This window comes from Dama dama, chromosome 18 (assembly GCF_033118175.1).
Source record: "Dama dama isolate Ldn47 chromosome 18, ASM3311817v1, whole genome shotgun sequence".
In the NCBI taxonomy this organism is placed as follows: Eukaryota; Metazoa; Chordata; class Mammalia; order Artiodactyla; family Cervidae; genus Dama; species Dama dama.
Genome location: NC_083698.1, coordinates 62,667,061 through 62,739,149, shown reverse-complemented (window position 1 = coordinate 62,739,149; position 72,089 = coordinate 62,667,061). Strand labels below are relative to the sequence as shown.

The window sequence follows — 72,089 nt, the reverse complement described above, 5'->3', positions numbered from 1 at the left end:
TGAGAGTCAGCTGTGTTAGTGAATGAAGAAGGAGTTTGTATTATTCACTGCTGCGTGGAATTTCATTTACAAATACATCACAATTTATCCATCCTACTCTTAATAGACATTTGGGGTGTTAACAGATTGGGAGCTATTATGTATAAAACTGTTATGAACACTTTCCAATGCAATTTTTGGTGAACATGACACTCATTTCTTTTAGGAAGATACACAGGAAAGGAACTGCTGGGTCATAGGGTAGATATAAAAGATGCTGCCAATTTTCAAAAGTGATTGTACCAACTTACACTCCCACCAGCAATATCTGCTTATTTTAGTTGCTCCACGCTCTCATTAATACTTTATATTATCAGCTCTCCTAATTTTAGCCATTCTGGGAAGTGTATAGTTATATATCACTGTGGTTTTAATTTGAGTATTTAGTATATTATTAAAGAAACCAACAAATTTATAAGGCAGAGAAATCAAGGAGTCCTTTGTGCTGTTGCCTTTGCCAGGGAAGAAACTGTCCTCTATTCTATTCTCTGGGTTTTTCTGGATGGTCTAAGAATTAAATTGACATGTGACAATAGCAGGAGAAAATCAAGCAAAAGCTTAGTAGCATCTGTATGTTGGGGCCCAGAGAAGGTTACCCCAACATATGCAGCAATAGCATACTGATTATTTTGAATTAACGTTTCTTAAGAAACAGCCATTGCAAGAGGGACACTCTGACCGTCTTTTCTGTCTCCCTGAAAGTAGGAAATCAATATTCCTGTGAGAGGTACCCTCCCTGCACCTGGAGGTAGTGTGTCCTCAGATGCTTGTCGTGTCCGACTTTTTGCGACCCCAGGGACTGTAGCCCACCAGGCTCCTCTGTCCATGGGATTCTCCAGGCAAGAATACTGGAGTGGGTTTCCATTTCCTCCTCCAGGGGATCTTCCTGACCCAGGATTAAACCCGCGTCTCCTGCACTGGCAGGTAGGTTCTTAACCACTGCGCCACCAGGGAAGCCTCTGTAGGTAGAAGGATGCCCTTATTCCCAGAGATGGGGAATTCAGAGCCAAGAAGCCTCTGTAAACAAACCGTGTTCCTTCTTTCATTTACTCCCTCAAGCCCACCTTCTGTTTCAATTCTTCACTAATTTGGCACCTAAAACTGGTTTCTTTTCCTGCCATTTCCTCATAAGCTTATGGTTCCTTTGTCTAAGAAGTATAAAAGCTGCCTGCTTTGGTTACTTCTTAGGTCCCATTTCCATAAACCTCTGTGTGAATGAATTTAAGTTTGTTTCTCCTATTAATCTGTCTTGGATCAATTTATTATCATTCCAGCCACAAGAACTCAACAGGGGTAAGTAGGAAATTTCCTCCTCCCCAACTTACACATGGGAGAGACTCAGGAAAACTAACTCTCCAAAATGGCTAAAATCTTCACCTTAAATACCACCTTTGGTTAAAGACAAAGGAAGACGTTGGGGAGTGGTTCAGCACTTCAGAAAGAAGGAAGGAACGTCATATGAAAATGCAAAAGAAAATGTTTGGTAAATAAATGTTTGTTGGGCCATGCAGGGACAATGGGACACAGAGTGGACTCTCGTCTTTAGGCTTTTCCAATTCTAGTTTAAAAAAAAAAAAAAAGAGGGTCAGGGGAATTAAGCACTTAAAGACACCAAGCTTTTCTGAGCAGAGTCAGGCTCAGAATGTGGGGACTCCTTAGTGATGCCCTGGGCCCTCTCACACAGCCTCAGATGACCTTCAGTTCTGCCTGCGGGTCTCAAGGTGGAGAAGACTTAAAAGTCTGTCTGATCCGTGTCTGGGCTGACCCTTCATCACTAGTGGGATTCCTCGGGCAAAGTCGTGTAAATCAAAACCTTTATGTAAAAGGACTTCTCTGGCGATTCAGTGGTTAAGACCCCGAGCTTCCACTGCAGGGGGCATGGGTTCCTGCAGTCCCTGGCTGTGGAACTAAGATCCTGCTTGCCACAGCTAAGGGTTCACATGCTGCAAGGAAGATCGAAGCTCCTGAGTGCTGCAACACTCCTGGCACAGCCAAATAAATAAATAAAAATAAATATTTAAAAAACTTCCCACTTCTTGCAAATTTGTCTCTAAATATTAAATATCTCTTCCCCATCCCAGGAAGAGTCTGTCTCAGGGCTGGTTTTGTTGAACGCAGTGTCCTACACCATCTTCTCCACCAGGTGGCAGCGCTAGAGCCCCAGGCACAGCCGTCAATCCCCAGAGCCTTCCTCTCAGATTACCACGAATTCTTTTCTCCCCTTTGTATCACTTTTAAAGAACTCCCCCAAAGAACAAGCTTTTTGTTTTGTTTTTGTTTTTAGAGGATATAAGTTTCTCAGCCCCTGTCTTTCCATAGGAATCAGACCTTTAGTCCCCCAAAGCCTAATCTGAGCCACAGCCACAGGGCTTGACCCTCTCATGATGAAGTCTTTGCTGCCGGGTCTTTCCAGTCCCTGGCCTGGCTGAGAGTTTTGGGAGTAAGACAGATCTCGAATGACTTCTACCTCTTCCCATCCCTAAGTATGAGATTTTGAGCAGATTGATCTCGAAACCTCCATTCCCTCATCTGTAAGATGGGCACGATGATGATACTCACTTCATCAGGGTGATGTGCAGATTAAATGAGGGTCTAGCATAGCCCCTGGTACATGGAATGGACTGATCAATGTCAGTGCTTATAACCATAGTGAAAGAAAGTGAAACTGTTAGTCACTCAGTCGTGTCCGACTCTTGCGACCCCTGCCTGGCTTCTCTGCCCATGGAAGTCTCCCAGCAACAATACTGGGTTGCCATTCCCTTCTCCAGGGGATCTTCCCGACCCAGGGATCAAACCCAGGTCTCTTGCATTGCAGGCAGATTATTCACTGTGTGAGCTACCAGGGAAGCCCTGTTATAACCATATATACCTACAAAAAAAGATACAAATTGTTAACAAGGATTATTTCTAGTGGCAAGATCAGAGCAATTTTTATCTGTTTTTTGAATACTTTTCACTAGGCATGCATTGCTTTTATGATCAGGAAAAAGACAATTAGCATATAACAGACTGTTGATACAAGTTGCTGGTGATTCCACTGAAATATTGAAGTGTTTTCTCTACTGCTCAATCAGCTCTAGGGGGCTAGGCCTATGTCTTATCTATTTTGATATCTTTAATATTAAATGTATCATTTGAAACCCAGTAGGTAGTCAATATGGAGTTCCCAGGTGGCTCAGTGGTAAAGAACCAGCCTGCCAATGCAGGAGACAAGGGTCAGGAAGATCTTCTGGAGAATGAAACGGCAACCCACTCCAGTATCCTTGCCTGGAGAAACCCTTGGACAGAGGAGCCCGGTGGGCTACAGACCGTGGGGTCGCACAAGAGTTGGACACGACTTAGCGACTAAACAAGAACAACAGCAGGTAGTCAGCATTCATTTCTTGAACAAACTCTCAGTGATAGCTGTTTCTGATTTTAGTTTCTCAGTGTGACTGAACATCTTTTCTTTATCTATGATTTTTTTCCCTTGCTTGGGTCCAATTTAGAATCTTTTTACTAATTGAATCGTCTTCAAATCCTTCCCATGAGAATTCCTCTTAGACTGTTGAGCTGGTTTCAGGTGAGTTTTCAGAAAGCCTTTCATCTGAGCTCCGCACAACTCCTACCAGGAGGAGATATGAATGGGTTTTGAGTTAAGATCAATCTTTTTGGTAGCTAAACAAAGACACAAGTACCAGGGTAACCTAGATTTCACAAAAAGATTTTAAAAGGAAATAAACTTCTTGAGAAATGTACCCTATTTTTAACTTGGAACCCATGGTGAAGAAGTGGTTTGCTTTTATCTGGAGTAGAGGGTGTAGGGCTATGGAGGATAAAGCTTGGCGGTTGCTGTCCTTTGCTTCCTTTGATCTTCACTTTTCAGGAGTGGAACTGTGGGGCTCTCTCTAGAAAGGACAGGCTTGGGCACAATGCTGCTCTGGCATTTCTTTTAAAGAAGCAAAAGCAAAATAGATGACATCAGCCCTTGGCAGCTGATACATTTTAGTTCTTTCCTCACATTATCGATAAACCTTGGATTCTCTCTTTCCAGGGAATTTGAATCTGATGAGAAGCCCAAAAATAATTACTGCTAAGCCACCTGAGGCAGGGACCTTGCGAGACATGGAAACTCTACAGCAGCCCCATTTCTGCAGAGTCTCAATATTCAAACCCTCCTTTGACCCCTCTATCTACATTAGATGCTCCTTTGATTACAATGTCCAAACACTGAGACTCCTAACTGGGTCTTAAAATATTCTAAGTCAGACTTGGGTCCAGGGCCCAGGTGGAGGTGGCGAGGGGTGGTGAGATGTGGCCAGATGTGGCAATGGTGGTCCTGTCATTGACGGCTGCATCAGGACCGCATGGAAGATGGAGGGAGAAAGAAAATCTGGGTGCTTGCACACATTGGTCAAGATGGTTACTGTCCCTTGCAACCTAAGATTTCAGTTGATGTGACACCAAAGCCTGGCTGTGTTCTCTTTGGCCCCCGTACCTGAGCTCCCGATCCTGGCAGGAGTGGGGAGAAGCTCTTGCACTCTCTGCCTTCGCACTTGGGCATCTGGCCCCTGAAGCAGAAGAGCCCTGTCTTCTGCCACCCGCAGCTCCTCTCGGCAGATGGCTCAGGCCTGGTCCTTGTGAGGCTGAGCTGCAGACATTGTCTTTCCACCCCTGTGTCTCTGTCCCCAGGCACTAGGACATGAACATCCTCTCTGGAAGAAAAGTTATGACCAACCTAGACAGCATATTAAAAAGCAGAGACATTACTTTGCAAACAAAAGTCCCTCTAGTCAAAGCTATGGTTTTTCCAGTAGTCATGTATGGATATGAGAGTTGGACTATAAAGAAAGCTGAGTGCCAAAGAATTGATGCTTTTGAACTGTGGTGTTAGAGAAGACTCTTGAGAGTCCCTTGGACTGCAAGGAGATCCAACCAGTCCATCCTAAATGAAATCAGTCCTGAATATTCATTAGAAGGACTGATGTTGAAGCTGAAAATCCAATCCTTTGGCCACCTGATGCGAAGAGCTGACTCATTTGAAAAGACCCTGATGCTGGGAAAGACTGAAAGCAGGAGGAGAAGGGGACGACAGAGAATGAGATGGTTGGATGGCATCACTGACTCACTGGGCATGAGTTTGAGTAAACTCCGGGAGTTGGTGATGGACAGAGAGGCCCGCATACTGCAGTCCATGGGGGTCGCAGAGTCGGACATGACTGAGCGACTGAACTAACTAACTAAATTGGCATGAGGACAACAAAAGAATAAATAAGTGAAAGAAAGGCAAATCACGCATGTCTCCTTGGCAGAGGCTAAGCATCTCTGGATTGTCAAACTTGCCCTGACATGTCTGAGCTGAGAAGTAAAGGCCGATCAAGCTCACATCTAAAACCCTGGGTCCTAAGGGTTTCCTGTTCTAGCTGACAGGAAACACTGCCCTGACCCTTCCCCTCCAATGATTTAGTAAAGAGCTTGGAAAAACTCCACTTGTTCAAAGATGAGTCATCAGAAAGGAAACTGCAAAGAGTCTCTTCGGGCAGAGGAAAGGGAGAGGAAAAGCAAGTAGCAAATGCAGACTCCTCAACAGAAACACTGCCTTAGAGCAGACAAGGGCAGCGAAGCAAACAACTGCCTGGCATTTTAAACAACGAGATGGTTGCCTCTAAGAAGACAGAGTACGGGGGAAGGATGGTGAAGCATCTGGAGGTGAAACATGAGCTCAGAAAAAAAGTGGAAAAAGAAAATAGAAATTAGCCCAAGGAAGAAAAAACACTGCTGAAAATATTGTTAAGGACACAGAGGGCAGGAATAACCAAAAGTCAGCAAAATGAAATGGAAATAAATGAGTTTAAGAGAAATAGATGGGCAAAGACACCTGATGTTTGTTAATTAATTTATTAAGCACCTATGATGTACTAGGCACTATTCTAGGCACCAGTGTAGGGCAGCAAACTTGCCTCCCCAAAATGTCTCTTGGGCACACGGATTATTTTGAGCTGAAAACAATCAAGGCCGAAAAGGCTCTGGAAGAGACTTTGCTCTTCTCCTTAACTGCCTGAAAGAATTTAGATAGAGGCTCTGTTCCTAGAATAGAGTCTTCACCAGCTACATGTGCAAAGAATGTGAGCCAGGTGTGCTGGGGGAACTCAGCAGAGAGCAGAGTCCACTCTGCGTCCCACTGTCTCTCTTTCAGCCCAGCAAACATTCCTTTCCCAAATAGTTGCTTTTTTATCCCCATGTGAATTGCCTTCCTCCCCTTTGAGGTCCCAAACCAATACCCCCAACGTTGTCTTTTGTCTTCAGCTAAAAACAGTATTTAAGGTGAAGGTTTTATTCACTTTGGACAGTTAGTTTTCTGGGGCCTCTTTCCATGTATGCGTGCATGCGTACTTAGTTGCTTCAGCTGTGTTCGATTCTTTGAGACCCTATGAACCATAGCCTGCCAGGCTCCTCTGTCCATGGGGATTCTCCAGGCAAGAATACTGAAGTGGGTTCCCATGGCCTCCTCCAGGGGATCTTCCCAACCCAGGGATTGAACCCTCGTCTCTTATGTCTCCTGCATTGGCAGGTGGGTTCTTTACCACTAGGGCCACCTGGGAAGCCCTCTCACATGTATACATGTTATTAAAATTTTGTTTGATTTTCTCCTGATGATCAGTCTCAGGTCAATTTAACTCCTACACCAGCCAGAAGAACCTAGGAAGGCAGAGGACCATTTCTTCCTCCCCAACTCTAGGAATACAGCAACTGCATAGCTGACACTGGTTGGGAACTTAACGGCCCCCAAAACAAAGTTGTGTCTCATATTCAGCTTTCCAGACCATCTAAAGTCGAAAATGCAAAGACCACTGTCGAAGGACCAAGGGAATGAAAAGTGCCCATTGAACTGAGAAGCATCTTGAGACAGAACAATGAGACGGGCAGCTCTATATGGTCAATTGATCAGTTTATTACAGGGTCACTTATTCACAGGGTGGGATCCAGGTCAGGTGGTCAGCAATCCAGAAGCATTTGCAGCTGCATTCCACACCACTGAGGGGCCACGGGGACAATTTTATAGCTAGCCTAAGATCTAGAGGTATGTGCCTGGAAACAGGACATGCATTCCTAAGTCAAGATTTCTGAACGTTAACTGGGCTCGTGGGTGATGGGAATACATCAGTGAAGTTTGCATCATTGTTTGGGGACTAACAGTTTAGAGGCCACCTGATCCCAATGATTATTAAATAATATCTATGAACTACAAAGCCCTTGATGACAGAGAAGTAATTTACTGCACAGCTCTGGGTAGGGTCAGCAGAAAGACAGGAGAAATGGTAAGGTCCCAAGATGTGGTCTGATATGCTAACAGCCATACAATCACCCAACGAAGGCGCAGAGTCAAGGTATTCCATGGACTGTTCCTGGTCCCTCCCATTGACAGGCATCTGGTAGTACCCAGCATTGGCAAAGCCTCCTCAAAATGAATTTTCCCAAAATTTCTAACTTTACCCGTGTCTTCTCCATGCCTTGGTCACTGTTATGGGCTGACCTAACCATAACCTCCCCAATGGGACTGTCTCTGGAAACATGGCCCGTAGGGAGGGAATTAAAGTTAAATAAAGTCATAGGGGTGGGCCCCTGATCCAACAGGATTGGTGACTTTATAAGCAGAGGGAGATGCAGGAGTGAGTACGCACACAGAGGATGCCAGATGAGGATGCAGTGAGGAGGAAGCTGGCTACAGGCCAGGAAGAGGACTCTCACATGAGACCAAATTTGTGTTACCTTGATCATGAATCTCCAGCCTGCAGAACTGTGAGAAAGTAAATGTTTGCAGTTTAAGTCATCCAGCCTGTATCAGAATTTCCTCCCTTTCTTTGGCAGAATCATATTCCATTGTATATATATATACCACATTGTGTTTATCCATTTATCTCCTTCTATATTCTTTAGAGTTCTTTACCCTTTAGTGGTTAACTCTCTGTTATTAGTTAATAATTATATTAAACTTTCCTTGTTCATATTATGTAGTTCCTACCTCCTGGCTGCAACCTTGACCAACACACCTGCATTTGGGAACTGCCTTTCTCTCAGTATGATTTTGATGGGGCCAATCATGGCCCCTCATTTCTCCCATCATAGATCATACTGTCTTCATTGCGCTAGTAACAGTGATGAGCTCCAGGGCAATAACACACCCCAACCACCACCAGTCAGACTCCTTCCGCAGGATGGACGGGTGAACGTGGGAATCCCCATGGATTGCTTCTCTGGAGTTCTTGCAGCCACATTTCCAGACACCACAGGAGGCTTATCTTGTGGCAGGAGGAACTGAGACCAATATGCAAAGAGAACTAGAGATGGAAATGAGAAAGGAGGAGGTTTCTGATTCACCTAGCGGTGGGACAGCTGGAAAAGGAAGTTAGAATTTAAGGAAATGAGGAAGTCAATAAGAATAGTGAGTTAGGGCAGCCAGACAGTGGAGGAAGCCTCAGGAGCTGGCGGCATCCTGCTGTTATGATCATCATGATATCAAGACAGGATCTTTTTTTCGGGGAGGGGGCAGGGGCAGGGGCAGGGTGGACTTCCTTGGCAGTCTAGCGGTTAGGACTCAGGGCTTTCACTGCAGTGGGCCCAGGTTCGGTCCTTGGTTGGGGAACTAAGATACTGCAAGCCAAGCAGCATAGCCAAAGAATAAGTAAGTGCATTTTTTAAAAGAGAGAGAAGGGAGGGGCCCAAAAATGGGCTGGAGAAAGGCCCCTGGATGGGGCACTGGTTGGTGGTGGACCCCGGTGAGAACAGTGTGGGTACGGAGCTCTGGACTGATACTGTGGGTCTCCCCCTGTCCACCTCCAAGACCCTCGAGGGCCCTGGGCTCAGGTCGCGCTTGTGTGCTTAGTCACTCAGTTATGTCCGACTCTTTGCGACCCCATAGACTGCAGCCCACCAGGCTCCTCTGTCCATGGGGATTCTCCAGGCAAGAATACTAGAGTGGGTTGCCATGCCCTCCTTCAGGGGATCTTCCCAACCCAGGGATTGAACCCAGGTCTCCCGCACTGCAGGTGGATTCTTTTTTGACTGAGCTACCAGGGAAGTCCTCGGGCCATGCTTGCTGTTCCTCAAGGGTGCTGTGGCTCTCAAGCTTCACCAGCTCATCCTTTTGACCAAGTCTGACTGATTCTCTTCAATTCAGCCCAAGCAAGGCTCTTCAGAGAAGCCCAGCAAGTCAGCTTCTTGATTCCAAAGAGGAGGTACTTGGTGTGTTCTTTCCTCAGTCAACCACTTATCGTCATTCTGTTGACTCCTCGTGTTTGTCTCTTTCTCCAGCCTGTGGTCTCCTTGAAAACGGGGACTTGGGTTTATCCATTTTTGTGTTCCAAGTCCAGGGTCTAGCCTTGAAAGGAGCTCAGGGCACACAAATGGATCAGTGTCTGCAGGGGTGCGCTCGTGATCCTCCTGTGAGAGGAGAATGTGATCTGGTTACCATGGAGCTGAGAGAGCCATTTGTCCACCTGCTGTTTTCAAAGGGAACAAATCACAGTGAGCTGACTGTATTTGGGCATCCGGCCAGCAGGGTCTGCAGACTCCAGGAGCATGGATGCCGCGCTAACCCTGAGATGGCTGAGATACACTTCCAGCTATGCAGACACCTTTCTGCCCTTTTCTCCCAGGCAGGTAAACTGTTTAGGAATATTGAAGAATTGCCTTCTTTCTGTCCTTGGCAGATTTAAAGGGTTCACCTTTTGCCAGTGTTCCCTTAGTTCCCATGCCAGTTTTTTCTCTCTCCCTTCAATGTCTTTTCTATCTCCTTGCCTGCTGCTACGCTAAGACAGGGGTTCCAGACTCTAGCCTGTGGGCTGGATCCTTGGAGGACCTCAGTCTTTTCCTAAGGGCCTTCCTCTGTTTGGATGAGGTCCACCCACATGATGGAGATTTACTTTACTCAAAGTCTACTGCTTTAAACATTAATCTCATCTAAAAATTCCTTCCAGGAACATTTGTGTTTGCCCAGATATCTGGATGCTGGCCTAGCCAAGGTGACACATAAAGTTAAACATCACACTGTAGGACCCAGTGCTGGTCAATGGGATGTTAGCTAAAGTGACTGAGTACCCAGGGCTTCCTGAAGAGAGAGACAGCTGTGCTGTCCTGTTACCTCTTCTTCATCCTTCCTGTCCAAGAGGTGAGCCTATTAACTGGCACTTCACTAGCCATCTTGAACCAGCCCTAGAAAAGCCAACAGAAATTTAAAGAACTCAGCCACAACATCCTTAAGCCTTGTACCTGCCCTGGACTTCTTATCTTTGGGCTTCTTTTCAGATGAGAGAAAAACAGAGCACTGTGTTGTTATGCCTGTTTTTCATGTCTTTGTTACTTGCAGCCAGAAGCAATTTCTAGCTAATATTCTCTGCTTCCTGGCCATTCTCTCAAGTCTGCACATTCTTGAACCTGGCTCCCAGGCTCCCACTGACTCCCTGTTGTACCTTGCCTGTATCCAGGAACCCTCCTGGTATAAGGCATAAGCCATGTGGGAAGGACTGAGGAGATGAGGGGCATGATGGGGGAGATGGAAGAATCTGAAAACAGAATATAACTGAATCACTTTGCTGTATGCCTGAAACTAACATATTAATAGTATTGTAAATCAACTATACTTCAATTGAAAAAAGAATTCTGTCTTGAGCATCCAGATGGATACCACCTTTTTCCCTTCAGCAGGCAGTTTATCATCTTCATACCAAACTCTTGTGCCTGTGGAAGTGTTCTCAGTGACCAAAGAACACACCATCTCTCATCTCTCCCCTGGAGTTGCCATGGTCACAGCCATTCAGGTGGTCTCAGGCTGCATCATCAAAGATATTGACTTCAGAACAAGGGAGGTGATGCTCCTGCCCTCTTGACTCTGTTGGAACATACACCAGGTATATCATGTCTAGTCTTGGCCCCTAACTACAAAGAGAACTGGAGCTAGTCCAGGTAAGGTGACTGTCAGGAAAACACACCAATGAGGACGTCCTGAGGGACTTGTGACCAGACAGCTCTTAAGGGGATAAGGCTCCTGTGCATAAATATTTGTCTAAGGGCAGAGGGTTCTTGGTGGCCCTGATACAGAGCAAGGACAGGTGGAAAGAAGCTGTAGGTAGGCAGACTTTTGAAATATAAAAACGTTATCTGGGTCAGAGTTGCCCGGTGTGGACAGGAAGCCTGAGGAGGGAAAGAACAGCCCCTGCTGAGAGGAGTTTGGGGGGCAGCTGAGGGGTTCCTCCTCCTAGGCACCAGGGATGTGTGGAACAGGGACCACAGCTCAAATGCCCACAGGTGCCAGGTGAGTCACCTGTAGGAGCAGTCCAGCCAATCACACACAAAATCTAAGTTAAAATCAATGGCAGTAACAACAAGCACTATGCATACAGTACAAAGTCTGCAGCAGAGGTGGGACCGAGTGGACGCAGAGCTTCTGCCCAGGAAGCTGGGGGTGGGGGGCTGGAGGAACAGTTAGGTATGCCCAAACTAATACCTTTTGCTGGGACTGCCATAATAAAATACCCCAAACTAGGTGACTTCACAGAAATTCATCATCTCACAGTTCTGGAGGTTGGAAGTCCAAGATCAGAGTACTGGCAGGGCCGTGCTCCCTCTGAAGCTTCCGAGAAAGGATCCTTCCAGCTTCTAGCAGCCTCAGGTGTTCCTCGGCTTCTGGCAGCACAACTCCAATCTCTGCCTCTGTCTCCCATGGCCATGTTTCCCCTGTATTACCCTCTTCTTACAAGGACACCAGTCACATTGGATTAAGGGCCGCCATACACCAGGACAAACTCAATTTATAAGTTATAATAATAACTTAGTTATAGCTTCACTGACCCTATTTCCAAATGAGGTCACAGTAGAAGGTGACCTTATCTTTTTTGAGAGACACAACTCAAACCGTAACTGGGAGTCTGAGGTCCCGTCCAGCTGGAGACATGTCAACCTAGGGGTACAGCTAGCTTGGGTGAGCCTTGTGCTTATCTGTCTGGTTTTGCTGTCCTGTTTTCCCAGCTTGCATAAGCTTCGTCCTCCCCACCTAACTGGCAGAGCCAGAGTTACACTGATGTGTGCTGACTGACGGACTCTCTACAGGACAGGTATGGAGTGTCAGACTGCCTTAGGGAAGAGCTGAGAAGGTGCTTGAGGGCTTCCCTATGGTCACGTTCTGGGGGCAGGGTCCCTGGTGCTCAGAACCCTGCTCAGAGGCTTCTTCCTGCACGAACACTCCAGAAGGCCCAGCCTCCATACGCTTGTCACAGCTGCGGAGCTATTGGTTTGTGGGGAGATGCTCCCCTCTGCTGGACAGAGGGAAGTCTGCTCTTCTTCCATTTCTTGGCATGTGTTTCCCTAAGTCGCAGGTTCACAAGCCCATAGTAAAAACAGTCAGGGGCCAGAGGGTAGCAGGGCCAGTTCCCCCGTTATTCAGTGGGGGAGACTGAGGCCAGAGAGGGGAAAGGCCTTGCCTCAGGTCACACAGAGACCAGACATGTGCAGCCTTACTCCTACACTAAGGTCTGGGAAGCATCTGTTAGGCTCCTGGGGGTGTGGGTGGGAAGAAAGCCAGGGTGGGGCTCCTGGGAATCTGCACATGGCTGAGCTTGGACGACAAATGGCCAGAGAAGGAGAAGGTAAAGAAGTAGAGGCATCAGAAAGCTAGACAGACCCTGACCCAGGGAAGACAGCCAGGACCACCAGTCAGCCCACTCACTCAGGATGATTCCCACCAGCCTGTGTGCAAGTCTAACTCCACACTCCTAAGAAGTCATGGACAGACAGAACTTTTGCAAATCAAATTGCTCTTCTTACCCTCCCTCTCCTGTGTCCCAGATAACCTGACCATCTTTCCCACTTGTGACCCAGTGGTAGTACAGTAGTTAGAGCAAGTTTGTTGTTGTTCAGTCATCCAGTCATGGCCGACTCTTTTTGACCCCATGGACTGCAGCATGCCAGGCCTCCCTGTCCCTCACCATCTCCTGAAGTTTGCCCAAGTCTACTCCTCTAGCAAATACCAGAACGTATCATAGTACAAATGCGATGGAAACTCACTTTTTGCTGGTGTCTACACATCATAGAGCTTATCAGAAAGGAGTCAGGGAGGGGCTCTGTTCCCCACAGTCACGAAGGGACCAGGCTCTGCCATCCTTAACATATGGACATTGAGACCCAACCAGCAGAAAAGAGAAAGGCATAGAGGATGGTACATAGGCTGGGAAGTGTTGTACAACAAATTTTAGTCATGTCCGATTAGCTAGAACTCAAAGGATCTGCAAAGGACGAGAAAAAACCAGTCCAGACCGGGATTAGACGGTGATCTGATGGGAGGCGTGGCGATACAATACACCTGGCAGACTTCCTACCACAGCGGCTGCGCTTTGAAATCCTTACGTCTGTGCCAAAGCACGCCCCCTACAGGCTGCTCGCTGCCACTGACTGAGCGCCGCTGATGCACTAAGGCAGCTGGTTCCGTAAGTACAGGGGACTTCTCTACTACCAACTTTGTTCCGGAACTCCTAGTGGCTTTGCTGAACCTTCCTTAGACTACAGGGCAGGCTAGGATGCTTCACTCGGCCGTCTCTCCGTCTCTCCTCCCCGTAGGGTCAGACTTCCCTGTGGTCAGGTGGTTCTCCCGGCTTCCCTCGCTTCCTCCTTCTTTCCTTTCACGTAGGTGCTCCCCCCAATAAAATCCTTGCGCGCTTCATCCTGTCTTGACGTCTGCATCCTGGAGGACGCAGTCTAGCACGGGGGACTACTCCCTCGTATTCTGACTCTAGCTCTCTTTGGGGTCATTTAACCCAGGTGGTGAACAAAAGATGCTCTGGGTAATCTCAGAACCTGCAGATTTCATATAGAGGTACCAGGGGTTAGGATTTCAACATATTTTAGTGGGGGGTGGTGTGTGCGTGCGTGCTAAGTCGCTTTAGTCAAGTCTGACTCTTTGCCACCCCATGGACTGTAGCCCGTCAGGCTTCTCTGTCCAAGGGATTTCCCAGGCAAGAATACTGGAGTGGGTTGCCATGCCCTCCTCCAGGAAATCTTCCTGACCCAGAGATCGAACCTGTGCTTTCTGCACCGGCTGCATTGCAGGCGGATTCTTTACCGCGGAGCCACTGGGGAAGTCCCTGCCCGCCCCAACAGGGTTCCTCTACTGTTCTTCACAAGGGCTTTTACAAACCTTCTCCACCCTCCTCGTTACAGCCCTGCAACCCTCCTCTTCACATTCAACAAACGACTTTACCTACTCCTTCACAGAAAAACCAACACAAGGGGAGTGCCTTACCCCTAAGCTTTGTCTGCCTCTCACTTTCTATACCTCCTTCTTCTGTCCTTAGTCACCATATTCATCTTTAGGTCTAATCTATGGCCTCTGTTTTGGATCCCTGTCCTTGGATGCAGGAACCCTGCACGTCTCCCATTTTTTTTTTCCACACCAAGAAATATACCCACTGGCTTACAAGTCCATCTTTATTATTTGCTTTTCCTGATTCTCCTTTGTCCTCCAACACAACTATCTATAGCATGTCTGATTTGCTCTACCTTTAGAATATTTCCTAAATCCAATCCCTTTTTCTAAAAAAGAGAGGATAAAAAAAAATAAATAAAAAAGAGAGGATATAGGTTTATATATAACTGATTCACTTTGCTATACACCTGAAACTAACACAATACTGTAAATCAATTATACTCCAATAGAAACTTAAAACGCCCCAAACTCTCTCAATATCACCACTATTACTATTCTGATCCAGGCAATCGAACAGGCAACTACCGGTAACTACCTCTAACTGGTCTCTCCACCTCCACTCTTGTCTCATTCTAGCTCGATCTCCACACACAGCCAGACATTAAAAGACACATCAGACCCTTTACTGCTTCAAATGTTTCAGTGACTTCCCATTGCACTGAAAATAAATGATTTATTTTTACATGGCCAACAAGATCTATATGATCTGGTCTCTGTTTACCTCTCTGATATTATTTCATACTTCTCTCTTCACTCCCAACATTCCAGACACATGGGTTTTCTTACTGTTCTTTACACAGGCCAAGTAGGTTCCTACCTCAGGGCCTTTGCACATGCTATTACCCCAGGTCTTCTCATGGCTAATTCCTTGTCATCTTAACATTCTTCAAATGTCACCCCTTCAGAGAGGCCCGATCACCTATCTAAACACCACCCTTACCCCATGTCATATTTCATATAATTTCTCCACTTTATTATTTTTAGAATCTTTATCACTGCCTGAAACTATTTACTAGTCAGCTCATTTTTATCTTGCCAGTCTGGTCCCAAAGAACATAAGCTCCTTGTAAACAGGAAGTCTGTCTGTTCACTGCTGTCCATCCAGTGTCTAGAACAATGTCTGGCACCTAGTAGGCACTTTGTAAATATCACTGACTATATGACAGGTGCCAGGGCTTTTAAGCAGCATGCAAGATTTGAGGGGGGGGGGGTTTACTTCTTTCTGCTGTGACATTCACCGAGCAAGTCTTCAGAAGTCCCTTGACAGCCAGCAGTTTGGTCACTTGTGTGCCAAGCTGGAACACAGGAATCGTTTCAAAGACTAGGAGTCTCAGGGCTTGCCTCCAGCCTCCCTAGGGGTGCTGCATAAGCCTGTCTCACCAAGACCCTGACACTGTGATCAGGACGGTGTTTGGGAACAGCTGCTGGTCTCCATTTCTTGAGAGTCACAGACCTTGGTTCCCTGTCTCAGAGAAAATTCTGCCACTGTAGCCACTTCTGCTCCTCATGTTCCAAGCCCCTGGGTAGGCATCTTTCCCCATCACCCCTAAGTTAACAGTGTCGGAAGATAAAATCTTCCCTTAACTATGCCAAGAACTCAAGGAGGGAAGGAAAGGGCAGCGGTTCTCTCTCCTCCTGATGCTTCCACACCAGTAAACTCAAAACAGACATTTATCTTGTGATAAATGACTCTGAAGCAGCCAAAGATATTATCACTCAGGACCTTGCCTCCTAGTTTTTGGAGGACAGAGGCTGAAACAAATCTCTGCTTGGGCAGGCTAGAGGTTGAGACAGAACTTTATTAATGACTCAGAAGCCAGAAAGGGCTTCCGAGGTGGTGGTGGTGGTGCTGCTGCTAAGTCGCGTCAGTCGTGTCCGACTCTGTGCAACCCCATAGACAGCAGCCCACCAGGCTGCTCCGTCCCTGGGATTCTCCAGGAAAGAACACTGGAGTGGGTTGCCATTTCCTTCTCTAATGCATGAAAGTGGGAAGTGAAAGTGAAGTCGCTCAGTCGCAGCCGACTCTTAGCAACTCCATGGACTGCAGCCTACCAGGATCCTCCGTCCATGGGATTTTCCAGGCAAGAGTGCTGGAGTGGGGTACCAGTGCCTTCTCCCAGGTGGTGCTAGTGGTAAAGAATTCACCTGTAATATAGGAGATGCAGGAGACGTGGGTGTGATCCCTGGGTTGGGAAGATCCTCTGGAGGAGGGCAAGGCAACCCAATCCACTCCAGGATTCTTGCCTGGAGAATCCCATGGACAGAGGAGCCTGGTGGGCTACAGTCCATGGGGTCACAAAGGGTCGGACACAACTGAAGAGACCTAGCACACACACGGGAGCCAGAAAAGAGCCAGTGAGAGAGAATTAAGGAAGCCAACCCAGCTGGATCATAGCCTGTGTTCACTCCTCCTACCTTTAGGATTTTTTCAGGGCACCTCCCTGCTTTAGCCCCCACTATTGCTGCTGGCACCTAAGTGCAGAAGACCCATAAAAATCAAGCCTTGGAGTCCTCTGCTTCTCAGGGGTTAAATGTTTACTGAATGACTATTTGATAAGTGCCTGGCTCTTCTATAGTAAGGAGATTCAGGGAGGACACTATAGTCACTGCTGTGACATTCTCACTGTCAAAGGTTCACAAGGTCCTTTAAAAGTCAACAGACTGGCCACTCACTTCTCAAGACAACAGGTTGTATGGTCGACCCAGGGAAGAACCCTGTATTAGTTATGTTTTTGTATAACAAATGACCCTAAAATCTATCACCTTAAAAAACAACATTTATTACCTCACAGTTTCTCTAGGTGAGAAATTTGAGAGGTATTTAGCTGGGAGGTTCTGGATTAGGGTCTTCCATTAGGTTGGAGTCAAGACATTGGTTGGGGCTGCAGTCAGCTGAAGGCTGGAGTGGGGCCGGAGGACTTGCTTCATAGGTGGCTCACTTACTCGGCTTATGGTAGGAGGACTCATCTCTTCATTGGCCGTTGGTACTAGTCATCAAAAAGCTGGAGAGGAGACTTCCCTGGTGGTCCAGTGGTTAAGATGCCTAAGGAAAACCACTTAGGAAATTCTGCTAAGGTCTTTGTGGACCTATTGAAGTATCCTGAGGAGAGGTGCATGAAGCACAGCTTTGCCTTTTAGAAATAATCACTGAGGCAGAAGTAGGGAGGATGAACTGTAGGGAGGAAAGGAGAGATTTGGAGAACAGTGATAAGACTATCCTCACATGAACATGGATGTGACATTATTGATCTAAAGAATTTAAAAAATGTATAACTGTATCCAAAGTGTACAGAGTTTAAACATGGTTTAATAAAAATCTAAATAAGAGTATATCTAAAATTTTTAATTGCTTTTCATATTTAAAATTTTTAAGATAAAGTCAAAATTACCTATTAAATAAAGCCAAAAACTATGCTTGTTGCTGCTGCTGCTGAGTCGCTTCAGTCGTGTCCGACTCTGTGCGACCCCACAGATGGCAGCCCACCAGGCTCCTCTGTCCCTGGGATTCACCAGGCAAGAATACTGGAGTGGGTTGCCAGTTCCTTCTCCAAAAATGATGCTTAATAAATATCATAATTTGAAATAAAAACTTTACAAATGCAAATAATTCTAAAATTTATATGGAAACACAAAAGACCCCAAATAACCAAAATGACTTTGAGAGAAATGAACAGCACTGGAGGAATCACCCTCCCTTACTCTAGACTCCACAATAAAGCTAATTAACACAGCCTGGTACTGGCACAAAAACAGACAGACAGCTCAATGCAATAGAATAGAGAGCACAGACATAAAGCCACATGCTGTGGTCAACTAATCCATGACAAGGGAGCAAGAACATCTATCAGAGAAAAGACAATCTCTTCAATAAGTGGTTTTGGGAAAAGTGGACAGATACATGTATTAATAAAAGAATGAAATCAGAGCATTCTCCCACACCCTATACAAAATTAAATTAAAATGTATTGAAGACCTAAATGTAAGACCAGAAACCACAGGACTCCTTGAGGGAAATATAGGCAGAACATCTGACATAATTCATAGCAATTTTTAAAAAATTTGTTTCCTAATAAAAGCAAAAATAAACAAATGGGACATAAGTAAACTTAAAAGCTTTTGCATAACAAATGAAACCACTGACCAAAAAATGGCAACCTACTGAATGGGAGAAAATATCTTCAAATGATACGACTGACAAAGGGTGCACATACAAAATAGATAAACAACTCATACAAGTCAACATCAAAAAAAAAAAAAAAACCTGATTAAAAAATGGGCAGAATAACTGAACAGAAATTTTTTCAAAGAGGAAATGCAGATGGTCAGCAGGCACATGAAAAGATGCTCAACACTGCTAATCATCAGAGAAATGCAAATCAAAACCTATCAACGAGGTATCACCTCACACCTGTCAAAACAGCTATCATCAAAAAGAATACAAATAGCAAATGTTGGCTAGGATGTGAAGAAAACAGAACCCTTGTACACTGTTGGTAGGAATGTAAATTGATGCAGCCACTGTGAAAAACAGTATGGAGTTTTCTCAAAAAAAATTAAGACTAGAACTACAATATGATTCCACTCCTGCATATATACCTGAAGAAAAACCAAAAAGATAAACTTGAGAAAAATACTTGTTCACAGACCCCAATGTTCACAGAAGCATTATCTACAATTGCCAAAATACTGAAGCAACCCAAGTGTTCACCAGCAGATGAACGGATAAAGAAGATGTGGTACACTGGAATACTACTCAGCCACAAACAGGAATGTAACTTTGCATTTACAGCAACATGGATGGACTTGGAGGATATTATGCTAAGTGAAATAAGTCAAAGAGAAATACTGTATGATACCATTTATATGTGGTATCTAAAAAATAAAACTAGTGACTATAACAAAAAAGAAACAGGCTCACGTACAGATGTGAGAGTTGGACCATAAAGAAAGCTGAGTGCCGAAGAATTGATGCTTTTGAATTGTAGTACTGGAGGACTCTTGAGAGTCCCTTGGGTTGCAAGGAGATCAAACCAGTCAATGCTAAAGGAAATCGACCCTGAATATTCATTGGAAGGGCTGATGGGCTAAAGCTGAAGCTCCCATACTTTGCCTACCTGATGCAAAAAGCTGACCCATTGGCAAAGACCCTGATGTTGGGAAAGATTGAAGGCAAAAGGAGAAGGGGACAGCAGAGGATGAGATGGTTAGATAGCATCACCAACTCAATGAACATGAATTTGAGCAAAGTCTGGGAGACAGTGAAGGACAGGGAAGCCACAATGAATTGGACAAGACTTAGTGAATGAATAACAACAAATAAAATACAAACTAGTGGTTACCTGTAGGGAGAGAGAAGGATAAAGAGGCAATATAAGGGCAAGGGATTAAGAGTATGAACTATTATGTATAAAATAAGCTACAAGGATATATTGTAGAACACAGAGAATACAACCAATATTTTATAAAAAGCTGTAAGTGGAGTGCTGTTGCTGTTGTTCAGTTGCTCAGTAGTCTCCGACTCTTTGCAACTCCATGGACTGCAGCATTCCAGGCTTCCTTGTCCTTCACTATTTCTTGGAGTTTGCTCAGACTCACGTCCATTGAGTCGATGATGCCATTCAACCAGCTCATCTTCTCTCACTCCCTTAAAAACTGTGAGTCACTATCTTGTACACCTGTAAATAATACACTATTGTACATCAACTATACTTCAATTAAAAATATAAAATTACCTGTTAAAATAAAGCCAAATAAAAATTATGATGAATAAATATCAAAACTTGTACTAAATGAAGTATCATCTAACAGGTGCCCAATATTTGAGTTTCATGTCAGGTTAACAAACTTAAATATATTCTCTGTGTATAAAACAGTTATACTACAAAGACCTACTGTATAGCCCAGGGAACTATATTCAGTATCTTGTAATAACCAGTAATAGAAAAGACTCTGAAAAAAAAATATATGTATAACTGAATCACTTTGCTATACACTTGAAACTAACACAACATTGTAAATTAATTATACTTCAATGAAAGTATATATTCTATCCAAAAAAATTAAATCTTGAAATACAATTTTAAGAATACAAATTGTTTAACATTCTGTACCTGTTCTGCTTATGCTAAGTTGTGTGTAGTTCTCTAGAAACACAAGCTCAAAGAGGAGAAGTAATATGAATTTTCACAGTTCTGGGAAAGGTGATTTCAGTCTGTTGAGCCTGTGTACTCTTGTACACTCCTGGGCACGGGTCCTCTTTGCCCATGATCCCTTTCATTCCCTGGAAGACTTGATTTCCAGGCATCTTCCTCGCCTCCTCCACTTTGGACTAAGGTGTGTACGGTTGGTTTCAGGAGATACCCTCAAAACCATCCTCCAAAGTCAGTACCAATCCACATTCCCCTCAGCTGTGTGGGAGTGTCCCTGAGCATCTCCTAGCATTTTCCATCATTTCCATTTTAGGCATTCTGGTGGGTGTGTGTAATGCTCTTTCTAAAATTAACACATTCCTTATTCTATTCTCTCTGCGGAAACAGAATCCAGCTTTTTCAGCCAACCTGCCCGAGGGAGAGAAGAAGCCACTTCCAGAGGGTCCATCATCTGGGGCCTAACCATGAGTCTGGTCAGCTGAGGCAGGGCCAAGCAGAGCGAAGCCGGGACACCTGGATGCTCCTCTCCACTCCCCGGCACAGTGTCGCTTTCCAGCCTTTCTCATGTCTTTGCCTCTTACCTTTCCTCATCTTTGCTGATTCAAATCTTGTTCGCCCAGCAAAGGATGGGCAGCACTGATCTTCTCCAAATAAGTCTATCATTCCTCTTCTCCCTTTCTTCAGCTTTTGTCTTGACATTGGGAAGGCATGGATGGGTGAAGATGAACAGATCATTCACTTCTCTCGACCTGTTTCCTTATCTGAGAATCATCTGAGCTTGGGCAACACTAAGTCTAAGTCTCTATCTGTTTTGACGTCTACCCAGGTAGCTCAGTGGTAAAGAATCCGCCTGCCAATGCAGGAGACTCGGATTCCATGCCTGGGTGGGGAAGATCTCCTGGAGGAGGAAAAGGCAACCCACTCAAGTATTCCTGCCTGAATAATCCCATGGGCCGAGGAGCCTGGCGGGCTAGAGTCCATGGGGTCGCAGAGTCGGACATGACCCTTTAAGAACCAGGGGGCGAAAGAACGGAAACAGAAGTGTGTACGCCCGTGGGTCGGCCAGAGCGTCAGTGCCCCTCTACAAGCCTGTGCTCTGAAGGTCCTCGTGAGTTTCAGTCCGCGTGTCTCGGACGGGGCTGAGTCCTTAAATGTCCACTAACGCATTGTGCAAGTCTGTTCACCGGGGGGTCTACCTGGGACCCCACAGCCCTCTTGGGCGCCCAAGGCGGCTCAAGCCCTTTCGGGGCTCTGAATGACTCCGGGTCCTTCCGGGGTTTTGTGTCGAATCGGCCGGTGGCGACCCGGCGCCGCGTCGCGGGGTGGGGAGTGTGCGGCTGCGCGCGCCGCGGCGTTTACGCGGCGATTTCATCATGCTCTCGGCCCGGCCGCGCGCGCCGCTTCCGCCGCCGCCCCCTCCCGACCTCCCAGCGCCGCCGGCTCATGCCCTCTCTGCGTCCGGCGCTGCTTAGAGCTGCCCGCGCCGCTCTGCTGCTGTCGCCGCCACCCGGTCCCCCGGCCCGGCCTCCGCTCCTGCCCTGCCGGCCCATCAGCAAGCCCGCCCGCGCCCCGACCTCGTTCCCCGCCGCCGCCTCCCGGAGCAGCATGGACGGCGCCGGGGCTGAGGAGGTGCTGGCCCCTCTCAGACTAGCCGTGCGCCAGCAGGTACCGGCATTCTGCGCTTTGCAGTCAGCCCCGGCTCTCCTCCCCCCTGGTCCCTCTTCTCATCTTCTCTCTCTCTTTTTCCCGGGCACCGGTCCACCTCATCGATTACCCGTCTCTTTCATTCTCTGGAAGCCCTTGGTTTCCAGGCATCTTCCTAGCCTCCTTCACTTTGGACTCAGGTCCCCGCGTGCGCCGGCCACCTTCCCTCCCGTGGGTCCCTCTCCTTGGGTGACTCCCGCGGATCCCTCGACATCCTGCGTCCCTTCTCTCGCGATCTGTTCTCCTTTCCCAGTCCTTGTTACTGCTGTGCCTCTTCCCTCTCCGATGACGCTGGGATCTGTAACCCTTAGCTTCTCCACCCTGTCCTAGCTCAATAACCTCAATTTTAGATTTCCTGTCCCTGCTATGTTCTTTGTGCTTCCTGGGTGGCGAGATTCCTAATTCCTCGCTGGTCAGTTACGAGCCGAAGAGGATGCGGGTTCTCTCTTCTTACCGCCTGACTCTCTTTTTTTAATCTTCAAGATGCTTTAAATATTGTCTCCTTGACATCTTCATTCGGTGCTTAGCCGGATGGTCCGCTGAAAAAGCAAAATAGTTGAAACCTGGATAAGGGGAGGTTTTGAACTTTCTCTCTTCTAATAATGTGAGTTCATCCTTCGCTCCTGTCATTTTCTGGGTTCCGAAAAGACCACTTGAAACGAGTGAGCTTTCAGATCGTAAACGTGGGAAGCTGTAAATGTTCCTGAGTTAATCGGTGAAGGCAGCCATCCTTCGTATGGAACATTTTGAAATTTGATTTTGCGGAAGGGAGGGAGGTTTCATGGGCTGGAGAGCTTGGTGGTTTAATCCAGGCCTCCTTTTCCTAGGGCACTGCATGGACATCAGAATTTAGAGAGGACAGGGTATTCTCACATCCAGTCAGGTAGAACCAGAAGCTCGGAATAGAACCCCAAGAGTAGATGACCTAGTAGGAAGCACCGAACGGGTTTCTCCAGCACCGGCGCCTGATGCAATAACTTGCCTTGGCTACGGAGGGTGGATCCTTCTCTCAGAAATAATTCATTGGGGCAGCGCTGCAGAAAATTAGGCAAATTCTGCCACTTTATCTACTTTTCTCTAGTTTAAGCCTGATTGATTCTATCCTGTTTAATTTTGAAGTTTTACTGTGGGCTTAATTTATTCTTTTTTCTTTATATCAGAGCTTTATGAATGCTTATTCTCCATCTTCCTCCACACACCCTCCTTAAATAAAATTAAGTGTGATTCCTTTGTCTTTTCTCTCTCAACTATTTTTTTCCCCTCTTTCTTCATATCCTTCACTTTAGAAGGGAGAATACATCTAATTTGGAAAAACACACACCCAAACCCCTCCCTCTGCCACGTTAGCCTGGAACTGCAGTGCACATTATCCATCTGTAGTAAGACTTTGGAACTAGTTAACTGAAGTAAACTTTGATGGGGGAATAGCCTTCCGCTATTATTACTGTCTTGTGTATTGTTTATGTTGGCTTGATTGCTAGATATTTGGTACTTCAAGCTATTTTCCAAATATGTAAGTTAGTCTATATAAGTCAGTTTGTGTTTTCTTTTCCTAATTTTTCAGGACCACACATAAATCAGTTAACTACCTGGGACTTTGAATCGCACTGATTTCAGGGTCAACTGGAAGATTTAAAGATCATCTGGTTAACCCTTTTTTTTTTTTTTAATGTTTTCGAAGAAATGAGATACAATTTCCACTGTGAAGTTTGTGCAATTGAAGGCATCCTTGGAGTGGGATTTGTAAGGTGCTTAATAATGGGTTTTGTTAGTGGCATGTGTTTCAAATAAATAGCTAGTTCGTATAAATTTGCCAATCTGCTATGCCATGTGAATGCTGCTGTTTTTTACAGATTTGGTTTGTTGATTGGCTGAAATGTGTTTCACCATGGCATATTCTTAATTTCCTGAAGAATTTAGTTTTGGAGCTTATAAAAGGGCCTCAGAGCATCTAGAAAACTGTTAATTGTTTGATGAAGGACACCCTAGGGCATTGAGCTTAAAAAAATTGGGAATTAGCATACAGTGGCCAGACTTTATTTTGCCAGATTTGTTGTTTAGTTGCTAAGTCGTGTCATACTCTTTTGTGACCCCGTGAACTGTAGCCCACCAGGCTCCTCTGTCCATAGGATTTCCCAGGCCAGAATACTGGAGTATTTTGGAATACTGGAAATGGTTGCCATTTCCTTCTCCAGGAGATCTTCCTGACCCAGGGATCAAACTTGGGTCTCCTGCATTGCAGGCAGATTCTTTACCACAGAGCTACCAGGGAAGCCCCGTTTTGCCAAATAAGGGCATTTAAAAAAAAAAAAAAAAAGCAGTGCAATCAAGAAACTACCATCTGGTTTCCCCTTTTATTTCAAAACAGAAAATATATTTTAATACCTAAGATAGGACAGGCCATAACTCAGAATAAAGAACAGTCTTTTATATTTGAAAAATGTTCTGATTCCACTCAACCACCACAACCACCCATGCTGATGAACATATGCTGGAGTGTCTTGTTTGGGAAGTGGCTCTAGAGCAGCGGTTCTCAAAGTATGGTCTGCAAACCCTTGGAGGTCTCCAGGGTCGAAACCATTTTCATGATAAAATTAAGATGTTATTGGCATCTTTCACTCTGTGGACATTTGCACTGATGGTGCAAAGCGTGGTGAGTAAAACTGCTGGCCCGCAGCACTTACCAAGTAAGGGACACTAAGCCTTCATATTCTCTACCACAGTCTCACACTGAAAACAAACCAAAAAATCCTCTCTCAGTTTTGCTTTAGAGTGTCCTTGAAAAAGCAGTAAGAATTACTACTTTTGTTAAATTCAGACCTCTGTGTACACATCTTTTTAATATTGTGTGACAAAAGAGGAAGTATGCATAAAGCATACTCATGTATGTTGATTGAGGAAAAGCACTTATGACTGAGTTGCAAGAATGAAGCATACTAAAATGCCTGACAGTGTTATTCAGTCTCGGGTTTGGGGCATTCGTTCATTTTCTGTAAAATGAGTGAAGTAAGACTGTCATTTCAAAAAAGCAACTGATAGTATTTGTGGCCAATAAAGTCAGTCTTGGGAAATGTTAGAGCCCTGGATTTTTCTTTGCTTTGATTTTCTGAACTAAGAGTGCCCATTAAAGCTCTTGCTTAATCCACAAAGGACAAATGATACATTTATGAAGTTTTTGTCAATAGTTGTAAAACACTTGGGAATCTGAAATTAGTTTATTAATCTTAACAAGAACCCTCTAGGTCCAAAGGTAGTAACTTAAACATCGTTAAATAATGTTTTCTTGTTTTTGTTGGCTGACTGAATATGCACCATGATATGTATGAAGGATGAATGAAAAAGGTCTGTTGGAATGATTTCTCATCTGTAATGATTTCATTTTATAAACATAGACTTTTAGTTCTAATCTATGTCTTTATGGTAAGAATTTATGCAGAAATTAAGCTTCTAGTTGATGTATCTTAAAGGTAGTTTAGAAATATTGATATTTCACATTGATCTCATTCAACACACACACACACACACACACACACACACACACACACACACACACACACACACACACACACACACACACACACAGTAGTCAGTGGTGAAGAAAGAGGAGAGAAAATAATTAGAAATTAGGAATCCATAAGTACTTTCTTTCCGTGTTTAGATCAACTCCAACTTTTGTTTTCAGAATTAGATCATTATAAATCATGGTTTTAATTATTCCATTATTCAGAATAAACTCAATTATTTTCTTTTTTAAAAAATTTATTTTTAATTGAAGGATAAATTGCTTCACAGAATTGCTGTACAAAAAATTGCTTCACAGAAAATTGCTTTACAGAATTTTGTTGTTTTCTGTCAAACCTCAACATGAATCAGCCATAAGTATACGTATATCCCCTCCCTTTTGAACCTCCCTCCCATCTCCCTCCTCATCCCACCCCTGTAGGTCAATTATGTTCTTAATTGACTGAGATTTTCGGAGATGATTAACTCAGTGGAGGATTCCTGACTCTCCCACTGCTTCTGTTGAGAGTGAGCCTCTCCTTAAATATATGTATGTGTGCCTCATTCTATGCCTGAACTTTAAAAAACAGGAAAAAATGATTCAGGAAAATGAATTTTAAGTTCTTACCTTTACCACTTGTGGCCTTGCTGGCCCAGTGTCCTTTGAAAAGCTCCAAAAGAAAAGATGGGAGTGCCAGTACTTGACACACAAAGGTAGGTATTCAAAAGAACTGCTTGCCACCTTCTTTTCAGAACACAGACTCTCATAGGTTCTTATCCCCATCAAAAAGCACTGTTAGTGAACCTTTCAGAGACAAGTGTTCTGACAGGCAGAGTAAGGGAAAAGAACCCCTGAATGTGTAAAGACTAAGCCAGTAGATATTTAGCAAGTATTAAGTGCTTGGGATTGTGCTAGGTTTAGGTTGTGATATCAGGCAAGAAATATTTGAGTGCCAGAACTGACATTCTAGGGTTCCTGTCTTAAAGGAGCCTGCTGTATAATGACAGGGACAGATAAAATGTATGTAAATAAATAAGCCATCCATTGATGGGGTGATTTCAGGTATTGTGTGTGTAATAAAGAAGTTAAAATTAGAAGGTAACTGAGGATGTTGCTTTAGCTAGAGAGGTCAAGATAATAAAAGCTGTTAGTATAATAACAGACCAGACCTATTTGTATGTAATAAGAGAATGAAAAGAAGAACCAACTCAGTGACTCTCAATGATTTCAGACTCAGTGTCCCCTTTTATACCACATATTTTGAAATTCATTACTACCCTGTAATGAAATTCATGTCTCAGAAATATCATATTTCATAAGAAAAATATATGTACACCTAGTACTCTAAATGTAATATAAATAAAAAGTAATTTATAATAAATAATATGTATTTCATTACATAAGTTTGGGGGTATGACTCCACTGGAAGTTATACTAAAGTAAGCAGATGCTGCTGCTGCTGCTAAGTCACTTCATTGTGTCCGACTCTGCAACCCCATAGACGGCAGCTCACCAGGCTCCCCTGTCCCTGGGATTCTCCAGGCAAGAACACTGGAATGGGTTGCCATTTCCTTCCCCAATGCATAAAAAGTGAAAAATGAAAGTGAAATCACTCACTTGTGTCTGACTCTTAGCAACCCCATGGACTGCAGCCTCCCAGGCTCCTCCGTCCATGGGATTCTCCAGGCAAGAGTACTGGAATGGCGTGGCATTGCCTTCTCCAAAGCAGATGCTTATACCCGTATACAGATTTACTGTGAAAACAGTTGCTGTTAATGAACATTGATAAAGATATATTGCATTGTTTACTCAGGGCAGCAGCATAGCCAGTAGTCACATGTCTTCTTTGTTTTTTGTTTCAAACAATAGCAACTTTCTAAAATTCTGAACAAAGCAAGATTTCCTTTTTTATTTTTTTAGTTGAGGTGTAGTTTATTTGGGGGATTCCCAGGTGGCGCAGTGGTAAAGAATCTGCCTGCCAGTGCAGAAGATGCAAGAGACACAGGTTTGATCCCTAGATTGGAAAGATCCCCTGGAGGAGGGCATGGCAACCCGCTTCAGTATTCTTGCCTGGAAAGTTCCATGGACACAGAGCAGGGTGGGCTACGGCCCATGGAGTCGCAAAGAGTATCACATAACTGAGCAACTGAGCACTCATGCATAGTTGATTTTAGTCTTCCTTTAAATTACATTTTCCTGGGTGCATCCCTGGAAAATTCAATGTATGTTAAAACTGGGGAAATATTTCTCGTTTATAAGCAGAGTTAGGTTCTTAGTTCAGATAATTTTAAATAGCTTTTTCGCCTCCTAACTGGGACATTCTGAAATAGCATGAGTTACAGGAGAGGTGGTTCTGTTCACTGAATGAGGGAAGTAGGCAGGAGCTTGGGAAAATATCCATAATGGGGAAAGGATGATGGTAGGCCCCTCAAAGGAGTTGGGGTTTTAGAAAGAGAAAGGAGGAGTCAGTTTGAAGGTACAGAGGGGAATAAGGAGAACATGTATCACATTTCCATTCTCTTTTCTGTGTTTGATTATCTATATTTTCGTCTTTCTGTTCCATTCCATGGAATGAAAATTATCCAGGGATAATTTCTTTTCTAAGTCACTAATTGTCCATCTGTCTGATCTGCTGTTTAAACTGTCCAGTGAGTTTTTAGTTTCAGTGATTTATTTCCTAATGTTCTATGTGGTTTTTTCCCAAGGCCCCTGATTGTTTTTGATAGTCTCTTGTTCTTTGCTCATGTTTTTGATTCCTCTTTTTATTTTACTTTAAACATCTTGAGCATTTAAAAAGTATGTTTGGTCATTCTAATACTTTTAAAGGATCTAATTTTGTTATTTGTTGTTTCTGCTGAGTCTCACTCATGGTGGCTTTCTTCCTTGTGGATTTTAAAATTTTGAGCTGTGCCTATTATTTTGGTAATCTTAAATAGAAAGTCTTGAAAGGCCTATGGAAGGTCTACTTTAGAGAGCTGTGGCTTCTGTTGGACCCCCCAGGGCTCTGTTAATTTGATACCGTTTAATTTCTCATCTTGAAATTTCCCAGACCACGTTTCCCAAATTTCCCAAACCACGTTTCCCAAATTTCCCAAAACGTGGTAATGTTTTGTTTGTTCTCTCAGATTACTTACTCTACCACATTACTGTAAGAAAATCAGTGTACGGGTGGTAGGTTGTTGGAAGTGAATAAAGTAATCTAAAGAAATTAGCAAGGAAAAAAATACAACAGTAAAGGGCAGAGGAAGGTAAGTGACTGAGAACAAATGGGCAGAGAAGTAAGCAGAAAACTAAAACAGTCTTTTTTGTACGCAAGAAAAAAGAGAGATTCAAGGAGATGGTGATCAATTCATTGGTTCTTCTGAATTCTCAGCGCTTATCTTGCTCTTTACTTTTTTTTTTGGCTGTGCTGGATCTCTGTTGCAGGGAGCAGGTTTTCTCTAGTTGCAGAGTGCATGCTGCCTAATTGTAGCATGTGGTCTTAGTTGCCCTGTGGCATGTGGGATCTTAGTTCCCTGACCAGGGATCAAACCCCCATCTCCCTGAACTGCAAGGCAGATTATTACCCAGTAGACCACCAGGGTTTTTACTTTTTGATCAGTGCTTTTCTCGCCTCTGTGCATCTCCTCCCCATAAAGAAAACAAACCAGTAATAATCACTCTGCAAGTGTAGTTATTTTATGTACCTGTCTATATATTTAGATTATACATGCTGAGGGCAGAGACCTACAGTATTCATAATGACCTTTCACATAATAAACCTTTGAATTTCCTCATTCTCACACAGATACTGTTTAAAAGACATGCTGAAAAGCACATTTCTAACTTTACTTCTGAAACCAATCATGACTACAGATTCTCTTTGTTGGCTAGGGAGATCTTGTACGAAAACTCAAAGAAGATAAAGCACCCCAAGTAGATGTAGAAAAGGCAGTAGCTGAGCTCAAAGCCCGGAAGAGGATTCTGGAAGCAAAGGTGAGTCTTGGATCCTTGGAAAGGAACATAAGTAGGTATAGAATTGCTCATCTTTACTTAGTCTCTGTGGGTGGGAGAGACCTAGAAAAAAATCTAAAAGTTGCTCTATCTCTCTTTATCCAGAATACCTTCTCCTCCTTCTCTACTTGGAAGACTCCTTCCTTTTAGTGTGTGATTCAAAATGTCAGCTTTTCTACAAAACGTTCCTCACCCTAACCTACTCCTTCTCCCACCAGACAAAAACCCTAGACTGGTTGTGTTCCATGAATTTCCCTGGAAAGCAATTGTGTTCTTCTTGGTGAATTCTTTTATATTTACAATTAATGGTTATGCTGTTTTAAAATTTTTTCTTTTAAGGAAAAGTTTTATTCACCTGATACCTGCTCGCAAACCTTTCAAATTATCACCCATCACTAAACTGAAATCGTTTGGAGTTTTTTCTTTTTTTGGCCAAGCTGCGCAGCTTGTGGCATCTTAGTTCCCCAGTCAGGGGTTGAACTCAGCCCCAGCAGTGAAAGCGTCCAGTCCTAACCCCTGGGAAGCTAGAGAATTCCTCCTTTGGAGTTTTAAGTCACTATTTCACTACAATGATCCTCTAAAAATTTAGATACTGCTTATCAGTATCTGCATCTAAGTAAGCTTAGTTTTATAATCTTGGAAATAGGCATACATTTTCCTAAATAGTTAAGTAAAGGTATCTTTTCTGTAACTCAGAGGGAAAAACCCCTAAGGTTTCTATTGTTTTAAGGGTATGAAAATCTTGTCTGATAAATTTTATATTGAATTCTGAAGAATAAAGTAAATTTAGGTGTGTAAACTGAAATTCCCACTCACTCCTTCAATCACATATTTTCTCTTTAAAAATCTCTTATAGGAGCTAGCATTACAACCCAAAGATGATGTTGTAGACAGAGCAAAAATGGAAGATACCCTGAAGAGGAGGTTTTTCTATGATCAAGCTTTTGCTATTTATGGAGGTAGGGGATTAATGAAAGAAAAAAACGTGTTGTTAGTGGCTTTAATATGGTTCTTAAATGAAAAGCACAACTTGCCAATTGATATCTCGTTGTATCAGGTCATGCAAAGCAGAGGATAGATACCTTGCATTTATTTGTTTAGTCATTCATTTGGTATGATATCAGTTCTTATTTCCTTCTACCCTCCTTATTCTTGAAGACGGCTTTTTTTCCATTAGGACTTACGGAGTTGGAGGGGTAGCCAGATATTGAGTGTTTGATGTATCCATGTATGTATCAGACTCCTCTTAAAATCCCAGTGGAGACTTGGGAGTAGTAGAGGGCCATTCGTAGCACTGGCCAGCTGTACTGTGCCGTCCCCCACAAGGGCAGTGGTGAACCCTAGTTACTCTACTATTCATTATGGCAACTGCCAGGTGAAAACATTCTTCTTAGCTATGCAGATAAATTTCTGCATCCCTCTGAACACTACATGAATTCATATAGACAAATATAATTCACTGATATTTTTCATAAGTAATGGAGATTATTGCAGCAGTATTAAACTTTCAATACTTTGCCACCAAAACTTGATTTGATTTTTAGTCTGAGCAGATCTCTAAATGTTTTATTTCTTGAGGTTTAAGTAGTGGCCCAAATACCAAGACTAGATTGGATAATGGGGTATTGGGCATCATTGTTATTCCACTGGTGCAGCAAGTTATTTTCTCATTTCTATGGCAGAAAACTATAATCTGCTTTTTCATTTTGTTTCTTGCATAAGGAAAAACTTCTTTTCGATTTTAGGTTTTTTTAATCCTACTTGAAATTTCAGCCTTCACATACAGAAATAGTAAATGGAGTAAGACCTTTTCAGTTTAAACTTCGGTCAGCTAGTAGGAGATAAGAGTCTTTAGTATTGGGGGATTTGAAGTGTTGGCTTGAATACATTTTTTGGGACTATGTGAGTCTTTCAAGTTTCTGATGTCTTCTTGCTTTTATTTGTTCAGAGTGATAAGGTAGAGTACGCTTTCCTCTCATTTTGCAGGTGTTAGTGGTCTTTATGATTTTGGCCCAGTTGGATGTGCTTTAAAAAACAATATTATTCAGACCTGGAGGCAGCATTTTATTCAAGAGGAACAGATCCTGGAGATTGATTGTACCATGCTCACCCCTGAGTCAGTTTTAAAGTAAGATTTCTACTTTGAAGGCTGAAATTCTTTAATTTATATACTTAAGTAACTTTTTGATTAAAAAAAATTACCCATGTTCATTGTGAAAATCTGAAAAATAAAAACAAAATATATAGTTATTGCCAACAGATAGCCAGTTTAAAATGTTATATTTATCCTTTCTTTTTAAGTTTAGGAGTAGCATAGTGCGATGTTTAGTAGTAGCACAGTGCTTTTTTTCACCTAATATAGGTGAACATTATGTCAATAAGCTTCAAGAGTATTTTTAATGGCAGAATAGTATTCTCTGTTACAGATATGGCATAATTTACTTAGCTGGTGCATTAGTATAGGTGTTTAAGTTTTAGTTTCTGAGTTTTGATTGTGCTGAACATCCTAATAGATGAATTTTTTTTATATCCTGGTGATTTCTTTAGTATAAATTCATAGAAGCTCTGGGCAAAGCTATGTACATATTTTAAATTAAATACTATTATTTGTATTGACATTTCAATGCAGAAATTTAGATTGTTCCTGCCAATATTGTTGAAAACAGGTCAGGATTTCTCAGATATGAAACTGAAAGAGGAATTGTTACTCTTTTTTATCATTTCATTTAATATTGCCTATTAAAGAGCTAATTTTCACCATTTGTGTACTTTTAAAATGAAAGTGTTAGTCTCTCAGTCATGTCTGACTCTTTTCAACCCCATGGACTGTAGCCTGCCAGGCCCCTCTGTCCATGGAATTCTGCAGATAAGAATACTGGAGTGCGTAGCCATTCCCTTCTTCCTGGGATCTTCCCAGCCCAGTGATCGAACCCAGGTCTCCAGCTTTGCAGGCAGATTCTTTACCATCTGAGTCACCAGTGGAGCCTTTTGTGTACTTTAGGCTCTCTCTCAATAATTTCAGGCAATTAAAATAAGTTGAATTCTTGATGATAGATCTAAAAGATCAGGACAACCTATTAGCTACTTGCTCCACTAGTAGGAGCCACATAGCGATAATACCAGTGTCCCTACAGGTTTCAGTGGCAGAAAACTTTCTTTAAGGTTCAGTGTCTATACTGAGTTCTCGCAAATTCTTGGCTAGCCAAATTCCCCGTGGTTTTGGCTTTTGCTTGGATCACTAATAATAATGGGATAGGTGTGGAGTAACTGATCCTGGAAAGTAGCACAGACCTTGACAATTTGTGAAAAAGTATAATCTAGTTAATATATTTTTTCCTAAGGGAAGGGAGAACTTGGGGAGCAGGTAGGAATTGATTTAAGGAAGAATTTTCTTTGGCATACATTTTTATCTACCATGGGATATTCCATAATAGATATGGGAGCTTTCATCTGTCAGATACACAGATGTAAGCTATGGATAAATATGTAGATGGGAGATTGTCTTAAAAGGTAAAATTTATGTGTTAAGCTGTAAGAAAATGACTAATTGACTTGATATTAACTTAGGACTTCTGGCCATGTAGACAAATTTGCTGACTTCATGGTGAAAGATTTAAAAAATGGAGAGTGTTTCCGTGCTGACCATCTATTGAAAGGTATGGCTTTTCATCTCAGGTAAACACCTTTTCAAGTAGGATTGATCAAAGCAAAGGATTTGGATTAAACTTTTCTCTCAAGTTTTTGCATTTTTTTCCTTGGGACATAATATACAAAGAATAAAGTGCACAGATCTTAGTATATAGAACAAGTCCCTTATTGAAAAAAAAGAAATATATACACACACACATATGTACAGATAATTAGAAATTCTAAGTCACCAAAAGAATCAAGAGAGTATCATGCCTGTCTCTGTAAAATCAGCCATAGGATTCATATAAATTAAGAACATTATCCTTGGGTTCATTTTTTTCCCTGCCCAGTGTTGAAACTCAAAAGTACGTTGTTCTTTTTTCCCATTGTTGAAATTGACATGTACAACACTATTCTTGCAGCTCATTTACAGAAATTGATGTCTGATAAGAAGTGTTCTGCTGAGAAGAAATCAGAGATGGAAAGTGTCTTGGTCCAGGTAAGTACTTGAGAGACGTTATCATGATAACCCAGGTAGGCACTGTCTTTCTTTTCAGCATTTGATGACTTGAATTCCATGTTGTGCTGACCTGCTCACAATAGTAAAGGAGAGCTTACCTTCTGTCCTTCATATCATCTATTTTTGCGTTTTTATTTTCTCTGTCAGTGTTTTATGGTTAGCCCTTTATTTCTGTTGAACTAGCAAGTCAGTGTAAATAGGAATGAAATTAGTTTTCTCTCCTTGGAAACCAGTTTTCTGGATTTAATAGCAAAAACCAGGACAATGTCTAAGGTTGGGTAGTGTTCAGTGTGGAGATTTGGGGCAGACATCTGTGTGAGACTGTCTCATCAGCCACTTGATCTACTTCTGATTGGACTGTCCCTGACTATGTGCTATTCTTAGAACCTGATGGAGCAGGCCCCTGCTTTTCCTGTAGACCTTTAGTCTTGTATTTAAGTTGACAAGTTTTAGGGAAGGCATTGAGATCATCAATTCTGACTTTTAGCCAAATGCAGAAATACCTTCTATATCAGAAGTAGTTCTTACCCTTTTTGGCGGGCCACAAACTGCTTTAAAAATTGATGAATACTGCATACCTTTGCCCCAGGAGGATCACATGCCTGTATGTGAATGTTGCTGATTTCTCAGCTCATTTATCCTTTTAAGCAAAGTATTTCTCCAGCACCATGTTTGATCATGAAATCCACAGCTCATCTCTTAAATTTTATTTACTTCCTTGGATGAAAAAAAAAACCCAACCAATGCTTTTTTTTTTTCTTCCAAGAAGTAAGATTTCCTCTACCTTGTGTATGAATAAGTAAGGCTGAGTGTAGAACTAACACCCCCAAAAGATGTCCTTTTCATTATAGGAGACTGAAATGCAAAAGTAGAAAGTCAAGAGATACCTGGAGTAACAGGCAAATTTGGCCTTGGAGTACAAAATGAAGCAGAGCAAAGGCTAACAGAGTTTTGCCAACAGAACACACTGGTCATAGCCAACACACTCTTCCAACAACGTAAGAGAAGACTACACATGGACATCACCAGATGGCCAATACCGAAATCAGATTGATTATATTCTTTGCAGCCAAAGATGGAGGAGCTCTATACAGTCAGCAAAAACAAGACCAGGAGCTGACTGTGGCTCAGATCATGAACTCCTTATTGCCAATTCAAATTGAAGAAAGTAGGGAAAACCACTAGACCATTCAGGTATGACCTAAATCAAATCCCTTATGATTATACAGTGGAAGTGACAAATAGATTCAAGGAATTAGATCTGATAGAGTGCCTGATGAACTATGGATGGAGGTTCGTGACACTGTACAGGAGACAGGGATCAAGACCATCCCCAAGAAAAAGAAATGCAAAAAGGCAAAGTGGTTGTCTGAGGAGGCCTTACAAATAGCTGAGAAAAGAAGAGAAGCAAAAGGCAAAGGAGAAAAGGAAAGATATACCCATTTGAATGCAGAGTTCCAAAGAATAGCAAGGAGAGATAAGAAAGCCTTCCCCAGTGATCAGTGCAAACAAATGGAGGAAAACAATAGAATGGGAAAAACTAGAGATCTCTTCTGGAGAAGGAAATGGCAACCCACTCCAATATTTTTGCCTAGAGAATCCCATGGACAGAGGAGCCTGGTGGGCTGCTGGCCATAGGGTTGCACAGAGTCGGACACAACTGAAGCAACTTAGCAGCAGCAGCAGAGATCTCTTCAAGAAAATTAGAGATACCAAGGGAACATTTCATGCAAAGACGGGCACAATAAAGGACAGAAATGGTATGGACCTAAAAGAAGCAGAAGCTATTAAGAAGAGGTGGCAAGAATACACAGAAGAACTGTGCAAAAAAGATCTTCATGACTCAGATAACCACGATGGTGTGACCACTCACCTAGAGCCAGACATCCTGGAATACAAAGTCAAGTGGGCCTTAGGAAGCATCACTACCAACAAAGCCAGTGGAGGTGATGGAATTCCAGTTGAACTATTTCATATCCTAAAAGATAATGCTGCAAAAGTGCTGCCCTCAATATGCCAGCAAATTTGGAAAACTCAGCAGTGGCCACAGGACTGGCAAAGGTCAGTTTTCATTCCAATCCCAAAGAAAGGCAATGCCAGAGAATGTTCAAACTACCACACAACTGCACTCATCTCACACACTAGTAAAGTAATGCTCAAAATTCTCCAAGCCAGGCTTCAACAATATGTGAATCTTGAACTTCCAGATGTTCAAGCTGGATTTAGAAAAGGCAGAGGAACCAGAGATCAAATTGCCAACATCCGTTGGATCATCGAAAAAGCAAGAGAGTTCCAGAAAAGCATCTGCTTCTGCTTTATTGACTATGCCAAAGCCTTTGACTTTGTGGACCGCAACAAACTCTGGAAAATTCTTTAAGAGGTGGGAATACCAGACCACCTGAGCTGCCTCCTGAGAAATCTGTATGCAGGTCAAGAAGCACAGTTAGAACTGGACATGGAATAACAGATTGCTTGCAAATCGGGAAAGGAGTACATGAAGGCTGTATATTGTCACCCTGCTTATTTAACTTATATGCAGAGTACATCATGCCAAATGCTGGGCTGGATGAAGCACAAACTGGAATCAGAATTGCCAAGAGAAATATCAATAACCTCAGACATGCAGTTGACACGATCCTTATAGCAGAAAGCAAAGAAAAACTAAAGGGCCTCTTGATGAAAATGAAAGAGAAGAGTGTAAAAGTTGGCTTAAAACTCAACATTCAGAAAACTAAGATCATGGCATCTGGTGTAATCACTTCATGGCAAACAGATGGGGAAACAATGGAAACGGTGACAGACTTTGTTTTCTCAGGCTCTAAAATCACTGAAGATGGTGACTGCAACCTTGAAATTAAAAGATGCTTGCTCCTTGGAAGAAAAGCTATGATCAACCTAGACATATTAAAAGGCAGAGACATTACTTTGCCAACAAAGGTCCGTCTAGTCAAAGCTATGGTTTTTCAAGTAGTCCTATATAGATGTGAGAGTTGGACTGTAAAGAAAGCTGAGTGCCAAAGAATCGATGCTTTTGAACTGTGGTGTTGGAGAAGACTCTTGAGAATCCCTTGGATTGCAAGGAAATCCACCCAGTCAGTCGTAGTCGTGAATATTTATTGGAATGTTGGAATCCAGTTGTGAATATCATTGGAAGGACTGACGCTGAAGCTGAAGCTCCAATACTTTGGCCACCTGATTCGAAGAACTGACTCACTAGAAAAGACCCTGATGCTGGGAAAGATTGAAGGCGGGAGGAGAAGGGGACGACAGAGGATGAGATGGCTGGATGGCATCATTGACTTGATGGACGTGAGTTTGAGTAAGCTCTGGGAGTTGGTGATTTACAGGGAAGCCTGGCATGCTGCAGTCCATGAGGTCGCAAAGAGTCGGACACTACTGAGTGACTAAACTGAGGACTCCCTAGTGCTGCTTTCCTCTGCTGGAAATTACTGGACACTTCTCCACTGTTGCCTTGATTTTTTAAAACCTGCCGATTTTCCTCTGCAGTACCTGGCTTTCCCAACATTAGCTGAGAAATTTTCTCCTTCATTATTTAAATTGAAAAACTTCTTATTCTGGCTATTGGCTCATCTGCCAATTTATTTTGGGCCATATGAAGTATATTTTATTCCTTTTTTGAAACTCATTTCTTCCACATTGTTGCTTATGGTTTAGAAAATGAATTCTTGTACTTTGATACTGTTACAGCCGCACCCTCATTTCTCATCTTCTTCCTTTTCTAAAGACATGACCCTTACTAGAAAGACATGAAAAGCACCTCAGATTACACCTAAATTATTCTCTTTTGCATTCAGAATTTTAGATTTATTAGGGATTTTGTGTGTATGTGTCTTTGATCTTAACAGCTTCGTTCATTTCCAAATAAATTGTCAGAAACAGGAAGTAGTTGTTTTGTTAAGTCATAATTTATAGTTTGAGCACTGACTTTCTGTTTCATCAGGTACATGTTCCAGGAGAACAGTTTGGATTTTGATTTTGATTGCCATGTCATACATATATGTGATCTCTCTCTCTCTCTCTCTCTCTCTCTCTCTCTCTCTCTCTCTCTCTCACACACACACACACACACACACACACACACACACTCGACCCTTGAACAACATGGTTTGAACTGTGCGAGTCCACTTACACTGTGATGTGTTTCAGTAGTAAATTCTATAGTACTACACAGTTTTTAAGTGGTTCAATCTGCAGATACAGAATAACTGTGGATAAACAGGGCTGGCTATAAGTTACATGTGTTGTTCAAGGGTCAGTTCTGTATTCTTGTCAATTTAATCTTCAGTGAAGTGTTAGAAACCCATGGAAATGGCCTGATACTGAAATGGCCCCAAAGGATTTCCTAGGCCTGTTGCTTCAGCATACAATAGCATTTTCTGCATCTGTTAATGCTTGTGATTCCTTCTCAGCTTTATGAAGTGTGATATTAATAGTTTATCTAAAAGGCATTGATTCACCCTCTGTGGCTAAGAAGCGAGGTAGATTCTGTTAACCCCATTTTACAGATAAGCAAACAGGCTCAGAGAGGTTAGGTAGGAATTTGGTCCTGAATCACACAACCCATAAGTGGTGGAGTTGGGCAATTTACTCAGGATTTTCTGATCCCGAATGGCCGTAAATCATTAGTTGATTTATCTAATTATTTTTATTAGATGTTTCTTAAGTTTTAAATATTCTTTACTATTAGATGGTTTGTCATAGTCATTCGAGGTTTTTGAATTGGAGATCATATATCATTTTAGAGGGTTTGGCATTGGTCATCAATGTATAGGATGTGCAGTGCACTGAAAATGCAGAAGTGAACAAGACACAGCTTCTGCTTTCTAGCTTCTCCCATAATACCTAATGGGAGAGGAAAGTTACATGCACATTTAATTAATAGACAGGGAAGTGCACCTGACTCTTAAGTATACAGAGTAGTAAAATTCATTGTGTAAGCTTATTTGCATGATTCTTGTCAACCAATAACTATTATAATTGAACGAGATATTTTGCCTTTCATTGTGAAATGGTACGCGTGTGAATTTAGGTCGGTTCTACAAAGACACTCCATTTCTCTGTTGGTGAATGTAAACTATGTAAATTGGGTATGGTTTTAATATAGATATCTTGAAGATTAGGTTAATCTGATATCTTTATTTTGGGTGAATTTTAATGGTGGGTGGGGTTTTATATATAATATCTTATTGTTATGCCTTGTTTTTTCTCAGTCTCTTACACTAATCATTTTCTTGATGTATTCTTTAGCTCGATAACTATGGACAGCAAGAACTTGCAGATCTTTTTGTAAACTACAATGTAAAATCTCCCACCACTGGAAATGATCTTTCCCCTCCAGTGCCTTTTAACTTAATGTTTAAGACCTTCATTGGACCTGGAGGAAACATGCCTGGGTATGTATCACTTATTGTTTATGTAATATTATTACCAACTATTTGTAATAAAAGGTAAATATTAATATCAACCATGAAGGAAAATGTTTGAAAAATGATTTGTAGGAAGTGCAGACCAATATATTAAGGAGTAATAATGATAGATATATTCTAAAATTTTATTTCTTCTAATTCTTTCTGAGTATAATTTTTTTTTAGTATATATTGTCATTTTGAGGAGGGCATAAATACAGAAGTCTGTAATCATCAGTTCTTATAGTTATTACTGCATAGGGCAGGAGAGAGAGTTGAAGAATGAGTTAGAAGAATATTGAACTTGTTGTTGAGGGAGACGTTAGAAACCATTTAGTGTAGATCACACTGCCCAAGGGAACTTTCTGCAGTGGTGGAGATATTCTATAAGCTGTTGCTGTCCAATGTGGTGGCCACTAGCAACTACCATGTGGCTGCTGAGCATTTGAAATGGGGCTAGTGCTTCTGGGGAACTGAATTTCTAAACTTATTTACTTATTTATTTATTTTTTGATCATCCCACTTGGCATGTGGGATCTTGGTTCCCTGACCAGTGATGGAACCTGTGGCCCCTGTGGTGGAAACAGTCTTAATCACTAGACATGTGGCCCACCCTGTTGGACAGGATACATTTAGCTTATTGATTCATGAAAAGGTGGTTTTTGCAGATAGAGTAGAAAACCTGTAACAGTTTGCAGTATAATCCAGAATTTATATGTCCAGATTCTTTGTTCATTGTTAGCAAACTTAGTCAAAGTATTCCATTTCATAGCCTCAGATATGTTTCTCATGGTCTCATTTTAGGGTAAGACAGGATAGGTTTTGCTAGATAAAGCTAGGTCATGTTTCCTGGAGTAGAGAGTAAAGAATAACAAAAAATGAATTGTGACAATGTATTATTGGAATTATTTTAGTAAGATAATGGGCTGATTCAAGATATTTTGTGGAAAGAGGCAAAAGATGAGCCTTTCATTTTGTTAATACACAGAGTCATAAAATGGGCCATGACCTCTGACCTGCCTTCCCACTGCTGTGAATTTATCTAAGGAAAGAATTCAAAAGGAAAGGAAGGTATACTTATCAAGAGTGTATTAATTAATGATAGAAGATAGTGGAACAAAACAGCGAAAATGTTGTTCAGTAAAATTCTTGGTGGAAAAAAACCCAGCTAGTTTTAATATGTCCTTAACTATTCCTACTTTAAAAGATGATTTTAAAAGATACTTCAAGATAACCTGTGCTCTGAAAGTGGTGTGTAACGTCTAATTCTTGCTGTTTGTCTTTAAGCAATAATGTAATGGGATTTTATTTTGGATGTGAAAATAAATGTGACTACTTTGCCAAAAAAAAAAAAAAAAAGAGTATATAAATTGAAAGTAAAAATAACCTATTCATCCAGTAACTTGAGGACTGCTAAATAAATTATAGTAATTTATTTTAGTAGAATACTCAGCAACTGTTAAATAAGAAAATTTTACTCTTTTTTATAAAATGGAAAAGCATAAAAGAAAATTAATATTTTAGTACATTCTACTTAATAAATATGCATAGTAACTGTAACTATGCTTATATTTGGATAAAAACCAAAAAATAAAAAGAATTGGTATATTAGAGTGAGAAGAAGGTAAATTTTTATTTTTTGTTTTAAAAATGTTTTTCCATAAAATGTTTCTTTTGAAGTAGGTTCTTGAGAATGCTTCCTTATGTGATATTTTGTACAGAATATTTTCTGCGAAATTGAAAAGAGAACAGTGGCTATAATGGTATATTTGAGTGACTGTGTCTTTTTAAAATGTGGAGAAAATCAGAAGCAGCCTTGGACTGAAAATACAAAATACCACAAAGATTTGATCATTCTGGATTTCCCTATTTCTTTGTGTCTCTGGGTACAAAGAAGAAAATGATATGAAAAGCCTTGAAAATTGCCTGCTGTGGTATAATAGTTTTGTTGAGTGCGTTCTTATGTTAATTGTCAGCCTGTACTGGCTTCTTTTTTTTAATAGTTCCACGGTTATGCTTTGATGTGGGTTAACAGCAGAGGGATGCTTAACTTTATTTTTAAAAGGATCTAAAATTGTCATCTGCCTCCAAAGTGAGTGATTAATCAGGAGAATATCCAGGGTTTTAGAGCCATCATAAGAGAAGTCATCTTTGATTCACTGGAGTGATGAAATAAAATGACATTTCTAACAGTGGTCTTTCCATACCAATCACCTGTCACCTTCTCTGTTACCTGTGTGAGAATGTTCGCTACTGAGGAAAATATCCATTTCTGTAACATTTTTAGAGCCCATACAGCTTTGCGTGAATAGGATGTTTAGGACGTTTAGGGTTTGTATCTAGAATTTCAGATTTATTGGAAAATATGATTTCTTCCTTTGTAACAGACTGATTTGTTTAAATTTATAGATATTTGAGACCAGAAACTGCACAGGGGATTTTCCTGAATTTCAAACGGCTTTTGGAATTCAACCAAGGAAGGTTGCCTTTTGCTGCTGCCCAGATTGGAAATTCTTTCAGAAATGAGATCTCCCCTCGATCTGGACTGATCCGAGTCAGGTACCACCCATGGTGTTCTGCTGGTGAAATTAGTGAGTGATTTTGCATTGAAGTGGAAACAAAGGCTTGCTGATTTGAAACAGCTTTCCTCTTTCTTACATCATTTTTTAACTGATTTATTTTTGGTTGCACTGGGTCTTCGTTGCTGCTCACGGGCTTTCTCCAGTTGCGGCAAGCAGGGGCTACTCTTTGTTGCGTGTACAGGCTTCTCACTGGGGTGACTTCTCCTGTGGCAGAGCGCCGGCTCTAGGGTGCGTGCTCAGCAGTTGTAGCGCCCAAGCTTAGTTGTTCCCCGGCGCTTGGAATCTTCCCGGACCAGGGATCACACCCGTGTCCCCTGCATTGGCAGGCAGATTCTTATCCACTGTACCACCAGGGAAGTCCTTTCTTACATGATTATATCTTTATTTTTATCCTTCAAAAAAGTTTGTTTGTTACTTTCAGTTGTAATCTCTGGGATGATGGGCGGTTTTGAGTGACTGTGTGGTTTGAAGGGAAGGGGTGAATAGCTGACGTTTCACATCTGCTCCAAAATGATCTTTTCCCCTTGTTCATGTTCTGTTTTGAGGATGGTAAGATCTTGATTGTCGACGCAGGCATTTCCTGGAAATGGTGGTGGAGATGAGAGTAGGGTGAGGTAGAAGGAGGTGAGGGTTACGGCAGAAGGGCCATCCTAGGTGTCCAGGGCAGACAATTGCTGGTGCTGGGGTGAGGGTGTTTCGGTAGGCAGTTGGTATTCCTCCACATATTTGGGGCACCTTTATGACAGAAAGTCCAGCTAGGAAGCTTGCCTCTGTCGACTCTAGTTCAGACAGTCTCTTATCTCGTGCTAATAACTTCCCTTTGTCAGATGGATCCAGGAATGTGCAGGAAGGCCTCTTGGCACTGCTGAGTTATGTTTTTCTCATTATGAGTTAGCTATTTATGACTTAGGTTTTTTGCAATTTCTATACATTTTCTTACTGATATCTTAAGGTAATAAATTTCATATAAAAATGGGCTATGTCAGTAAACTTCACTTTCTTAGACTTTCCACAGCTCCAGCAGCCCACCCATTTCCTTTATTCTTTTCTTGTCATGCTGTGCTCACTCTCTCAGTCGTGTCCGACTCTTTGTGACCCCATGGACTGTAGCCCGCCAGGCTCCTCTGTCTGTGGGGATTCTCCAGGTAAGAATACTGGAGTGGGTTGCCATGCCCTCCTCTAAGCGATCTTCCTAAACCCAGGAATTGAACTGGGATCTCCTGCATTGCAGGAGGATTCTTTACCAACTGAACTATGGTTCTTACTTGCTGTAAGCAAGCATTAGGCATAGCATATCCCGCCTATAACTCTTATCAGAGCGTGCAAAGCCCCTGCCTGATCTTGTGAGTCCTGGTGACACCCTCTGAGGAGACGCTCCTATGTTCTCACCGGACTTTATCTTCAGGCCTGTAGTCCCTTCAGCTGAATGGTCTAGAAAAGGGAGAGTTCATGAGGAAGGAGCTTAGAGAAGTGGAATGGGGAGGACCCACTGAGCCTTGCTGCAAAATGAAAAGTAGTCCTAAACTTTAACTGGCTTTTGTAACACTGAAAAACTTGTCAGACTTGAATTTGTCTTATTTCTCAGTCTCTGGGTTTCTTCATGTCTTTTTTCCTTTTGCTTTTGGAAAAAGAAGTGTCTGCAAGGTTGCGTTCAGAATATTGAGTAAGCTGTCTGAGACTGAGCTTGTCTAAAGCCAGTGTTTTAGAGAGGATTTACATCAAAGAGGGTAACCGTTGGATGGTTATAAAGGACCATGAAGTAAGGCAAAACTTGGGGCCTGTGGAATAAAAAGTGATAAACAGGGAGAGCAGTTTAGAACAGAGAAACAGTCCCAGGAGTTAATGGGGCAAAGTCCTTTGGGGCTTCCTGCCATTTTATTCCCTGGTCGTCTGGATTTTGGTTGATTTTGTCATGTGCCTCTGCAGGATCCTGGGTGGAAATCCACTCATCCTTCACAAGTCAGTATCTCCGTGGTTTTTATTCCATGGTAGGGCTAGGACTTGTTTAATGTTACAGCTTCTTCTTGACCTAGAGTTGGCAGGTGGTAAGTCTTTGTATAGCTGTGATCCCTTTGGTTTAGGTGGGGAGCTGGCTCTGTCTTCTAGTTTGATGACTGTTTTGTCTTCACAGTTCCAGGTAGAGTCTCTGAACTCAAAGACAAGAGACAGCTGATACAGTCAGTGCTAGTGTTGATTTCCATCTCCTGTCTGTGAGCTTGGATTAATTGACAGAACAGATGGAAAGACTTTGGCAGTTGATTATTTTGGGATTCTGGGCAGGGTCCTTATTTTGATCTGCCCTTCATTTTAGGTGTTCTCTTGCTGTTGTCCTGGTTGGAAGCTTTGTGAGGACAGACATGAAGCTTCTCTGTCTGTCTCTCATTTCTGTGCTCACAGAAGATGTTTAATAGCTTTTGAAAAGCCATTAAGATATAGGTGCTGCAGGACTAAATAAGAGATGACATTTAAAAGTAAAAAAAAAAAAGTTCTTTTGCAATGCATTTCATATATTTCTAGGACCCATTTAAGCAATTTTTCTTTACTTCTAAAACATCTAAGATAATCATGGAAGTGCCCTAGTAAATTGTGTGTGTGTGTTTTAAAGAAGAGAGATTTGATTTTGACTCATAAAATTAACTTAAAACATTCCCCCCCGCAATAGCTACTAAATTGCCATTCAGGGAAATCTTTTTGAGAAACCATTACTGTGTGCATATTTATTTCATCATTATGCAGTTAGCTTGATGCTAGGGTGTTCAATTCATGCCTGATGTTCTCTGCCTTGAATAACACATCATTTAAGAAGCTGTTACTCTAAAGACACCAGCTGTATGGTGCCATTATCAGTCATTTACTTGTTCAGAGCAATAAAAAGGAAGAAATCAGACTATTTTAAAAGCTAAATTCACTTTTAATTTCCCATTCTTTGAAAAGTAAATATCAGGCACTTCATTTAGTGTACATTAGTAAAGACTTGCCCGTGCTTTAAGGAAAAGCATTTTATTTGGAAGCCACTATTTCAGTATCTCATTTTTTTGTGTCTGACATTTGGTCAGATTTTCTTAATTTTATTTTTTAAAGATTGTTTTTTGATGTAGACCATTTTTAAAGCCTTTATTGAATTTGCTACATTATTGTTTCTGTTTTATGTTCTGTTTTTTCGGCCAGGAGGCATGTGGGATCTTGGCTCCCAACCAGGGAGTGAACCCACATCCCTTCATTGAAAAGCAAAGTCTTAACCACTGGATCACCAGGGAGGTTCCTGGGTTTTCCTAATTAAAAAAAAAAAAACTGTATCAATCTGTTCTTTAACAACCATTTTCCATATTATTCTGTGTTGTTGTAAAAGGAAGTTTAAAATAAGGGCTTTGTTTATTTTTTTAAGTGTGCCGCTTTTATCCCTTATGTTTTTGCTTTCAGAGAATTCACAATGGCAGAAATTGAGCACTTTGTAGATCCCAGTGAGAAGGAACATCCCAAGTTCCAGAATGTGGCAGACCTCTACCTTTATTTGTATTCGGCGAAAGCCCAGGTCAGTGGACAGTCTGCTCGGAAAATGCGCCTGGGAGATGCTGTTGAACAGGTAAGATTCCATAGCTAACTTAATTTAGAGCATACCTTTTCCTGGAGTTCAGCACTCAGCAGATTCTGTGTACTGGATGATAAAATATTTTGATAGTCACTTTATTTTGATACAGTATGTGGTTTTTTTTTTATAGTATTTATTATACACTATTATTATAGTGGGAGGGAATTACCTGAATGTGCCAATGTGTGGGCCATTGGGACTAACATGAAAAAAAATTTAGCAGGGTATTTGGAAAAAATTTGTTGGTTTGAATTGTACCACATCAGTTTTTTTTTTTTTTTTTGGCCACACTGGGTCTTCATTGCTGCACGCAGACTTTCTCTAGTTGCGGTGTGGTCCTCTCATTGTGGTGACTTCTCTAATTGTGGAGCACGAGCTCTAGGGTCTTAGGCTTCCGTAGTTGTGGTGTGTGGGCTCGGTAGTTGCAGCTTGCAGGCTGTAGAGCTCAGACTCAGTGGTTGTGGCGCACCAGCTTAGTTGCCCCACGACAGCTGGAGTCTTCCTGGCCTAGGGATCGAACAGGTGTCCCCTGCATTGGCAGGCAGATTCTTAATCACTGAACTACCAGGGAGGTCTCTCATCAATCTGACTTTAACAATATGGACTGCTTTTGGGGAGACATTTTGACTCACAGGAAGCAAGCCTTTTCTATTTTAAACTCTTCTGTATTACCCATAACAATTGGGATAAGGTCTTGCATGTAATAGAATTTCTCTATAATTATTTGCCTAGAGAAATGAGTGAGTAAAAACTTTGTAACAGTAGTTGCTGCCTAATAATGGAATGAATTGCCCTGGGAACAATGAGCTTCCTGTCTGAAAATATTCAGGTAGAGGCTGAGTGATAATTTGTCAGCCCTTTTGCAGAGAAGAGCCCTGCAGGTGGTAGGAGATGGGGCTAGACGATTTCTAAATCCCTTCTGTACTAAAGTTGTAAGGGGACTTATACTATATGGAGTTCACAAATTTCAGTGGATAAGAATACATTAATGTCCCCCCTCGGGGAAGGCAGTGGCACCCCTCTCCAGTACTCTTGCCTGGAAAATCCCATGGACGGAAGAGTCTGGTAGGCTGCAGTCCATGGGGTCGTGATGAGTCAGACATGACTGAGCGACTTCACTTTCACTTTTCACTTTTATGCGTTGGAGAAGGAAATGGCAACCCACTCCAGTGTTCTTGCCTGGAGAATCCCAGGGATGGGGTCGCACAGAGTCAGACACGACTGAAGTGACTTAGCAGTAGCAGTAGCGATGTCCCCTCAGCATGTCTTAAGATTTTTATTCAGAAGGAATATATGCCATTCCATAGAGTCATTATTATGAATGTCATTTTTAGTACTGTAAATTTAGAAGGTATGAGGTATTAGGCTGAATTTTTGCTGACCTAGTGAGTATGGTAGAAAGATTTTGAATGACATCATTCATTATTATCTGCTTGTTAGCTTGACAGTTAAACTTTTGAAAATAGCCTTAATCACATTTTTGGGTATTTCAGATCATTCTGAAAGCTGTATAAATTATCTTGCTTTGTGTTTCAAAGATTTTTTAGTAAATGATAAATAACTCAATGGAAAATGGTACCTTGGCCTTAACAGCCTTAATGTTTGTGGTTTTTTTCATTCCTCTGTGCTTGTTTGCATGTTGCTTGCCTACTTATCTACAAGTTTGTTTATTCATTTATTTTAGGGTGTGATTAACAACTCAGTGTTGGGCTATTTCATTGGCCGCATCTACCTCTACCTCGTGAAGGTTGGAGTCTCTCCAGAGAAGCTCCGCTTCCGACAGCACATGGAGAATGAGATGGCCCATTATGCCTGTGACTGTTGGGATGCTGAATCCAAAACATCCTATGTAAGTAGAATGCAGTGGCTCTAACCATGTGATTTTCACATTGTTAACTTAGAAGCATGGATATCAGAGTTGCCTTTTGTGTGCTTCTTGTCAGAGTGGAACAAAAAGGAAAGAGATCTCTTCCTGAGCAAAATGGAAAAAGTAGTTGCCCCACTGTGCTCTCATAAGCGGGGGCTACCCTTATGTCCCAGGATCCCTTTGTAGATATGGATGGCTTTTACAGAGAGAGAGAGGAAGCTGGTGACAGTGTGCTCCTGGCGTGTCCTTTGCTGGTGTGGGCAGTGTGGTTGGTAACATGCCTGAACACAGCTAAGATGCGGTGGCCACCTTCCTGACAGGGACCCCAGCAGATCCTGAAAGTGGTGGCCAGGCTGAGTAAAGAAGCCCACAGTGCTCTTCGTTTGGACAGCTGTTTGGTAGATTTGGGGGATAGACTAGGAGATTCTGATCTCTTGTTTAGGAGCTACCTTTTCTCAAATTCTGTTATTTAATAATAATTCAGAAAAAAAAAAAAAAATTCAGAGAAGACCTCCAGATTACCTCTTCACTGTTCCTTCCCACCCCCACCCCCAAGACATGAACATCAGTACTGAAGTTTAGGACTGAAAGGCATTTGGATATAGGAGATGCTTTAGCATTGGTAGCAGTGAGAACAGGGCAGCAGCCAAGAGAAGCAGGCCCCAGAGTCTTCTGCATTTCCTTTCTTTGATATTGGAGAGACTTCTCACCCATACAGAGACTTAACTCAGGGTCCTTGCTTCTCACATGCCCTTGGTTTCTCTTAAAAAGTAAAACTTTTAAAAGTGCCTTCCTTTGAAAAAAATAGATTCTTTTTTTTTTCCCCCAATTATTTTTATTAGTTGGAGGCTAATTACTTTACAATATTGTAGTGGTTTTTGCCATACATTGACATGAATCAGCCATGGACTTACATGTGTTCCCCATCCTGAACCGCCCTCCCACCTCCCTCCCAGATTCTTTTTTTTTTTTAATAAAAACAATTTTTTTAAATGGTACTGATGCATCTGTTTGCAGGGCAGGAGTAGAGCTGCAGACGTAGAGGACAGACATGTGGACAGGGTAGGAAGGAGCAGGTGGAGCGGAGAGAGTAGCATTAAGGCACCTGCGCCGCCACGTGTGAGACAGACAGCAGTGGGAAGCTGCCGCGGCACAGGAGCCCCGCTGGGGGCTCTGTGACGTCCTGGAGGGGGCGAGGGCGGCGGGAGGAGGCTCACGAGGGAGGGGATGTGTGTGTATGTGTACTTACGGCTGATTCCCGTTGTTGTACAGCGGAAACTAACAGCATTGTAAGGTAGTTATCCTCCAGTTAAAAAAAAAAAAGAAAGTAGTTTAAAAAATGATGACCCTTTTTTGTAAAACGGAAAGTAAAAAATAATTCTTTAAGTATGTTATATAAAAAGTGAAACTTCCAACTGTGTGCTCCCCAAGAGTGTTTCATGCCTGTTTTCTCAATCAGGACTCAACAAACATTGTCTGTAGTAAACATAGTAAGTGTTTTAGGCTTTGTGGATCTCTGTGGCTCTCTTTTGGTGTTTTTGTTTTTCTTTTTTTAACAACCCTTTAAAAACGTAAAAACTATTCTTAGTTCCATGAACCTTGATTTGTCAACCCCTATTCAAAATAGTTTTATATGCTTTAAAAACATATACACATGTGACAGATGACCAATAAACACTTGAAAAGATGCTCAACATCGCTCATTATTAGAGAAATGCAAATCAAAACTATGAGGTACGGTAGAAACCAACACGAAATTATAAAGCAGTTTCTCACCAATTAAAAAATAAATAAAATGTTTAAAAAATACATGTGTGTACATGCATAATGATATATGCATATATCTGTAGTGACTATTATTGATATTGTTTTTAACATATACTCTTTCCTTTACTGAATTAGGAAAAATCAGTTAGGTTTTTCTTGTTATGTTGCTTTCTTCACGAACTTACTTGACATATGTTTTCTTAAATGATAGTGGTAATTAGTTTTGGATTATAGGTGATCATTAGTTTCTTTACATGTACTAGATTTTCTGGAATTTCTTTTTATTTTCAAGTTAAACCAATAAAGTGTTTTGTGTGAGAAGCTAAACCAGAACCAAATTCTTGCTGTTTTCAATTTAGATTCTGAATCCTGCCTGAATGGCGTTTCGTTTGTTTGTTCATTCAGTGTTTGTAATTGTTAAGGGCTATCTACCATTCTAAGTGTATTAGCCTATGGAATCCTCACAATAATTCCATTCACTGGTTCTGTTTCTTAGGAGACTGAAGTGCTGAGAAGTTAGTTGATTTGCCCAAGCCTCAGCAAGGGGGTGGTGGAGCGGGAATGTGAACCAGGGCTGTCTGACTCCAGGCCCCTGCCCTTAACCAGGGTGCTACCCTGCTTTCATAAACCCTACTGCACTCCTGCTCATCCTTTTCTCAGTGTCACTGTGAGCTGTGGCCAAACCCTCAAGGATGGGAAATCAGAAAATGTGGGCCTGAGAAGTCCTGAGGATGGAATGTACAGCATGGTGGCTGTAGTTAATAGTACTATATTGTGTATTTGAAAATTGCTTAGAGAGTGGATTGAAAGAGATCTCATCTCACACACACACACACACACACACAATTATAACTGTGTGTGGTGACAGATGTTACCTAGACTTATTGTGGTGATCATTTAGCAATATATACAAATATCAAATTGTTACATTGTATACCCGAAACTAATATTGTGTATGTCAATTATACCTAAATTTAAAAGAATTAAAGAAAAAATTAAGAAGAAATAGTGGGCCTAGCTTTGAGATTAGGCCTCACATTTTGTGTAAGATCATAAGAAGACTGGACTAAACAAGACCAAAAGCTCTGAAGTCGTAAACTTTTAAGGAGAGGGGGAAACGCCTTTAGAGACTTGAATATTTTCTTTTTGTGTGCTTCATATTGTATTTTTTTAAATAAAAAAGTTACTGATACAGTTAATGCTCTAACCGTTTCTTCTCTTTCCTAAGGGGTCACCATGATCTCAAAATTATCTACCATTCTTAGACATGTTTTTGTAGTTTCACCGTTTAGTACATAAATATCTTCATCAATATCTTTAGTAAATGATAATGAGTAAGTGTATGTTTAAAAACATAGGTATACTAGTTGGCATCTTTAGTGACTCAGATGATCAAGTTACATGTTTTTAGCTTTTTTTTTCCCCCCTTAATTCCTGTTTTGTTGTTTTTATGTGCTGGGGTTTCTGAGCTTATATGAGTTTTATTTTTGCCTCTTTGTTTGAAACACCCCATGCATAACATGTGCTTGAAAAGCTTATTAGGTATGATGGTTGAGTTTTCCCAAACTCTTTGGATCAAAGGCAAAAATAAGTATTTATGAGAAGGACTAACTAGACATCTGCTGAACTAATAAGCCTTTTACCTCTTTGGTTCTTACTCAAATAACAGGTTTTTAAGAGTCTTTGAAAACACTTTAGATTGTGCTTTTGAAAAGTGACTTGGGCATTAATAAGAAATGGAACCTGCCACTGCTGTGATAGCAATGCTGTTATTAAGTTTTATTGTGTGATCTAAACAGTACCTGTTCTTTACTGAGTTTTCTTTTGTTGGGTAGGAAACTGGATTGAGCACAAATGCCCACATTTGTGGCCAGCTGAGATATGTTTTTAGTACAGTCATCTGATGCCAAGTTTTGAGAGCAGTAGACACTTCATACAAAGAGAATGCAGTCATCCCTCAGTGTCTGCTGGGGTTTTGTCCCAGGACCCCCACTGACACCAAAATCCTGGGATGCTCAAGTCTCTTACATAAAAAGGCTTAGTATCTATTTAGACCCTATGCACATCCTCCCATACATTTTAAATTAGCTAGGTTACTTATGATACCAAACGTAATGTAAATGCTTTGCAAATAGTTGCCAGGTTTGCAGCAAATTTGAGTTTGTGGAACTTTCTGAAAAATCTTTTCTAAATACTTTTGATTCACAATTGAATCTGCAGATGTAGAAACCACAGATACAGAGGACTGGCTATATTGTTGGGTGTTAACACTTAAATACACCCTTCAGAATCTACTTACAGTTTTTCAATAACTTTTTAGAGGGAAAAGGCCAATAAAACAATGAAGTAACAACATAGATAAAGTTCCTTTTTTCTGTTTGTCCATCTGTCCTCTCTGAGCTAAGTTTACATTTATATGATTTCTTCTTTGCCCTTTCCATATGGTAAGTACTTACACAGAGTTTACCCACTTAAATTAACAGATTAAAAAGAAGAGGAAACAGATGACATTTAATATATTTGTGTTCCAGTTTAATAATGCCTTTCTAATATACAAAAATCGAGTGTGACCTTGGTATCTCCATCATTGTTAGGCCGGCATGCTGACATTCCTCTTAGTTCTTAGGTTTTTCCTTGATCTCTGAGTCCTGATTTTGGCATATGTCCATTCTGTTTATCCTTCAAGGCTGATGTGACACATTAGCACTCTGTTCATTTCCTCCTCCAGTGTAGTCTTTCTTTATTTTTCTTTTTCTTTCCTTTTTAATGATTCAGATAAATGTACACATGCTGTATTATTTTCCTTATGATTTCTCATAATATCTTCCAGTGAAGAATTATAAACTAGACTATAGGTGCAGGGCATGCTGTGATATAACTTAACTCCCTGTGGATTTCCCCCCACATGTGTTGCTTTCGTATCTTTGTCACTTATGTTCAGAGTGACCATCACCACAGCATCCTAATAGCATGTTCTCATTTCTGCTGCTCTTCCATTGTAATGCCATGATGTTGTTGTAGTGTGTCTTCCTCCCAGATTGCCAATCCCTTCGGTGAATCCTTGCCTTCCCTCCTGCAGCTATTATTGACCTTATTTTTTGTCACCTGTGTTGATCTCTGAACCCACAAGAGATTTTCAAGGGGCTAATTGGGTCACTCACCCTTGACTGTTGCTTTCCATGGTAAAGACTGGTAAAACTCTTCCTCCTCTTGACTGTCTTCCATGCTTTTAAAAGATTATGAAAGTTGTTTTCCTTCTTCACAAACTTTTTTTGAGGTGAGCACCACGTTTAGATTTGTGGGTGCATATGTTCTGTGCTGACTCACAAAAGGGAGCTTGGTTGACCCCTGGGTCCTCCGTGTGAGCGGCGATAGGAAGTATCTGGGAGTGTGCTGTTGTGTGTGTCCTGTGGAATTCGGGTGGTCGACTTCTGGCCAGGACTGTGATTTACTTGCTACTGTAGAGCTCTTCTGAACTAGCCATGCCCTTCTCTCTGGCAGTTCTTAAAAGTGCACAGAGAGTAATGACTTTGTAGGTGTAAATTCTTTGATTTGAGTCAAAGTTTTAACAATACAATTGTATGGGCAGGGGGGAACCATTACAGTTGTCTTTTGGAATCCATGAGGCATTGGTTCTAAGACCCCTTGTTGTTGTTGCTATTGTTGTTTGGTCTCCCAGTCGTGTCCAACTGTTTGCGATCCCGTGGGCTGCAGCACACCAGGCCTCCTTGTCCCTCACCATCTCCCAAAGTTTGCCCAAGTTCATGTCCATTGCATCGGTGACCCCTTGTAGATGCCAAAATCCATCAATGCTAAAGTGTTTTATGGAACAGAGTGTTTTACTAGTGGTTTCTACCAAATTCATTTTGACTCCTGGTCAAAAATTTGATAGAGATATACAAGTTTTGTCTAGGTTCACATTTTATTTCCATAGCTGAATCCCAGCAAATACTAGTTTATCCCATATTCACAATGTGGCAAAATAATTCTGTCCAGAAAATAAAAAGACTACTTTGTGTACATGTGTGGATTATATTTTATAAGATTGCTACTGCTTGATGTATAAAACTGTACCCATTTTAGACATTTGTAAAAGTTGAGTGGAAGTTCTGTAATTGAATTATTCATGAGTATGTGTAATCTGCATGCATTTGTGAATGAACCTTGTGTGAGTTACAGATGTTTATGTCTTCTTAGGGCTGGATCGAGATTGTTGGATGTGCTGACCGTTCCTGTTATGACCTGTCTTGTCATGCGAGGGCCACCAAAGTCCCACTCGTAGCTGAGAAACCTCTGAAAGAGCCCATATCCTTTCTGGTCACTTCTCCAACTCAGGAGTAAACATCTTGAAAATGGATAAGTTCAAGACTGTACCTTGTTCTGTGGATAAACTGAGGTGTTTTGGCACTTTACTTAAACCTATCATTTTATGCATCTCACTGTTTCTTTCTTGTTCTCTTTATCTATAGTCTAACATGTGCCCACTGTGTTGGGTCCTTGAGAGAAAAATGCTCTGTATCTTTCAGGATGTTGACCAGCTTTTCTCAGCCGTTTCCAACACCTGTATCTGCATACATACACTTGAAATCAGCATAAAGAGGATCTTGGATACCAGTAGGAAACTGGTAGTTGTTTTAACTCGATGAAGGCTTGTCCTCAGGATCATTTCTTGAAGTATTGGGGCAGTTCTGTAGCTGTGTATTCCTTGACCCCTTCATACAAAACCGTCAATGTTGTTCAGTTTGAACCCAATAAGGGAGCAATTGGTAAGGCGTATAAGAAGGATGCGAAGCTGGTGATGGAGTACCTTGCCATTTGTGATGAGTGTTACATTACAGAAATGGAGAAACTACTGAGTGAAAAAGGGTAAGTTTTAAGATGTGTCCTTTAACGTGGGCTCCAGTCAGCTATGTTCTCTTTGCCATGTTTTGAAAGTTAGGGGGACATTAGTTTCTTTAGAAATTTTTGCAAGTGAGTACCACCTCTTGGCTACTTTTAAGGGACTGTTTGTTGAGATTTTGGCGTTGTGACCTGGAAATAGACTTGAAGTGAACTGCAAAGATCTTTTTTCCTCCCAGTAACTTTCTTAAAGGAGGAGACTTATCCATGGTAATTAGAAAGTACATCTCTCTCTCAAGTAAATACCCTTTTTTTGAGTTTTGGAGTCCTGAGCATAATTGTTGTAAATATAAATGAAAAATCATAGAGAAGAATCTTTAAAGGAATTCAACAAAATTCAGCACTAAACAATGTAAAATTTACTATGTCTGGCAAACAATAAAAAGTCTCTAGCCATATGAAAAAGCATGAAAAGATCCAAAATAAGGAGAAAAATCAATCAAAAGAAATACTCAGAAGTGACAAGCATCATGGAAATAATACAGAAGGATGTTAAAACAGTATTCATGTGCTCAAGGTCATAAGAGAAAACATGAACATACGAGGTGGGAAATGGAAATTACATATTTTAAAAAACCAAATGGAACATCTAGATAGAGGTGATACCACAAATATAATTGTGTGTACATAGCCACAATACAGTAGAATGAAATCTTCTCAGGTTCTTACAGACAAAAGCCTATACCCGCCAAAAATGTCTTTTGAAAAAAAAATACTTGAGGAAAAAGAAGAGAAAACATTTTCAGACAGAAAACTTAGACGATACATTGTCAGCCAGAGTTACACCACAAGAAAAGTTAAAGGAGTTCTGCAGGCAGAAGTGTGGAAATTTAGGTCTACCCAAAGAAACTAAGAGCTCTAGAAATGATGGCTATGTGGGTGATAAGAGTGACGTTTTCTTTCATTTATTTAAAATGACATCTCTGAATTTCTTTAAAAGATAATGGGTTGTTCAAAGAAAAATATTAAGTGTATTGTGAAATTTGTAATGTGTAGAAATAGCATTTGTGTTATCAGTAGCCCAAAGGAGGGGAGCCAAGAATTGGGAGTATGTAAGAATATGTATACTTTTGTAAGGTGCACATGTTACATATGCTAAGTTTAATCAAAAAGGACATGTAGTCAACTTCAGAGCGATTGCCTGGGTAAGACACACAGAAACCAAAGGCGCTATAGTAGAAACAATAAGGGTGCTAAAACAGAATAATAAAAAATGCTCTAGAAAAAGATAGGAGAAGAAAAATGAACAAAGAACAGATGAGACAAATAGAAAACAACTCAGGAAATGGTAGATTTCAATTCAACAGTATTGATAGTTATTTTAAATATAATGATTCAAACACTCAAATTAATAGACATGTCAGACTGGTTAAAAAATTCGAGACCCAGTTAAATATTGTTTACAGGAAACTGTAATTTTAATACAGACGTACTTCAGAGATACTGTGGGTTTGGTTCCAGATCACTGCAATAAATTTGTCACAATAAAGTGAGTGACACAAATATTTTTGGTTTTGCAGTGCATGTAAAAGTTACGTTTACACTATAATGTACTCTTTTGTGCAATAGCATTATATTTTTAACAACAGTGAATGTACCTTAGTATAGAAATATTTCATTGCTGGAAAATGCTAACCACTATCTGAGCCTTCAGCAAGTGGAAATCTTTAGTAACATCAAAGTCTTCTACTGATTATAGATCACTATAACAAGCATAATAATAATGAAAAAGTTTGAAATATTGCAAACGTTACCAAAATGTGACTCAGAGACAGAAAGTGAGCAGATGCTGTTGGAGAAGCAGTGCTGATAGACGTACAGACACTGGGTGGCCACAAACCTTCAATTTGCCAAAAAGTGCAAAGCTTGTGCTTCTTGTGAAGCACAGAAAGCAAGGTATGCCTCTACTCAAGTAGTTTAAAGGGAAAAGAAATATTTTAAAAATATTTCCCACACAAACGTTGATCAAGAAGGTGGAGTGGCTTATTAACATCAAAGGAAGCTTAAGAACAAGCAGAATTATCAGGTTGCATTTCATAATGATAAAGGGATCAATTCATCAAGAACATTACATCGTTTCTACCCATGTATGCCACTAAAAACCACCTCAAGATATGTAAAGCAAACTTGACAGAACTGAAAGGAAAATTAGACAAATTCACAGTTACAGTTAGAAATTTTTACACCCCTCTCAGTGATTGGTAGACAGAAAAGAATTGGTAGGAGTTTGAAGATATAAACACTATTAATCAACCTACTTGTTGTTTGTAGAATACCTAATAACTGAAGAGTATATACTTTTAAGTACATTTGGAACATCTTTCATATTTTTTGTATCACTCCAGCAAAGAATGACTTGGCATTTTCAAAGAGTTGTTTAAAAGAAAAATGCAGTATGGGAGTCTGCTTATGGTCTGCAAACCCTGAATATTTTATAACTGAATATTTCATAATTAGCCCTATACAGAAAGTTTGCCAAACCTTGTCAGAGACATTAGGCTAAGTGAAAGAAGTTTACACAAAAGATGATATGCCAGACTCTAGGAAAGACAAACCTAGTTTAGAGTAGTCGAAAGCACATCAGTGGTTGGAGTGAGAATGGAGGGGATCAAAAGAGAAGGGACCCAGGGGAACTTTTGGGGCCATGGTGGGTGCATGAGTATGTGTATTTGTCAGCTATCGCAAGTTGAACACTTGTAAATTGAAGATAAAATTATCTATTTCAATAGGAAAATTTTAAAATATTTCTGGTCTCCTAGAATTAATGTCTGTTTATGCTAGAATAACGTCATATCCCATTAAAGTTAACATAGGTTACTAACAGATTTATGTACAAACAAGACAGCTTTTTAAAAATTATTCTCAAATAATAACTATCTCCTTGCTAATTTCAGCTTTTTTATAACTGTTACATACCCTACACTTAGACTGTGCTCATGGAGAAAATGTATATGATACTGTCTATGTGGAGTCTTTAATACATGCATGCACAGACTCCAGACAGAATAGTAAAAATGGAAGAAATCAATGAAAATCATTCATATGATGCATGAGATTACCACTGCTAGAAACTAGCAGAATGCAGTGTACCATGTACCAGCCATACAGCTCCAAGGACAACCACAGGAGGGCTCTCTTTTCTCAGCACCAAGCTGCTCGTGAGACCAGACACATCCAAATTGATCATAATGTGATGAAATACCTCATAAGCTAAAATACAGATATTACATAAAGTGCTTTATAAAGGTGAATTCTTATAACCTGAAATGGTATGGGCATATCTCAGGATATAAGCATGCAGCAGTCAGTGATTTGGGGGGGATAGTATTTTATATTGACATATCAAGCAGAATCTTTAAACTTCTTTTAAGCTGATCTTCATCAGCATAAGTATAAAAATTCAATTTGGAAAAAGTGTGGGAGTTTTAAAAATTCTTTCTGTAAGATGACAAGTTGGTCATTTTTACATTTGTTGGGACAGTAATGAGAACAGTGGTCTTTTTGCCAGCAGACCTGCTTCTGACAAATTTATTGTAATTATTCTATAACTGAGTTTTAAAAAAATTTTCTTTGGTTTTACCTTGATCTCAAAATCAAGGAGTTGGTCACTAAGTCACTTGTGGAATTTTGTAAGACTAGCTACATATTTGGGTGCCTCCCAAAATACTGTTTGGTGCTGTTGTTAGAATAATACTTAATTTGGTACTCCTTATGAAAAATATAAATTTGACTTCAGTTGTTATATCTGGATTGTTGACCAAGTTGTATTACACTTAAAAGAGGTTTAGCAATCTGTAAAACTCCTTTAAATTGAGGCATGGGCATATGTGTTTTCACTAATATGTGCTTTGTTTCATTGTAGGGAATTTACTGTTGAAACTGAAGGGAAAACATTTCAGTTGACAAAAGATATGGTCAATGTGAAGAGATTCCAGAAAACACTACATGGTAAATTTGTAAAAATAATTAAGGAACAAGCAGACAAAAATCATTACTGTTTAATGGCATTTTTTTAAAGTTTCATAGCATAACTATTTTATGGAAAATTTGAAGAAGAAAATGAATCCTTAATATAGCCCTAAATTTGATGAATATGTTCAAGGCATTATCTTGTTTTTTTTTTTAAAAAAAAAAAAAATAATTGTACTCATTACTGAAAAATAACTTATAATGCCATCTTTATATTTTCTGTGACTGAGACACATATGAAGATTATCTCTTTGATTAAAAGCATCTTTTTTTTTTTTTTTCCTCACTCTAAGGAAAAATTCTTTTATTTTTTAAGCAAAAGAGAGAACTTATCCACACTGTCTTTTCTGGCAGATTAACTTATTAAAAGTCATTTAGGTTAGTGGTCGTTCATACTTTTTAAAAGCCAAGGAGATGATTATTGTTTTGTAGGACAATTCTATGAGTTGATCAATGAGTATTTTAGAGAAGGTACGAAGGATTCTTGGTTGAATTGATGCTCCTGGAACCTGAGAGTAGTGGGTATTTGAGACAATACTGCCCATCGAACGAGCTGGCCTCCTTTTCCATTTGTTTTTGGCTTGCCTCATTGTTGCTAGGCTGCAAGGAGCTGTAAAAGCAGGCGGAGCCGTGATAGGAGGGAGCAAGGGAAACCCTTCTTCATGCTCTGAGGCCTTTTAGCCACATCCTGGCAGCTGGCTTAGAGCTGTCCTTCACCATTGCTCAGATGCCACCAAAGGATGGGCAGAAAATGCCTTGGCCATTTCTCAAATGTTACTCTCATGTGTGAGTTTTTGGTTCCAGTTACCTCATTTCTCTTGAAACAAGTTCTCAAGGTTAGGGTCAGTTTAGTTAGATGTGGATAGTGCTTAGCCATGGTTCCTTTCTGAATAATGAGTAATAATGAAGACAATTCCTCTGTATACCACAAGTATAGTTTCACCCATGGGAAGAGCTGTGAGGTCCCTGGTCTTTGACTGACTGCTGGTACCTGAGCAAACTCTTCTCTAAGGGACTCCTGACCCCAGAACCTTGGAAATACAATAGCAGTAACCTGACTCTCTTCAGGAGTTCTCATCCAGATAGTAAGATAAAAAGTAAAGCACAAATCATATGATACTTGTATGTAGGAGTTGTTTTTATTAAATTTGCCGACTGTGGTGGTGGATTTTTAATTCTAGCAAAGTCTTACAGAAGCTTTAGAGTTTCAGTGCTTTCTGCATGAGTGAGGCAGAAGGCATTGCTCATAGCTTACCAATTTGGTGAAGGAATACACTGGTATCTTGTTTTATTTTTTATGCTATACAAACAATTAAATTTGGTAAAAAAAAGTTTTCCTCTCCAGTTTTCTCTTTAAAGGCATCATGTTTTCTACCAGGAAATAGTTTTTAGGAATGTTCCGATTTTTTTGTCCTGCTGTACGGGGTCAATCACAATCCATCTAGAATAGAGATATTTTTAGGGCCAATTAGAATTGTTTAGAGAGGACCCGAAGTGCATCATGTGGGGTTTAAGAGAGCCTTACTGAATTTCTGTTTCTCTTGCAGTGGAAGAAGTTATTCCGAGTGTAATTGAACCCTCTTTTGGCCTGGGCAGGATCATGTATACAGTATTTGAACATACATTCCAAGTTCGCGAGGGAGATGAACAGAGAACGGTGAGTTGTCATGTAGAGTGTACTGTTTGTTGTCTTACAGTGTCAGAGAATGACATTTACTGAGTGATGTTAAGACAACTCTGAAACAGTCAGTTTTTATTTACTGGAATATTAACACCTTTGCTTAACTGTTTACAAAGCAAAGCACTTCCTTATCTCATTTGTGCATTAGAATGTATAGGTTATTCCAGATGCCATTGTTTTAGTTGCATCTGAGTTCTGAGACAACATACTATTTTGAGAGAGCTGTCTGTATTGCATCAATGGGAGGAGTGCTCCTTTCTGGATATACTTGTTTTTAGAAAATTGGGAAGGAGGAGATGATTTATAGAATTTGGACAAACTTAAAAACTCTATTCATACTTTGGTAAAGCATTAAAAGGAACCTGAACTGCATGAAATTGTCTGAGGTATTTTGAAGGTAAAGATGTAAATTCCTAGGTTTTAGTCCAGAGATACAGATTCACTAGGTCTGAGATCCCAGGATCTAGTTTTGTGTGTATGTGTTTATAAGAAACCCAGATGATTTCATTGTGGGATATTGACAGATCATAAATTGAGCAGAAGTATGTGATGTGTAGGCTTTCCCAGCATTCAAACCTAGCTAACGCTGCATGTTTTTAAGAAGTCTTCATCCCTCAAGTTTTCTTTTGGCTCCAGTGCTTTTGAATTACTGCTCCATGTCTTCCACATAGCTTTTCATTATGGCTTATTTCACCTTTCTCAACCTCATCTCTGGTTGTGGAAATTATACTCCTTTGATACATAACTACAGGTTTCCAGGAAGATCACTCAGAAGAAGAATGCTAGAGAGGAAAGGTTGTACAGGTCAAATTAACTGAAAGAAGCATTCTTACCTGCGTGACCAGCTAAAGTTGAGTGTGTACACAATGCTGGAGTTTTTCCTAGGGCGTTTAGCCTTAAAGATGAACTGATTAGTTCTTGGTTGGATGGCATCACCAACTTGATGGACATGACTTTGAGCAAGCTCCGGGTGTTGGTGATAGACAGGGAAGCCTGGCACGCTGCAGTCCATGGGGTTGCAAAGAGTCGGACACAACTGAGCAACTGAACTGAAGAGTTCTTGGCACCAGTATTTTTAAAAGTTTGACATAACTGTTGATAATGTACAGCTAATAAAGCTACTCTTTTATTCTCTGCCCTGAAGTCACATCTTCATCTCCTGACATTTAAGGAGTGGCTTTTCATTCATTAACAGATAGCAGGAACCTGAGCCTGGACCCCAGAGATGTAGACATAAGGAATGGTTCTTCCTGAGGAATGACATCATACTTTACTGAATGTGCCCTTTTTAAAAGGCCAAGTTTGCTTCAAACTTTTCCTGCTTATTTTTCTAATGAAAAGGTTTTTTAAAAAAGCTTTCAGCTATTCCTTTGACTCTATAGTGATAAAACTAAAGTTGTAATAGAAATTTCTTAAAGGCTAGGCAAGAATAAGTTACAGTGTTTTATGAATTACGTAGAGATTTCATCATGAAGAGGAATTTGATTAGGCTGTAAGAAGCCAAAAATGTTTCTAAATTATTAGCACATAGTCCTTCGATCCATTTTCCTATAAATTTGGTATAAAAGCATTGCTAGTTAGATAACAAAAAAATCCCATTTTTCTATAAAGCCAGTTCCCCACTTCTCTCTCACATTAAATGGAATTATCACAAGAGGAGGAGAGGAGTGGAGTTATGAGTGTTCCTAGAGGAACAGTAGTAGAGGAGCAGAAGCAGTTCCAGAGACGGGGAGTTCACTGAGTTGTTCCAGATTCTGAGCTGAAAACCAAGTCTTTCTGATTCTAGTTCTGGTTATCCTGCTGTCTGTTTTATCGCAATGCTTTTTCACATCCTGTTTTCCGGTGTTTTGATAGTGAAATTTGGATGTTAATGTTTAGATCTTTATACGCTAACGCATTTGGATGTCTTTTTAAATCATCTAGTTCTTCAGTTTCCCTGCCGTAGTGGCTCCATTCAAATGTTCCGTCCTTCCATTGAGCCAGAACCAGGAGTTCATGCCATTCGTCAAGGAATTATGTAAGTAAATCCAGTTGGTTAATCTCCATGGGAATACTATCAGGCAGACTGAATTTTAGGAAGTGTCTCTTAAAAAAAAAAAAAAGTATTGAATAAAGAGTATGCTTGATCGGGGTGTTTTCTCTTAGCATTTGAATGAGTTGGGGTAGGACCCAAGAATCGGATTGCATATTGCTTCTCCTGCTGACCCGGCCGGTCACATCATCAGGGATGTGACCTCCCTGATACCCAGTGGAGGGTGACATACCCAGTGGAGGGTGACCACTCTGTGAATCTGCAGCTGCTGGACTCACAGCACTGGAAGGGATCTTTGTGGCCATCTGGTGGGGCCCACACGTTTCAGAGCTGGGAGATGGGAGGCATCCACTGAGCTGCTCGGGGCCATACCGGTCTCCTCACCTTGGCTGCTTGTGCCCCTGCAGCCAAATGAGAAACCCGGATGAGTGAGGGTTTGGGCTCCAGCAGGGGCTTAAGCTTTGGGAATTTTTCTGTCTCTTGCAGCTGCAACTTCTTGCTCTTTTGTGTTAGCTCCTGTTATAAGTTTCCTGAGCTCATGTGACATTTTTAATTTACTGAATTTATTTTGGGTAGCGGAGGCCTTGACCAGGCACGGCATCTCTCACAAAGTGGACGATTCCTCGGGATCCATCGGGAGACGCTATGCCAGGACTGATGAGATTGGGGTGGCTTTCGGCATAACCATTGACTTCGATACAGTGAACAAAACCCCTCACACAGCCACTTTGCGGGACCGAGACTCCATGCGGCAGATCAGAGCAGAGGTGACTGCCTTCGCTTTGGCATTTGTAGTCTTAAAAATGCGTACTGGTTCCTTCCGAGCTGAGATCGATTTTGTTGTGTTTATGCATCCCTTCTTTTTGTCTTTTTCATTTTAATCATTAAGTTTGTATCAGACAGAGCACAGATTTCCCGAATCCCCTAGGCTTAATTATGAAAATATTCATTAACACTTCTCTAATATTTTACAGCCATGTGTATCACTCTGGGCTCATTCTCTGACAGTTTGCATTTATGATTGTTTATTTGAGCAAGAGAAATAAGATCGCAAGTGGTTGTTGCCATAGTTTTATTGGCAGGCTTTGGGGGGCTTAGACAGTTTTATTTTTATATTTCCATATAAGTGTACCCACGAGTATGTATAAACTTCTTCATGCTAATCAATTCAAAACAGTGAATAATATTTCAGTAATTTTACTTTATGGGAAGGGAACCATGGAGATGGGAAAAGTACAGGAGGGAAAGGAAAGAGTGACCTCTTTGACAGCTGCCTGACCAGTTTATGTTGAGCAAGTTTGTATTCAGAGTGCCTTTCATTTGCTCTGCTTGTTACTGAGAGTTTGTCATACGGAAAACAGAAGTGAAAGGCTGCTTTTTTCCCAAGGGAATTTTCAGTCTACTATAGAGGTCACAGATTTCTGGCTCATCTTTTTACAGTACCAGATCTGGCTACTCTGAACCTATATTCCTGTCAGGCAGGGGTTCTCAGAGTGCGGTCCCTGGACCAGCAGCATCTGCATCACCTGGGAGCTTGTTAGGGAAGAGAAATCTCCACCCCAGACCTGCTAAGTCAGAAACGGGGAGGAAGCTGGGGTTTGGAGGGAGAGAGAGGGTGGGCAGAACTGTTTTAACAAGCCCCCCGGGGACTTGCCTGGCAGCCCAGGGGTGAAGACCCTGCGCTTCCAATGCAGGGGTGCAGGTTTGATCCCTGGTCAGAAAGCTCAGATCCCACATGCCTCACGGCTGAAACACCAAAAACAGAAAACAGCAATGACATTATAACAAATTCAATAAAAACATTAAAAATGCTCCACATCAAAAAAAAAAATCTTTAAAAAAAGAAACAAGCCTCCCAGATGATTCCTGTGGTTGGCCACTCGGGTTTGAGAACCCCTGCTGGGTGGTGGCCACCGTTGGTTCTGGCTGATGAACAGCTGGCCCCTTCCTTAGGGGCTCTCCAGTTTCCTGACTCCCTTCACTCCTGTTACTTGACTGACCATGGTTCTAAGAGTTGAATTTAATACATATGAAGTAACTTCAGGTAGCCTGGAGGTTTGGAATGACTAGGAAAGGCTCTGTGGCGAATTGGGGTACCCAAGGGAGCTGGCAGGGCTTCTGGGGTGGAGGAAGAGCAGGACCCCAGCCTGGGAGGGAGGTAAGCATAACTAGGTAAAGAGGCTTCAGTGGGAGTCATTTAGAAAGACACTGTAGGGACCAGTTTTTGGAGGGATCCTGTCACTGTGTAGACATGGACTTGACTGTGTTGTTTCCTGAGTGCAGGGTGAATCCTTTTTTTCTGACAGCCTAATCCAGTTGGTTGATTCTGGGACTTCTCTTTTCTTTTACCCCAGGTCTCTGAACTGCCCAGTGTTGTCCGCGATCTGGCCAATGGCAGCATCATGTGGGCGGATGTGGAGGCCAGATATCCTGTCTTCGAAGGTCAAGAAACTGGGAAAAAAGAAGCAATCGAAGAATGAGAGCAGTTTTGACAACTTGTGACCATTTGTTCTAATAAAAGAATAACTCTTATCATGTCCACTTTATAAAAAAAAAAAAAAAGCAGCATCTCAGTTCCTCCCCAGGACTACATTTTATCCTCAGTGGCTGCCTGATCTTACTCCCACGATTAAAGTTGAAGGAATTCTGAACAGACTTGTAACCTACATGCTCTTGTTTCTGCTATTTTTCCTACCTTGGGGAGACACCCATGACTTAACATGAAACTGAATATACCTTAAACTTGACTTTATTCATAAGACCGTAAAATTTACTTAAACGAACTGATGATGTTTAGTGTATTTACAGAGTTGTGCAACTGCCGTACCGCCATCCAATTTTAGAACATTTCCATCACTCCTAAAAGAAATCTCCTGGGGCGTTGCAGCCCCAAGCAGCCACTTATCTGTTTTCTGTCTCTATGGATTTGCCTTTTCTGTTCTCTTTTTCTGAGGTGATGCATTGTGCTGAAGAGGCAGCAGTCTCTTGAGTACGGGGACTGGCTTCTGGGAGGTGTTGAGGTGTGGAGGAGGCTGCAGAAGCAGTGGAGAAGGAAGAGACTTGCTGGGGTGAGGGTCAGGGCTGCTAACCCCAATATCCTGATGACACTCTGCTCTTCAGAGTGTCCAAGTGGGGTGCATCTACAGAAACCATCTATTTAAATTCTAAGGCGTGCTTGTACTTGGCTTCCCAGATAGCCCTGGAAATTGCTGAACTCCTGATGCTGGAGGAACCCCATCTGCCGTGTCTTGACTTAGCATTTCTCAACCGTCACAGTGTCTTGATTTTAGCCTAGTAGTTTTTGGCTCAACTTTTGAGGGACTTCACTTCTATGATGTTTTTGCATAGAGTCAGAACACATGTGTTCATTTGTTAGGAAAAAATTAAAGTATGTGAGTTGACCAGCTCTTTATTTGCTGTGTTAAGACTGTCTAGCATCCCATCATCCTCTCAGACAGTAGAAGGGAGGGGATGTGCCATATCCAGAATGTTTTCCTTGTCTTGAGAATGAAGAGCAATTGAAAAATTCCACTGGGATTCTCTCATCTTTATCTCTTCTCCAATGGTGCCTACCACAGTGCTGTACACAGTAGGTAGTCAGTAAATAGACTTTGCATGAGTCTTGATTTTGACAAACCCCTGGGGAAGAAATCATTTCACTGATGCTTATTTCTCTTCTAACCTATTCTTTTCAAAGTATTCATTATTAAATGAGAAGCAACTAGCTTTTAAATAAACTGAGTTTTTATTTTCTAAGGATTTTTTTCACCCCTTATAGCTCTTAACTTGGTGTGTCTTCTAGCATTCTCACATTGGGGCTGGGACAGAGGTGTAGGGGGGCAGTTGTCTTTACTACTTAACATTTATTTAACTTTTCACAGTGAGCACCTCCCTAGTCAATCACCACAACCTCAGGCATTGTTAAGAACTCCTTAATAGGAAAAATAAACACGTAGATTTATCTACTTTGGATCGTAAAAGGATTGGAACCAAAGCTCTCTTCACTTTTCATTGGCAAACACATTTGTCATGAGTTAGATGGTGGATATGAATTCTACAAGCCCTGCTTTCTCTGGTCTTTCCTCTAGGTGCAATGCACGATTTCTCCCCATAGAGCCCCTACTGCCTGTTAAGTGATTGATTACCTGCGTGGGGAAGCTGGGTAAATAGCCGATGGTTCTCTCTCTCTCATATGCTTGCTTTTTTTTTTTTTTCTTGTTAATTTATTCCTTCTTATTTGTTTTTTTTTAATGTTTATTGACACCAATTATGAAGTCGCTCAGTCGTGTCCGACTCTTTTGCGACCCCATGGACTGTAGCCCACCAGGCTCCTCCATCCATGGAATTTTCTAGGCAAGAGTACTGGAGTGGGTTGCCATTTCCTTCTCCACATATGCTTGCTTTTAAGCAGTCGGGAAGAGTTGTTTTCTAAAGAGGCTCTACACACCAAAGACTTGTGTGTGCACAACTCCTCTCTTCTGTTCAAGTCCAATGTGTAAGCCAGGGACTTTCTGGCTTGATGTGCTATGCAGCCCATTATTATTTATGCATTTGTATCAAACTGTGAGCTATCTCGGGAGCTGGCTAAGTAGCACTGCCCCAGAAGTCACTCCTGTTCTCCATTCTTCTCAAAAATAGGAAGAAAGGTGACAGTCTAACATTTCCATGGAATGTACATTAAGAAAACAGTAGTTTCTTGAAACTTTCTTGAAAACTTAGGTTGAATTCAGGATGCTCAGACAAATACGAATTATGTCTAGAAAGGTGGTTGGTGCCTGAGTCCTGCAGGAGTCCAGAAACAATACTGCCTAACGGCTCATGATAGTAACATACGGAATATAGAGTGCTCCAGAATTCATTGTGACGTCATATAAATAAATGATCCTACTAGTCAGGTGAGATGGTACTAGACATGTTAATGTTCAAAGGTCTTTGTGATAACAATTTGAAAAATTTTGTCAAATCCCTTGATAGATTCATTCTAGACCCTTATTTATTAATCCCTTAACCAATATAAACTTGGGCTAATGATAGTGACTGTCTTGCCCAGTGGAGTATATTCACAAGAGAAACAAACCAAAAATAAATCCAAATTATCTCTGGATGCAGCTGCACTTAAATTAACCTCCTATCACTAGGGATAACTATTAATCTGCATCTCTTGGGTGGGGCTAGGATGAAGAGGTTCAGATAGCATCAATCACGTTAAAGAGCCTTGCACCAGCATCTTTGCTGATAGTCTGACTATGTGTAAGGCAGGTTTTGTTTGCTTGGCATTTGTCCATCCCAAAGAAGTTTAGTTGAAGATTCAGCATATGAATGGATGAATAATTTTGTTGTGCCTCAAAATTCGCCTGTCTCTTCAATAAATCTTGGTTATTGGGCTGCGTCTAAGCAGTAATTGTGTTAGGATCATGTGGAAAGGATTAATGGCTCTTCTGGAAATTGGGTTATTATTTGGGAGCTTCACCAGGAAATGCCTGAGAGCTGTAGCCTATGGCCCTGCCCTCCTGCCAGGAGATTTTCTGGTGCTGGCGACTTCTGTTCTCCCAGTTGCGATGGTATACCTTTCTTGCATGATTAAGGATACATTTTTTAAACCTTTTGCAGCAGTGAAAGAGTTAGGACAGTAGTGCTCAACACTGCCTGCACACTGGAATCACTGGAACTTTGAAAAATGCTCATGTATATGCACCCTTCAAACCAATTTACTGAGTTTTGAAGTTCAGACAGCAAAATTTCGAAAGCCCCTTAGGAAAACCTCTGCTAAAACAGATACTTCAGCTCAAGCCATAAAAAGACTGAGCCCTGCCCCCTCCTGCCCCACTCCAGAGTGGGGAAGCATCTTCTGAACAAAATTTTTACTGACAACAGGTTAAAAGTTGTCATTAAACATACCAAAGTTTCCAGAAAAGATGAATTTAGCAGGCATTGTTTTATGTTGCTCCGGTGAGGTGTCAGTAAACGTGCTCTCATGAACCCTCCACGGCTCATATCCAGCTTCCCTTGTCCAGTGTTGGGGGTTCAGGCCTCTCCTCTGCCCGATATCCCTTCAGGACTTTAGTGGTTGGAGCTCAGTGTTTCCAGGGAGAATGGCATGTTTGCTGCGTGCCTATCACGTGCCAGGCTCTATTCTAAGAGAGGTCCTTTGTGTTCTCTCTTTTCACCCTTACGGTAATTTAAATATTACTGTCCTTTAAAAAAGAAGAAAAAGTGAAAGTGTTAGTTGCTCATTCATGTCCGACCCTTTGGAACCCCACGAACGGTAGCCCACTAGGGTCCTTAGTCCATGGGATTCTCCAGGCAAGAATACAGGAGTGGGTTCCCATTTCCTTCTCCAGGGGATCTTCCCGACCCAGGGATCGAACCCAGGTCTCCTGCACTGCAGGTGGATTTTTTAGCATCTGAGCACTCAGTTACTTACTAACAGTTCCAAACAGTCTGTTGCTGTTGGGAGATGCTTACTTGTATATAACCCTTGCCCTACAACTCAGGACCTTTCCTTCTTGTCCCACACTTTGGAGTTTGTGAATGCAGATTCTCAGCCAGGTTAGGAAGTCTAGCCTTCTCAGCCATGACTTAACTTCACAAGAAGCTGTGCCTGTAGATATCTCTTTGAGGAGGGTGTTGCCAGCACTAGAGATGATGATGAGGGAAGAAAGAGGCAGGAAAACTTCTCACGGGCTCAGTGGTAGACTACAGCATTGATATTTTCTGTCTCCACAAACCCATTTCTGTCCTCAACCATCAGTTTTGCTTAATACCCTATCAAGCTCAAATTTTCCTCTACTCCGCCTCCCCCCATCTCTTTCTCTTTCTCTCCCCCTTGCTCATCTTTCTACTTTAATCTCTTGTCCACTGGTCAACATTTGCCCGTTTGGGGTATTTACCACAAAACACAATTCTTACTTAGCAGCAGGAGATTCACAGCTTTCCTGTGTACCTCAATATGTAGATTTACCAAAACCATTTGGACATCATCTGCGTAGCCATTTAAGATTCTTTGCCCAGGTTAGGACATGTGTCAGATCTGGGCCATCGGTCCAGCAGCTAGAGCACAAAGTACGCATAGCTGTCTGCTGTCTGGGGCTGTGAGGAGGGCTGAGAGAGTTATTACGCAGGAAACATAAGAGGCTCTAGCTTAAAGAACGGAGAGCTGTCACCTGAATCACTCAGTCCTTTTTCTGCTCTCCTGGAGAGTTCATTTCCTTTTCTGAAACCTGGTTTAACAGAATGATTTCAGATTTTAGTAAGTCGGTCCATAAACGACTAAGTAAAAGCTTTCTCCTTTACTCCTCGGAGTCACCAGCAGAGGTGGCTGAGTGGGAGGCATGTGTCCTTGGCCTGACTTCTCTGTGCTGGTTGAGACTTGGGTTCAGAATCCGTGACCATTCTCGTTTTCCTGCTCAATGTCATTTCCTGCTGGTGAGATATTACCACAGTAAAGCATTGACTCTGGAGGCAGACTTATCCACAGGTAAATGGACTCAGACACGCAGGCAGTGTTGTGGTGGGCAATGTGTCTAACCTAGAGCTGACAGTCCTTTACTACTAAAGAAGCTATGTCCTCATTTGAAAAGAAATAAGAAAAAATTCCTCCATCAGCAGAACTTTAGGCAGATGAACCTGTCTTGGGCCTGGGGGGTTGCGGGTAGGGTATGGTGTGGCTCTTGTGTTAATTGAAAAAAGGTTGATTTTTTTAATTTTCAAAATCTGAATCCACTCCAACTTGGCTAGAGAGAAGACTGCAGAACTACTGTTGTGAATGCTAGATGGAGAAATCTAGTCCTGGGTCACGTGCTGTTGGATTTTCAGAGAAGGGGGCCTGTTCGACGAGCAAATGTGCACTGGCTGTCTGCCCTTGTGGGAGCCCAGAATCTGTGGATTGTGTGTGTTGGGGGACAGGGACAATGTAGTCAGGGTGAGCCCTAAGGGATCCCTCTAAGGGGCTGTCATTGCTTTTGTTTCTTGTAGTGTTTTCCCTACTTTTGCACCACTGTGCACTTTCTTGGCCATAGGAAATGCTGGACTGCTTGCTCTCCTTAAAGTGTTTCCCTTTGAGAGTGTGTATTTATGAGAAACTTGTATCCAGTGAGACAATTAGACAAGCAGGTGTGGGGCTGGGGAACTGAGCAATGGACTGCAGTTTTCCCAGGTGACCTTAATTCAGGACCTGTGATCTTGCTGAATGAGGGTGGGTGCAGCTGTGAGTTTTGTGCCGGAAGCCAAGTAAAGTGGACTCTGGTCCTGACTCTGAGAATATAACAGTGACAGCCTTGCTCTAACCCTCATACTTCCATCCCGGGCCACAGCCTGAACCTGAACCTCATGGAAAGTTCTGGAGCTTGGGACTGGGACAAGAGAGCCCTTCCTCTTTGGGAGCCAATGCTTTCTGTCCTCCTCTTTCAACTTTAAGGACTGGGCGCAGACATGAGCCCCAGGAGCGTTTTTCCAGGCAGTGTCTACATTTGCTGGGTCTTAAAACTCAATCACCAACAATTAGTGCAGAAGCAGTTATGCTAACTGAAACAATTTAGACTAATTGAAACCTTTTTTGGCTCATCAAAACCCACTGTTCTGCATCTGAGGGTGAGTTAATTGATAGTGAGATTAAGCACGATGAGATTATGGGAAAGAAAAAAAAGCACTGACAAGCTTTTAAAAATCTTTATGAACATTCATTTTAAAATTGAGGCCAGATCTTCTATCTTGCTAAAAAGAATTCTGAAGCAGGCTTGCACTGGTCCACTGGTCCACTCCATTAACCTGTCCTCTGGGTTAGTAACAATGGATGCCAGTCTTGATTTCTCTTTCTCATCCATGCCACATTGAGGCCATCAAATCCACCTTCACTAGATTTTCAGAATCGAGCCACCACCCTGGTCCAAGGCACCTGGCCGTCTCCCACCTGGTCTACTGGGCTCTTACATGAACTCTTTGCTGTACCTGTACCCCATCACAATCTATTTACACCCAGTAGTCAGAGTGGTCCCATTCACTCTAAAAACTCAGTGGCTTTTCTTCTCACTGAAGAATAACACCTGCGTGAAGCCCCTCGCCTCTCTCCCCAGCAAGCACACATACATACACAGCCCGCTGTCTTGTTGCCCCAGCATATCTAGAAGCAGTTCCTTGGCCCTCGCTGCTCGTCTGCCTGCAGTGCTTTTCACCTCAACTCTCACATCTTCTCCCTCACCTCCTTCAAGACCTTGTTCAGTCATCACCCCCATGAGCCCTTCCCCAACCATTTCACCCACAGTTTCAACACTGACCAACACCCTGCCTCCCTCCTCAGAACATTCAGATCCGTACACATTTCATACTCTCCTCCTTGTTCTCCTTTTCTCTTTCGTGGTTAACACTCGATAATATACTTTGCTTCTTTGTCTGTTTAATTTTCAGTGTCCCCATTGGAATATAAACTTTATAAACTACAAATTGCACTTGCTTCTACAAGGATTAGATCACGTGCTGCTGCAGCTGCTGGTTTTCAACACCCCCTGAAGGAATTCAGGGGAGAGAGCAGAAATGAGGCACACTGTGCCCTGGGGAGAACTGGCAGGACAAGTCTTCAGATAGTTAGATGTTTTCAGGAGTCAGTTTTAAGAGCCCAATTCTTGTATCTCCTCATATCTAGAAAAGCACTAAAATCCCTCATGGTGATGTCTGTTCCTTGTGATTAGCAGTAACCTTCATGTGACTTGCAGAAACTTCTGCAAAAAATATGTGCCTGATTGCATGTGCTCCCCCTTCACCAAAATCACATATATACTGACCTTCCTCTTTGAAGCAGTTTCTCAGAGCTATCTCCAGGGCTGTAGTCCATTTTGCCCTAAATAAAACTTGACTCACAACTGTCACATTGTGCATTTTTTTAAGTCAACAATTCCATGAGGACAAGAATTTGAATCTGCCTCATTTAAGTGTATATCCTCTGTTGTGCCCAGAGAAGTGCCTAGCATTCAGTAGGTGCTCAAGAAATATTTGAATGACTTCTGAAAGCATCTTTTCCAGGGCAGCTGCCGCATTCAGTATTTTGGTGTAAAAACTGGCTTCCTTCGAAATGACTAGCCCAGAGATACATATATAACTTAAGTCTCGGCTTTAATTACATTACTACTATAACATTATTTTGCCGACAAAGGTCCATCTAATCAAAGCTATGGTTTTTCCAGTAGTCATGTATGGATGTGAGAGTTGGACCATAAAGAAAGCTGAGCGCCAAAGAATTGATGCTTTTGAACTGTGGTGTTGGAGAAGACTCTTGAGAGTCCCTTGGACTGCAAGGAGATCCAACCAGTCCATCCTAAAGGAAATCAGTCCTGAATACTCATTGGAAGGACTGACGCTGAAGCTGAAGCTCCAATACTTTGGCCACCTGATGTGAGGAACTGACTCACTGGAAAAGACCTGATGCTGGTTAAGACTGAAGGTAGGAGGAGAAGGAGACGACAGAGGATGAGATGGTTGGATGGCATCACTGACTCAATGAACATGAGTTTGAGCA

General features: G+C 41.6%; 1 protein-coding gene and 1 long non-coding RNA gene across 2 annotated transcripts; one reads left to right on the top strand and one right to left on the bottom strand.

The window, feature by feature from the left end:
• Window positions 1-17,874: 17,874 nt before the first annotated feature.
• Window positions 17,875-21,702, bottom strand: LOC133072312 (uncharacterized). Its single transcript, XR_009696688.1, has 2 exons — window positions 20,383-21,702; window positions 17,875-19,947 (listed from the first exon to the last, which is right to left on the bottom strand). It is a non-coding gene; the product is annotated as an uncharacterized LOC133072312 (long non-coding RNA).
• A 130-nt stretch (window positions 21,703-21,832) lies between these two features.
• GARS1 (glycyl-tRNA synthetase 1) lies at window positions 21,833-64,248 on the top strand. Its single transcript, XM_061165430.1, has 17 exons — window positions 21,833-22,086; window positions 29,501-29,602; window positions 30,477-30,579; window positions 31,607-31,748; window positions 33,188-33,276; window positions 33,673-33,749; window positions 39,039-39,184; window positions 41,606-41,755; window positions 45,199-45,361; window positions 47,052-47,216; window positions 53,199-53,307; window positions 53,723-53,867; window positions 57,763-57,848; window positions 59,417-59,526; window positions 61,474-61,567; window positions 62,159-62,349; window positions 63,937-64,248. The coding sequence occupies exons 1-17, from the start codon at window positions 21,865-21,867 to the stop codon at window positions 64,060-64,062; spliced, it is 2,220 nt and encodes a 739-aa protein (XP_061021413.1). The 5' UTR covers window positions 21,833-21,864; the 3' UTR covers window positions 64,063-64,248.
• The last annotated feature ends 7,841 nt before the right edge of the window (window positions 64,249-72,089 follow it).

Coding starts and splice junctions, on each gene's coding strand:
- GARS1 (XM_061165430.1), top strand. CDS start 21,865: ATGCCCTCTCTGCGTCCGGCGCTGCTTAGAGCTGCCCGCGCCGCTCTG. Junction 31,749..33,187: donor ACCCCTGAGTCAGTTTTAAA/GTAAGATTTCTA, acceptor ATATTAACTTAG/GACTTCTGGCCATGTAGACA. Junction 57,849..59,416: donor ATTCCAGAAAACACTACATG/GTAAATTTGTAA, acceptor TTTCTCTTGCAG/TGGAAGAAGTTATTCCGAGT.